The sequence below is a fragment of the Lolium rigidum genome, chromosome 7, assembly GCF_022539505.1.
Source record: "Lolium rigidum isolate FL_2022 chromosome 7, APGP_CSIRO_Lrig_0.1, whole genome shotgun sequence".
Classification (NCBI taxonomy): Eukaryota; Viridiplantae; Streptophyta; class Magnoliopsida; order Poales; family Poaceae; genus Lolium; species Lolium rigidum.
In genome coordinates, this window is record NC_061514.1 from 266,528,575 (window position 1) to 266,600,663 (window position 72,089).

At 42.9% G+C, this 72,089-nt stretch overlaps 1 protein-coding gene, 3 long non-coding RNA genes and 1 pseudogene across 8 annotated transcripts in view; 4 read left to right on the forward strand and 1 right to left on the reverse strand.

Moving 5' to 3' along the window:
- Positions 1–4,167: 4,167 nt before the first annotated feature.
- On the forward strand, positions 4,168–4,821 carry LOC124676709. Its single transcript, XR_006993765.1, has 3 exons — positions 4,168–4,272; positions 4,560–4,640; positions 4,732–4,821. It is a non-coding gene; the product is annotated as an uncharacterized LOC124676709 (long non-coding RNA).
- A 7,865-nt stretch (positions 4,822–12,686) lies between these two features.
- On the reverse strand, positions 12,687–15,748 carry LOC124679033. 2 transcript variants are annotated; one of them, XR_006994767.1, is made up of 3 exons: positions 15,657–15,748; positions 13,756–13,905; positions 12,687–13,053 (listed from the first exon to the last, which is right to left on the reverse strand). It is a non-coding gene; the product is annotated as an uncharacterized LOC124679033 (long non-coding RNA). The 2 variants fall into 2 exon arrangements; XR_006994766.1 differs by lacking the exon at positions 15,657–15,748 and adding an exon at positions 14,561–14,636.
- A 4,837-nt stretch (positions 15,749–20,585) lies between these two features.
- LOC124674993 (probable leucine-rich repeat receptor-like protein kinase At1g68400) lies at positions 20,586–22,480 on the forward strand. The gene is made up of 2 exons (XM_047211049.1): positions 20,586–21,873; positions 21,978–22,480. Exons 1-2 carry the CDS (start codon positions 20,586–20,588, stop codon positions 22,478–22,480), a joined length of 1,791 nt encoding a protein of 596 aa, XP_047067005.1.
- A 24,903-nt stretch (positions 22,481–47,383) lies between these two features.
- LOC124672731 lies at positions 47,384–48,914 on the forward strand (annotated as a pseudogene).
- A 20,762-nt stretch (positions 48,915–69,676) lies between these two features.
- LOC124676747 overlaps positions 69,677–72,089 on the forward strand; it is a 3,973-nt gene continuing 1,560 nt past the window's right edge. The window contains exons 1-3 of one of the 4 annotated variants that reach the window (XR_006993774.1): positions 69,677–70,821; positions 71,344–71,640; positions 71,737–71,859. This is a non-coding gene — a long non-coding RNA (uncharacterized LOC124676747). Of the gene's footprint in view, positions 70,822–71,343; positions 71,860–72,089 lie in introns of all 4 variants that reach the window. The other 3 variants (XR_006993776.1, XR_006993775.1, XR_006993773.1) reach the window with 3 other exon arrangements.

The window sequence follows — 72,089 nt, forward strand, 5'->3', positions numbered from 1 at the left end:
TGCTAACCGCTGACTCTCAATACAATTTTAGAAAGTTTTTGATACATGTACTCAATCTACAAGCGATGACAGTACTGACTTGAGTACAGATTTGATAATAAGATTTGCTCTAGAAGGCCAGCAACTTTCCATGCGCTTATTTATCATCATCTACAATACTAATTTGTTTTATTACAGTTCAGTGGCGCCCTATCTAAATTATGAATCTGCATTCAACATTGTACTGATAGGGTTTTGAAAATGGTTGTATTTTTAAAAGCGCGCGTCGCCGCGCCCGTCAATCATAAGCAATGCATGCTAGAAAATTCTGGATAGTAGACCCCGTTTGTAAAAGTCTGTAATTTGAATTACAGTAACTTTATGTATGTGATAGTGCATACTTATATCAAGACAAATTATTACACTGACATAACCGTTTTATCTTTTACTTATCAAAAACACATTCATGTGAAGCTGAAAAATGGACAGTGCAAAAAGTTTCACCGTTCTATATTATTTCTTGTAAGTGCCGAGCATCTTCTACTCTTCCACTCAATTCAACTCTAATAGGAACGTTACATTCTCCAGAAATTCAACTCTTTCAATATGAGGATTGACTATCTCCTCAATTTTATACAAACTAACTCACTAAATCAACATACCATTAAACCAAATGGTCCAAGTATCCTAACCCATGTCGCTGAGTAGCTTCCGTGTAACAATTAGTCAGGATCATATAAGTAAATATAGGGGGGAAACTAAATATAATTATGAAGATATGACGATGGTATTCGCATAGTTGTACATAATAGGAACAATGTGCAAAGTAGTAGTTGTTGTTGTTGTAGCAGGAGAATCATGATCAAGTTGATCAGATGTAACTCAATATTTGAAGTGCACTAATCTAAATTATTTGCATCGCTAAAACTCAATGTTAAAATGAAGTTGCAACCCCGAAACTATTGATGTCCCGAGCCGAGGGAAAGCCAACATATGAGAGATAAGTAAGAAGTGTAACCGTCATATGAGACATATGAGGACATATAGGTAATTTATTTATAAACAAATTACAATACCGTTGCTTTTTCCAAATTTTATCCAGCCTTGATGTTTGAGGTAGATACGTGGACATGGAACCACTAATTTTCTAATAAGAGGTCAGGACCAAGTACCGAAGATCATAGATGGATTTTCAGTTTTGATTAGCACAAAAAATTACAGAAAAGAGTGACACGAAAGAGGTAGAAGTATGCACAACTTCATATGAACGATAACAACATAATCTACTTCCTCTGACATATAAAGGAAGACCCAGCTGACATATGGAAGCAGTATATATGTGCATAAATAGAAAAACTCTGGAAATAAATCTCACATACCTCTGATAGAGATTCCTCGCCAAATCTGTACATGTGTTTAGCAATCTGTTGAGTTTGGGTCTTACACCTTGTAGAAGGCAGGGTCAATTTTGCAAGTTCAACCATATGCAGTTAAGCTCGAGTTACTTGATTCCAGGAAATTTCTCCTGCAACTTCTCCTAGGTTATTTCCATGTTATAGTACGAAGAGAAATAATTGAAAAACTTATATAGTATACGAAAATGTACTACGGAGATATAGCAAAAATACAATGTATTCTTTAAGATAATAATAATAAATGGCATAAAAAAGACATCTGAGATCAGACCTTCGTTACACGGGAAACAAAAATCGTTACAGTTGTAAAATCAGGGCATTGTAACTTTATTCATGACAATTATATTACAATGCACTCGAAGGCAAAGTTGATTAGAGAACAATTAAGATTGCTGGCCACTCAGAAGTTGTACAAATCCAGGGCATAGAGAACATGTTGTCATTTCCCGTTTGTGCGATTGCAGACAAAATTTGGTTGGGAAAATGCTTCAACATAATTGTGTTAAAAACAATACTATTACAACTTGATACCAGATGCAAACCAAGCAGAAAGACCAAACATAAACAATTAATAAAGAAACAATAGTCCATCAATTCATCTTCCTCGTGGAGGTGGGTGCTAGGTGGAAGGGCGCTGGTGGCAAGAAACTAATGTCGCCCAACATATTTTTTGCTCACCTCAAGGTCTTCTTCAACGCTGCCTACGACTAACACCATGATCGATCATGGCTGGAGAACACGGTGTGATTGAGCCACGTCTGTAACTGTAAGGTATCTGAACTCTGAACCATAGGTGCAAGTGCAGGGAAGTGAAAATGTGACAGATCAGGTAGTCACAGCTCGTTACACAGTTACAGCATACATGGTTATAAAGTTGTTTTTCTGAGTGTAACTATGCGCGCGAGAAAGTGCATGGTGTATTTGTACTTTGTACTAACCATCTTTCCTTGGTCCTTGAATCCTGGATTCATGTCCCCGACCCTTCTTCCCAGGGGCACGACGAGATGAGCTGGAGAGATTCAAGCATGCCAGCCCGTATTATCTCCCATGCACCATTTTTTCGCTTACACCAACGATACGCCACTGCGTCCTCTTGCGCCGGCGATCGGCTGCTGCCACCTCGTCATGATCGTCCTCGAGCCGCTAAGGCTGCCGCCTCCGCCTCCTCCTCGTCGCCCATTGTTGACGTCGCCATGGCTCTCTCGCCCGCCGTCGGCGCCTCCTTAATTTCTGGGACAATCAACAAAGAAACAACAAGAATTGCTGGATTAGAACGTAGGATCTGATAACGTGATAGGGTGTGAGGAGGAAATTAAATTCCTTCAAACAAGAGGGAACTTAGGCATCGAGGATGACCTAGGGGAGAGGAGGTGGGAAGGCCATAAATAGTCGTCCACTACAACCGGAAGGGAGGGAAGCAGAAAAGTGGCGACACACCTTCTGCGCCATTAATTGCTCCAAAAAATTAATTCCCCGAAGGAAACGGCTGCACCATCGTGGCCTTCCCCTGCGTACACCGAGGAAGAGAAAAGAGAAACGAGACAGATGAACCGCATGGCACCTGCCTCCCATACCGAACGGAGGCCCAATTAGAAACATCTCGGCCCGATTCACGGGAGAGCGTCTAGCTCCATCTCAAGAGTAGCTGCCCAGCAATGTTTCGTGGGCTGTGACGTGCAGGAGGAGAGTAAAAACGGCCCCGGGACGAGTGGTGGAATGACCACGAGAGATCTTGAGCATTTAGCTGATTGATCGGATGGTCTAGAATGTCAAAACGCTGTGGAGGCTCCTATGTGGTTTCATCTTACTGTTACTAAAACTGAACTAGCTACGCCTCCTCACAGCATTTTGACCTCGTCGGCCGTCGATCACGAAGTTGGACGCCCCAGATGCCGCTCACGTGGTTAACTTTCTGCACGTCACCGTTTGACACCGTAACCGGGCCGCTACTCCGCAAGTCTACCGGGACGTACTCTCCTCTGTCGGGCCGACAGATTGTCAAAGGTTATTTCCCTGTATCTTAAGACCTCCGACGATTTGGTTCTTCGCACAATTAATTGCATAGGAGGTGAGCAGCCACCACCCATACCTGATTATATTGGGCGGCGTCTGTCCTGCTCACCTACTCTCTATAGCTTTGCTTGGATCATGGCTGCAGGGGCGGCGGATGATGCAACATGTTGTCATGTTGACGCTGACGGCGGGCGGGGAAGAGGAGGAGGCGGCGGCACCGTCAAGGACGCAGAGGAGGGTGTGGAGGGCGGGGAAGAGGAAGAGGAGGAGGCGGCGGCACCGTCAAGGACGCAGAGGAGGGTGTGGAGGAGGGAGCGGCCTCTGGTCCGCATCCTCTCCTGGCACCACCGTCTGTTGCACCATCGTGCCACAATCGTCTTCTCCCCACCGGCGCTCTCTTCCACCCAGGTCCCAGGGCACCCACTTCGGGAGGAAGATGAAATGGTGTGGCTGCTTTGCACTATTTCTTTACTAATTGTTTATTCTGCTTGGTAATCTGGTACCAAATTGTAAAACTTGTTATTTGGCAGGAGGATTGCTGCAGCCTGAGACCACCGAATTACCATGGAGAATTATTGGTATCCAAGTTCAGCTTCCAAACTGATCGTATTCTGCAATTGCACACATGGACAATATCAAAAACCTTGTCTGTATTAGATTTCTTTTTTATAACCTCTACCGCATCCAGCAGGCTAAATAGCTCTGTTACGGAACTTTCTTGTAGGTTCATTAAAATAATTTCAAGGACAAAAGGATGACACCTGGATTTTTATTTTGCAAAGAACAGGTACGAGGTTGCAATGATGGTCAAACTCTTCTTATGAAGGAGATGAGTACAAGCGATGGTACAATTGTCTTCTGCATGGTACTTGTAATGATCTCAGCGTAATAGGATATCAGTTCCTGCTTATCCATTAAATTCGAAATTTTCAATTATTATTAGGTTACGTTAGCTTTACTTTAGCTGAGCCTTTATTTTGTTCTTCAGCAGCATATATCTTAAATTGTCTGATCTTGCCAAATGAACTTGGTTCAGTTCACCTAGCAGCCTAGCATGTCACTATAATCTGGTTTAATTGTTCATTCTTCATCGTAAGCATGCCACTTTATAAATATGCCCTTACTGATTGTGGGCTAATGCTTTTATTTCAGAAATAAAGAACCTACCAAGGATGAAACCAGCACTCCATTTGTGTCAGCCAATCTTACGTTGCAGGTTTGCAATATGCGGAGGTAGCACTTGCTTTCATAAAAAAAGTTTCAAATTGACAAACTTTCTTTGCATTTCTCTTAGACTAACATGTGTAATTGACCCCTATTTCAGTTGCATATGAGATTGTCTATGCTATACAATCTCAAGATAAGAAACCTGTTGATGTGACGAAAGGGATGAATTCGATATCAGAAAGAGGTGACCTTAGATTTTACTGGTTCGGTATTTCAGCCGGATTAGTAAGCTTCTTTTGATCTTACAAAGCTGATTCCGTTTAAAAAGTCAATTGTATTGCATACAAAATCTGTGGATGGTGGATATTAGTTATGTGCATAGTAACAAGACATTGCCTACTGCTACCGTATTTGTAGTTTTTCAATATTGCACTTTATATTGACGTGTACTTCATATTAACAGGCATATCCATTAAAATAACTAGCATTCTTTCACAGCAATGCAGCTGTTGAATTCATGCAAAAGTGGAAGATGCTACCCTCTAGATGATACAATGTTCTGTTTTAATGTTCTTCTTGACCATTTTATGCAATGCAAAAGAAAGTAGTTACGTGAGTGCATTAGTTCTGACTAATTAATATGTCCCACCACCTGTGTAGACCATTGTAATTTAAATTATTCATTTTTCTTACCAAATTTTTTTGTTGTCTAATTTTTCTCAAATATTTCTGAACTTTTTGTTATGAACTTATTTTCTCACGACGGGCGCGGCAACGCGCGCCATCATGGTCTAGTGTCTCTTATGATACAATGTGGACAGGGGTTCATTCAATGACCTCATTTAGCAGAACTTCTTGGATGCAAAGAATGAGCTGTACCTGAATCATAGTGCGATGAAATAAACAAATGCAGTTAATAAAATTTCATTTTCTATTTTGGTTGCCGTTAACCAGACTACCGTATTCTATTTCCATGTGATCTGATCAAAATTTATTGACTAAACCATCTCATTTTTGTTCCTATGTTATGTAAAGTTACAATTCTACCATCCTGAGAATGTAAAACTAAGTGTTCTCTGTTTATGAAACAAATGTGTACTAAATCCCATGTTTCAAAGGTACTAATTTTTAAGGAGTATCATTCTACACCTTCCTGCAAAACCGCATGCCCCTGTTTTCTAAAGTTTCATGTTGCGAGTGATTGGAGTTGCCCAGTCCTAATAGTTTCCTATTGTATGTCAAAGATATCGGAGATGCTGAAAAAGTGTGTTCTAAAAACATGTCAGTGATGACAAGATATGCAGATTCTGTGGAGGTAAAAAATCTAATTGTTTAATTGCATTTTTATGGGTAGGAAAGACAAAGTACTTGATGCTTTAGATGCAACAATGTGTCTGTCATTTGGGCTCGAGGCGGCTAATTTTGCATGTATCATATTCCTTTTGTGATACAATTTGCTCTTATCTTGACTGCAGATTCCTTGATAAATTACTAGAAGATGCATGCGTTTTGTGCTTTGATTTTTCAGGGTCCTAGCTTCTGCCAGTCACGTCCAAGTATTTGGCAGAATGTCTACCTTCAAAAAATGGGTGAACTCTTTTCTTGCACTCAGGTATTTGTTAACGGAAGGTTCTGCAACATTTTAACTAAGACTAGATTAATTAAGGTCGCCAGTTTATATATCAACAGGTGTCCCCCTCTTCTATTCACATATATTAACCTTTCAGTATTAGAGAGACTTTTCTATTTCCATGGGCACTATGAAATTTAAAAATAATCTCATTTATTTCTTTTGTTAAATCTGAGACACTAAACAATTTCAATCTATTGTCCGGTACAGGCTCCATTAGTTAAATTGGTTAAAAGGATTATTGGTGAGTGGATATCTCTCTCTATCTCTCAAATATAAAACATCTCAGCCCTGCTCTGTGTAATCTATTGAGCTGCACAAATACAATTCTTTTGAAATTTGGTACGTTCAGTACTTATGTATGATCACTTTATCTGAGTTAACATTTTTTGATGGAAATTTGTCATATTTTAGCTACGCTTACTTAAAATCCAAATTTTCAATGATAGACCTCTTACTTGAATGGCTACTATTTGCATCTATGTCTTCATAGCTGTTTCAACATGGTTCTTGCAATTTGATAAGCTTATTTTTTTTGAAAGATCCAACAACTGTTGGCTTTTGGTTTTTCATTGGTAGATAGAATTTGTACAAGGTGGCTGTAGGCCAAGGAATAAGCGAAAATTTCAGCGAAAAAACTAAGGGCTAAAACCCTCAACAGAGAGGTTTTCAGAACGGTTTTCAGGGAGGTTCCCAAATAATTCAGTGCATCTTCTTTGCTCCAGCCAGCGCCCACTCATTCGCGGTGTCCTTGATCAGGATCGCATGCCGACGAATGGTGGATGCCGAGATCCTTGAAGATTCGGCTGTTGCGTTCCCTCCACAGCTCCCATACGACTAGAATGATGATGGAACGGACGCCGTCTCGTATCTTGCGACGATGCATCAAGCATGACTTGCCATGCCTCCGGCAACGTGCGCTGCCCGCTCCACGCCCTCGGCCCGAGCAGTGCGGCCATGCCGCGACGGCGGCCAAGAGCAGCCTGGCATACGGGGATTCAAGGAAAAGGTGCTTGGCCGTCTCGAGGTTGCGGATGCGCAGCAGGCAGAAATAGGAGTTGGGCCATTCCCTCTGCATTAACCTGTTCGCTCACCACAGGCGGTTCTGGAGAAGAAGCCAGGCGAAGAGTTTGCACTTGGCAGGGGCCCAAGTGTCCCACACCAGATCCTGAGCAACGCTGAGCTGACGTCTTTCGAAATGGATGCGATATGACTTCTTTTATGCGGAAGCTTATACGCTGGTACACAGTGGATGTCGGTGAAACTCATGTAGGTAACATGTTTTTGGCATTAATTAGGGTGGATACCTGCAAGGAAGTACCAATAAATCGTGGTGAAGATACTGAAGCAAAACAAGGTTGAAACGTTGTTGCCTCTTGACAGGTAAACTTCCTAATCTATACCTAATAATAAAGAAAATAAGATTTCTTGTTGGTCCGTCTATTTTTATCCCTACTTCTGATTGAAATTACAACTTATGCCACCGCCAAGTCAAAAAAACGCTTCATCAAGTCGAGTTATAGGCCTCCACGTGATTGTTCCGACTATCCGTGTGTCGGACCAGGTTGTCCTTCTCACGTCGGCCAGCCAAACCGGCCCAACATCGGGGCACCTCCTCCCAGCTTACCTTTCTAACCCGAAGGGGACTCTGCTCAAAGGAAAAAAAAAGGCACGCGCTAGGCGTCGGCCGCCGGATTCTCGAGCTAAAATCGGTTGCTTCCGCTTCCCTCCGATTAGCATCGCACGGCCAGAAATCATCCAAGTTTAGGCACGTCGCTTTCAGTTACTGCACCATATCAGACGGGAAGTGATGTCGCTTACGCTGCTACCACTTTCACGCTGCCGCCGCCTTGAGTGGGCGTGCTGGCCTTGGCCAATGGGTGGAGCCCACCATGTACTACGCTGCTGTTACCCTTCTCCTCTATCTCATGCATGTTCTATCCCATCCTAGACCGGTAGACCCCACAGTGAGTTACTTTTGGACCGATGGTACATGCTGCTCTCTCTTACTCACGTGAATTAGTGAGCCACACCTAACTTTGCCTGCTTTTTTCTAAAAATATGTCACGCACAGAAAAACAGTATACAATTACAACAATTTCTCTCAATATTTTTAAGAAAAGATTTTACAAAACATATAAAAAAAATTAAACGATTTTAAAAATAATACGAGTACAACAAAAGGTGGTTATCCAAAAAAAATTTGTCTGGACATCCATTTGCGACAAATATTACAAATTATTTCAAAAATAATAATAATCGATTATAATAAAAATACCATTTGTTTACAACATTTTGAAAAGCTAGTAAACATTAAAAATCTTAGAAAATAAATAAACTTATAACCAAAAGCCCAGAATACTATACAACATCTCGTGTGTGGCTTCACAATAAAAAGTATACAAGTGGGTTACAAGTATTATCGAAAGGGAAAATAATATAAATAAAATTATTGTATATTTGTAGCATTTTTTTTACTTTACAACAACAAAATAGGTATGTAGCATTTTAGAAAAAAATCACAACAAAACATTGGAAATGCTCGATTTCGAAATAATTGTATGTTTATAGTATAATTTCAATACTTTTACAACAATCACCACGAGTGTTTACAACATCTTGGGAGCACGTAGGCAACATAAAAATTTGAGGGAAAAAATCAACTTGTAGCAAATGCATAGAAAATGTTGCAACATATGGCATCTGAATTTACAACAAAAATAATACCCTCGCGTTACATTTTCAAATTTCTTATGCAACATAAAAGTTGATAACAACAAAACTTGTAGTAAATGCACAAAAAACATTGCAACATCTCATTTGTGTTTTCCCAACAAAAAATTTACATGTTTGTTACAAACTAAAAACATGTAGACAACATCGGGATAAATCTGCGGAATACAAATTTTTTAGGAAATGTCCAAAAATATTGTAACATACTATATGTGCATTCGTAACAAAACTTTTACAAGTTTGTAACATTTTGAAAGCACATGTGCAACTTCATAAAATACGAGGAAAACGGTAACTTATAACAAACACATGTAAACCTTGCAACAACTCACGTGGAGCCGTCTTCCTCGACCCCTTTGAAATCCAGGTGTTGGTGGTCATGTTCGACGGGCTACGCCTCCACCACTTTTATAGCGCATGATCACAACATTTTCAAGCATCCGAAAGTTTTTTGAGGAGCATGATCACAACATAATTTTAGTAGGCACGAAAAACCAAAGTAGATAGTTATGCGAAAATATATTGGGCAAGAGGAACGTGTCTAAGATGGCTGATCGAAGCTCGCCCTGATTAGTGGACCGAGTCCAAGTGTTTTCTTTTTTTTTTTTTTGGCTACATAGACTAAGCCTCAGGCGTCACCTGCAGGTAACCAATGCACTCATGTAATCAATGCATGTACAGCCACGTTGATGCTTTTGGCCTCGTCCTATCTATTCCCACTAGTACTACATGCAGCAATGGTAGCTCTCAGTAATAGCATGTGCCTTTCCCTCCCACGCGAATGTGTAGTGCAGATGCGACATGATTTGGAGAATTTGGGCCCACCCGCGCGCCAGGAGAAAGCAGACTGCAGACTGTCCCAAGCGCCAACGAGCCTGCAAGGAGGAATCGGCGCGCGTAGTCGGGACGACCGATCGGAGGGCGTGATCGGTCGCCCGATTACAAGCGTTTTCCAAAAAAAAAAGAGAACGAGCTCGGTACGAACTCGATTCCTCGGAACCAATCGCAGTTTCTTTCCTCCCCGCCCACGAAAATCGACCTTATATAGTCCATCTTCTCCACACAGATCCCCATAAAAACGCAGCGAAAAATCTCATCAAATCGATTGCACGAACTCTCTGGATTGCGCTCACCAACGAATCTCGAAAGTGAGCTTCCCGTAGGCAATGGATGCCCCGGATCGATGGATCCCTCTATCTACAAGCCTGCCGCATACATCGGCGCTCACCTGGGTTGCCACCTCGCCGGTGTGGCCACCTGCCAATTGCTCGGTCACTTTTCAGCGCCCCTTGCAACTCACCCGCGCGGGCTGCGCGGCCCTGACCAGACGGTCGCCGCCATCGTCAGATCCAGTCGAAGATAGTCGGCTGCTATTCTACGTCTCGCCGGCCAAAGGAAAGACGCGGCCAGTGACGACTGGGCAAGAGTTTCTTTGCTTCGAAAGCTAGACAATTCAGGATTGATTGGACACTATTTTTTTTTGGTCCGGGATCAAGTGGGCATGTTTTGACGTGGAAGCAAACTGGACATCGACTCTGTTGTTAGTTCTGGCAGGATTAAGCTGGATATAAACTGGTCATCGATGACAATCCGAGGAGCCCCTGACCATGAATCCATGATGCGTCGCGGTGTGCGGTGTGCTGCTTTACCAGTGACGAATATGGTATGCATGTGGCCGGTGGCCCAAACGACAGTCTTTTTTACTGCTATTAGTCGATGATTAGCAACCCGGTGGTGGCTGATCATGCTGACGACCCGTCCGCCGCACAGCATGAGTTGCACCTGGAAGAGGGGCTCGTCCACACGTCCATTGAAGACTTGCAAAGCATTCAAGCGTGTCTAAAAGCTAGCACCTTCAAAAAATTGTTAATATGTGTCAAAATACATGCATTAGACGGAGGCTCTGAAGCTGCTTTTCCGCACTGGGACTAGGCTGTGAATACACATAATTTCTCTTTCTCTGTACATATCCTTCTTTTTCATGCTTAGGTTGATGTTATTTTAGCATAGTAAGAATTTAGTAAATGCATTGAGCGAAGAGAAAATAGCAAATGTGGTCTAGCATCTATTCAGTTTTTAGCAAAAGAAGTTGGTCCTGGTTTTCAAATTAGCATCATTGTTGCGACTCTTCACTTAAAGGAGCATGCTAAACTTGCTTGATTTAAGCAGTAAATTGGTAATATGAAGAAATGTTGTTTTGTCAATGATTATCAATCTATTGTTTTCAAAAAGTCTTGGATGGCTGCTACATACGATACATCACAACTTTATATCGCATATGGTTGTTTCAAATATAAACAAGACAGTGGTGACACGCTCAAGACAAACCGCATACAAATATTTTATGGTCCCGTGACAACCGGGATATAAATATTTTACGGTCCCGTGACAACCGGGATATAAATATTTTATGATTCTGTTGCAACGCACGGGCATATTTCCTTGACTAATAATGAATTTCTCAACAAAGCGATTTTGTAGTATGCAAATGAATACTGTAGTTTGGTAGATCAAGATGGAGTAGTCTTATATGGAATACACACAACTATTTTCATCATTGAGAGTTTATCCGTGAAAATTCAATTCGGCTATTGGGTGCATATGCTCCCTCTACCCAAAAAATATATTTCTAATCATCAAAAAATTCTAACAAAAAATTGCGCATGTACATCTCGACAATCTATGTGCGTTCGTACAGTTTCGCGAAAAACTGATATTTTTTGTGATCAATGTAAAAAAAGACAGAACAAGTCTCATAAAAAGCCTTATTTTTAGCACTAAATTTTGGTTTTTTTACACAGCCCAAACGACAAGTTGATTTTTCATGAAAAGACTTTGTGCGCACGAAGATGTACACGTGAATTTTTCGTTTGGAATTTTTTGATATTCCAAAATATATCGAAGTTGCAGTTCTAACTAAAGGGAGCATACGTACCCAGGAGCCAAAACATCACCCCCGTTTATTCGTCCATATTTTCTTCTCAATGTTTTTATGTTGGTCTTATTTTCACTTTTCTCTATCAATATTTAATTGATAGTGCATGCCATGACTCCGCAACAACGCACGGGTATCATCTAGTATACTTGATAGACATTTCACAAACCAATAGTATATTTTTAAAACCTTAGCCACAAGTTATTACAACTATAAAACTTAAGAACTACTAGGGAAAATGACCTCAAAGTTTCACATTCTACTCGGTAGACGTGCTTTGGATTACTAGATTTTGTTCAGATTTTATAAAGTTTTAATTTTGAACAAGTTTTGGTAGAAATTTACAAAACCTGAGAAATTAACTGAAATGTCTAGGCAAAATGAGTTCAGAACTTCCCAGTTTACTAAAAAAATTGTAGTTTAAATGTTGATTACACAATTTTTCTACTAATGAGACCTATTTTTCTAGCAGGGACATCGCAATGAACAGAGAGCTAGCACAGTTGTAGGGATGCTCTCTTGCATTCCAAGCCAGCCTGGTTTAACCCGTGTGGGTGCCAATATCAACCGTGTTTCTCATCTCTTTTATCAAAACTAGATGACCTGTTGCGCTATCGCGCAAATGGCAAAATCAAATTAGAATTTAAACCATAAATTTTATCTTATTTTGGTATTAAGAATTAGCTTGAAGTTTAACTCCTTTAGTACCTTGCAAACACATATGTAAAATCTATGAAAAAGTAACTTCGCATTTCAATATTCGTCCCTATAGTACATTCAATCGTACATCACATGGTTCACATGGCATCTGTTTCTTTTTTCGAAAAAATGCAAAGAACCTTTGCTCTTCATTTTGTTGCGCCCCGGCACAAAGTTAAGAGTGAGACAATATTGTAACTGCAAGTTTTGGATTGAGATTTGTTGACTTTAAACCGTGAGGCTCATGATTGGTCCCCCATTAGCTAGACATAACATAAATTCTAACATAGATAGAAATAGGTAGTGGTTCATCTAATAATAATATTGCCATAAGTATATTAGGAACGGTTGAAGCTCTCTAATGATTTCGTGGTAATTTTCTAATAGCGTGCTTCCAGATCGACACACGTGCCAAACTGGAGGCCCTCAAAGCTCCATCCAGCCTTGCCTCTTGTCTCAACCCCATCTGGCCACCATTGTACCTAAAACACACAAGGTGCTACCTTTTCAATGGTTTTGCGAGATACAAACATCATTTGCAGCTTAAATAATTCAGAAGAATGGCATTGCATTAAACTGAACATTCACAGTTGCTAACAAAACATCACCGGCCACAAGCTGCACCAGGTTTAATATGGCATTAAATTAAACATAGCAAACAAGTTCATTTCCCAACAGTTGTAGACATGCCAGTGAGCGGTAATTATTCAGCTAGACGCTACAATTCTCACTGTGAACTGAATGGAGATGGCAACACCACAAGTTATCAAGGAAAAACCCTGACATCCAAAAAGTTCATTGTTCCTAGATATCCACTCCGTGAACATTCAGTACAATAATTATAGGCATAACACAAAAATCAAGTATGGAAAAAAGGGAAATCATCTAAACTAAATTCACAAAATAAATAGGATTATGATAAGAAGAGCAAACTCTTAAACAAAAAACTATCCAGTTTTCAGCGGAAGAGCCATTATCTGTCCAGTTCTCACTTTTCAGGCCAAGACATTTAGGAGGTAGACATAAGTGGATTTATGGTAGCCGAAGCCTACACAGTTTACTTTTCAGGCAAAGACATACATGGATTTATGGTAGGGCAAGATATATAATTCAGATAATAAGAAAAAACACAGGAACTTGAGTGGTCAGAATTAAAGGTGGGGCATAGAAATATGGAAGCTTACCAGGAACTTATTTTGTGCCCGCTCCATCTTTCAAATGGATATTGTAACCACTTCCTCCATGATAGGCACATGCCGCCGCCAAACCAGAGGCCCTCAAAGCTCCATCCAGCCTTGCCTCTTGTCTCAAACCCCATCTGGCCACCATCGTACCTAAAACACATAAGGTGCTACCTCTTCAATGGTCTTGCGAGATATGAACATCATATGCAGCTCTCAAATAATTCAGAAGAATGACATTGCATTGAACTAAACATTTACAATTGCTAACAAAATATCATTGGCCACAAGCAACACCAGGTTTAATATGCCATTAAATTAAACATACCAAACAAGTTCATTTCCCAAAAGTTGTAGGCATGTCAGTGAGCAGTGATTATTCACCTAGACGCTACTATTTTTTACTGATAACTGAATGGAGATGGCAACACTACAAGTAATCATGGAAAAAACCCCAACATCCAAAATCAACAAGTTCTCAATAGAGTAAGTTCATTGTTCCTAGGACTCCATGGACATTTAGTACAGTAATTATAGGCATAATTAAATCTCCCTGGATAGATATGTTTTGAAATCATTATTTGATAGAACATCAATTTTATTGTTGCTCCTCTCCTTTCACTGGCCCAGAACAACGCACCCACCTCTTGCATCAGGGATGCCGCCAACAGAAAACCGACCCACTCGCTGCATTAAAATTACAAAGGAAAAAGTTACACAACAAGTTTACTACTCCAGGCTCACATGCACTCGGAGTGGTGATCGGAGAGAGATTGCTATTGAGTGGTAATGATTTTTGCAATCTTACATGTATATGATCAGCAAAGTTACAACAAGGACACTGCTCGTAAGAGGCTATCTATCCCACAAGGTTATCTCGTTGGATCACCGACCCGGCTTTGTCGACTGGGAACACCAAACCCTACATAAAGAGAACAAATGTGTTCAGACTTTCATTAGCATGAGAAGTCAAAGATTATGTTTCAAACTAAGTACAGCTCTCACTCCACCTATCTATGGCGTCTCTATCCAATGGCCATATGGTCATTGCACATAGTCACAAATTTTTGTTGCTAATTAATTATTTACTTTTCAAGGCTTCCCTTGCTAGCCAAATTTAGTAAAATGAAACACGGCAAAGATAATATCGTCTACTAACATCTTTAACAAATTTTATCTCACATCAAATAACTCGCGGGATGTATGCTTTTGCCAAGTCATATTAGAATTGGGAAAATTATGAAATAAATAGAAGGATCCCCCAACGTGCAAAGTAGAAGGACCCCCCAATGTGCAAAAATATAACATGTATCACTGCTATTTGAAAGGTATTCACCGATAAGGAAGTAGAGCACCAAAAGATGGACAACAAACAAAGTAGACATCTGAAAAAGAAAACCATGGTACCTTCAACATTTCCTGGGTACTATTTCAGAAACTTAGAAGCACCTCAAACAAAAAATTGCAAAAGGAAAACCATATCCTAGAAAAGGATCCCGTAAACAAAGCTATAAGCATAAAGTTTCATCACATATGCAAAGCACATAATACTGTAAGAAAATCATAACCAGTTCAAGAAATATCTGAAGAGCTAATAAAGCAAAATCAAAATAAATTGCACTGATGGACATTACAAAGATACATCGCATAACCAGTTTCCAACTAAATAACCTACTCAAAGGTTGCTATCTCTACATTTCTTCCCAAACTTCATTTCTTCGATGAAAAACACACAAAAAAGGGGTTAATTAACGATCAGGACGTGTTGACATATGAAGCAAGAAGCATTTTTTCATCCGTATGTAGCAAATTACATCTGTGTAAACCCAGCAGTATCAAAACATTGAGAAAAAAGGTCCTGGAATCAAAGATGGATTTGTATTAAGGAAAAGAATGATACAAACCTTAACAAAGCAGAGGAGCACAGAACCAGAGCCCAGTTGAGGATGTAACGAGAAACAAACCTACGAAATCGTAGAACCTGCAAAGTGAAAGGGAACAATCAGCCAACAACCACACCGTAAAGCAGGGCAGCAGCGAGAAAAGGTATATCTTCAAATTTTGGTCTATGAGGCAGTGAAGAAAATCCATGTGATGTGTTATGGCAAGAAATAGGGCAGAGCACCCTTCCAGTAGTTGGAGCAGCAAACATGTTCATAAGCGAATTTGATGTGGAATCCTGGTTTTCCTGTACTCATTAGGCTACTTAGAAGATATTTTCTCATGTTTTCACACATAATAAGTTATGAACCAATCAAACCTACTCACCAATCACTATAGGATATAAGTCATATATCTTGGGTGCTTAAATAACTTCTCCAGCATAGCGATAGGAATAATAATAACAAGGTGCGTACTCACAAGGGGGTCCAATCGTCATGGACATCTCACCACTGAGCCAACGTGAACGAGGGAAGGGTAAAATGCACGACTCAGAATCACCGCGGAAGGGAAAACGTGTACGACCAAGTGAATCGGACGGCCAACGAAGAGTTGCCCCCTGGAGTGCCTCAGTTGGCCGGGTAGCCTAGCGGCATTTAGAAGTAGAACAAGAGAAAGAACAAAACCACTTGTAAAAATAGGCAGTACTCACTTGTTCCAAAGATTTATTTAAAAAAAAAGACTTAATTGATGTCAACTAATCTATGCTATTCTTTTAAAGTGGAATTTCCCTCCCAGATTATCTCATTTATCCATTCTATATGGCTGTAACTCACTTGTTCCTAAGATTTTTTTTTCAAATACTTCATTGATGTCAACTAATCTATGCTATTCTTTTAAAGTGGAATTTCTTTCCCAGATTATCTCATTTATCCATTCTATATATAAAATTACAAGAAGATTGACTATCTTTCATGCATTAGTCCAGGAATCAGCTATGCATTCTAACAAATACGGACAACATGCATATCCAAAGTAGAAGTTGAAAGACATGCATGGTAGCTAGTACATTACATGTCCGTCACTATGCCGGGTCAACTTCAACATCGAGTCCCTTAAGCTGCAACAATAGAAAGTTCAGAAGAAGGTAATTAAATTTTGTGTAAATGAAGCTTCAAAAAGTGCAAAATATAGCTATTAGGGCAATTAAGCAAGTAAAAGACTACAGGGTCAAGGGTAACACCGACAAAAACCCGTAAGTACGAGATAGCTGTAAAAGAAATGCACAACAACAAATATTTCCAAGTACATCAAATTTAAAACATGTTGATTCTTTTAGAGTTGAACATTGGCAGGCATGTTTATTAGTCAAAGAATCAAAGCAGCAGGAACTTAAATAACTGGTTATTAACCTTATTTTGCACTCCTATAGTTCTAGGGCTTCAATATATTCTTGCAAAGAGCAAATACGTAAACATCATTTCTCGGAGCAAAGTAAATATTAGCTGGGAATCTCCATTTACAAAAACTATGTTGCATTAGAAGCAATATATGTTAAAACCAAAACTCAGCTAAGAGAAGTTAAGAAAAGCCTATACTGCAACGCAGCATTGCACAACTAGAAGATACCTGACAGCCTTTAATGGATTTACTGAAACTTTATGTTCCTTCACCAACTGCAAAATATGGAAATAATTAGATAGTTGCATTCAATATAACCCAATACTACATTGCTTGTTTCACAAATCAAATAAAGATGCACTTCAACGCAAGACTTTAGGGGTAGGCTTCTCATCACATCACTGGAACGACAAAAAAATCCCGAGAAACTGTCAAACAATGTGTGGTATTAACAAAGTTTTTTTCAAAGAAAATGACCTATCATAAAAAATAACCAGCAATAATTATTTAGAGATTTTCTTTTAGTAAAAAATGCATCATTGAGTCCAAATTGTACCTCTCCCTTTGCGTCTGCATCGAGGACGAAACAACAATCTCTTTTAGAAACCTACAAATGACAACCCAGAAGAAAATTCATTCACAAACCTTCATATCAGTAGGTTATTGTACGGAGCAGTTGAACCCACAATTCAACCATATAGGGAAAAGAAGGTACCATGGATTGTCACAACCAGCATAGAAACAATCAATACCTGAACAAGCATAGAAAATAAAAAGGAGGAACAAAAATTTCTCACCTCACCATGACATCACAAGAACTCACGCCAAGCTCCGCAAGCAACCCTCAACCGTATTTCCCGCCCGTAGCTTAAAGAGAGGAGATATAGAATTCGAGAAACAAGATTGTGTGGAGACAACAGAGTACAAGAGACAAGGAAATAGCGGTGTGGAAGATATGATTTCTTGTACCGGACATGGAAAATATTAACTCACATGCTGCCTATTATCACCATTGGTAAGAATCTTCCGTACACCGAAACCCTAGATGCAAGATAGAGGACCCAAATTCCCGTGACTCTTCTTTTGCTCAAATCCATGCCTAAGCTGAAAAATAGCAGTGAACCATCATCAACATCAATGGTTTTAATGAGAATAATAGAATGACCAAATCTATTAAGAACTCTAAATATCCACATATGGAGAATATGACCAGAAAATTTAGAAATAGTCAATACACATACAAATATAAATGCAGATCTAGAGCACATGAGTGTCTGAAACAGTATTGTGTGGAGACAACAGAGTACAAGAGACAAGGAAATAGCGGTGTGGAAGATATGATTTCTTGTACCAGACATGGAAAATATTAACTCACATGCTGCCTATTATCACCATTGGTAAGAATCTTCTCGTACACTCGAAACCCTAGATGCAAGATAGAGGACCCAAATTCCTGTGACTCTTCTTTTGCTCAAATCCATGCCTAAGCTGAAAAATAGCAGTGAACCATCATCAACATCAATGGTTTTAATGAGAATAATAGAATGACCAAATCTATTAAGAACTCTAAATATCCATATATATAGAATATGACCAGAAAATTTAGAAATAGTCAATACACATACAAATATAAATGCAGATCTAGAGCACATGAATGTCTGCTGGCTCCAATCTCTCTGCAATTCCTGAATTTCCTGAAGGGAGAAGTAGAATGGACGCAGGGGGCGTCATGTACATAAGAAAAACTGTACCTTTCCGATTGTGGCCGTGGTCGTGCCTCCTCTGTATGCCACACCTGCTTTCCCTCCTGCAGTCTCAGGCGTCGCCCGATCTGTGGATAGAGAGAAAGTGAAAGAGGGATCTGAGGGACATTGAGAGGAAGAGAAGGGCTTCACTCATGGAGGAGTCCCTCATCACCCTTGCTCCCCTGTTTGGTAGCTTTACCCCACCAGTGGTTGCATCCGCTGAAAATGAAGAAGCTCAAACATGAGAGAGGTAAAGAAAGCTGAGAGAAAGAGAGGAAGACGACGACGACCTCGCCACCTGTGTTGCCGGCCTCCTCCAGGACGCGCTCCTGCAGCACTTCCCCTCACCCGGCAACGGCTCGCCGCTCTTCCACCGGCTCTATCTGGGCGAAGACGGCGGCTAGGGTTTCGACGGAGGCCGCCGCCGAGCATACGTCGGCCATGGTGTGGAGGAGCCGCGACGGCGGCGTCGACCCGAGGCGGCGCCCTCCCACCTCCTCAACGCACGACGACGCACGCGACGGAGGAGCCGCGGCGGCGACGCGCTGTTCCTCCCGTCGTCGTTTCTTGGGCGGTCCCGGTCGATCTGGTGCAAGGGGCTTGGCAAGGAGGTGGGGATGGCAGAGGGGAAAGATGGGGTGGCGCCGGAGGGGCCGGAGACGGTGCTCTGATTGGGGGAGGAGGAGAGCTAGGGATTGGCGAGGAGAGGGCTCGTGCGGTGATTGGGGAAGAGAGGGAGGCGGCGGATTGGAGGGTGCCCCGGGCGATCTAGGTTTTCACTTCTGCCCCGCGGATGCGTGAATGAAGGCGACACAAAACGAGCAGCCTCGCTATCTCTGTCTGTCGGCCCCGCAAGAGCCTGGTCCCAGCTATCATGGACTCATCCAGAGAAGCCGCAGGTGAAAAAGAAACCACAACGGCTGCTGTCAAAAGTGGGTGTGAGAAGTTACTGCAGCATGCGTATTGGACGGACCAGATTGGTTTGCCCCTTTCAGATGGCCTGGTTGAGAGGGTAGTCTTGGAGCTTTTATAGGAGGAATACGCCGCCAGGGCTAGTCATGGCCTGTCTCATTTACCGGTGGGGCGGTGTCTCACTATCGCCACCGATTCTTTTTTATGATACCAATGCTATTCGTATTCTAGAATTTTTGCATACCTTGATTATTTATTTATTTTTGTAATGCACTGACATGCTCAAAATGTTACTGTATTTGTCGTAAAGACGCACGGGAGTCTGCTCCGTCAGAGCGCCTACACTAGAAAAAAAGTTCTAAATGATGGAGAAGGTTTGTACAGATAAAACAGAACATGACAAGAAGGAATCTTGACTGCTCACCACTGTGGCACCTGAAGCCACCAACAAGAGCCACCACCACTAGTGCGCTGCCCCGTGGTAGAACGGAGAGCCCTTCGCCTCACTTTTCGTTCATCTCAACAAAGTGGAACATGTAGGCGCGCACGGCGACCATCGCGGTTCACGGGACGCACGAAGTCACGCATCTGCCTCTACAAAAACGTCCAAAATTCCTTCTGCCCAAGGTGTGAAAAATGGCGCCCTTGTTTGCTTTCTCTTCGCCTGATCTGCTTGTTCCCCTCCTCCCTGTCCTCCTCAGGCTGCGCAGCGCAGCGCTACTCTCTAGCTTTCCTTTTTGGAGTTCTGCTTGTCGCGAGCTCGCGTGCTCCGCTCTTCTGCTCGTGCAACTTTCAAAAATCTCCATTTCCCCCGCGCAGCATTCGCCTCGTTCTGCTATAAAACTTATCCAATCCTACTCGGTCAAACCCAGGCGATCCAAGAGATCACCCAAAATGCCTCATTTCCACCGTTGTTTATCCATGCTCCCGCTCATGATCCTCCTCTTCCATCTCCCGACATGGTTTGTCCATGGAGAGGTCGCCAATGGTGGCCACCAAGACCTCCCTTTCCTCCTCTCCTTCAAATCCTACAACAATGTTGCCGCCCTCGAGACATGGGTCGGCCCCAACCCATGCTCCGGCTCATGGCTCGGGGTTAGGTGCTCCAGGGGCAGGGTCGCGGGCGTCTTCTTGGACGACGCCGCACTGCTGGGCAGCGTGGCTCCTCTCCTTGGTCTCACCCAGATCAGGGTGCTCGCCGTCAGGAACAACTCCCTGACCGGCACTCTCCCTCCCCTGAACAACTCCACCAGCCCGAGGTTGAGGCACCTGCTGCTCTCCCACAACAATATCAGCGGGAGCCTCAATCTTTCGCTGCCTTCTCTGGTCACTCTCAGGGCAGAGCACAACAGTTTCAGTGGCGGCTTGCAGGAGCTGCGCGTGCCAATGATCGCAAGGTTCAACGTGTCCGTTAACAAGCTCGCCGGGGACATCTCCAGCTCCCTGTCGAGGTTCCCAAGCTCGTCATTCGGCGGGAATCTCGATCTCTGCGGCAAGCCTCTCCCAAGATGTGTCCATGCGTACAACAATGCAGTGCAATATAGTGCCTCAAATGCTACCACTGCCAGTATCGCTCAATCTCCTACTGCAGGAACAAACGCAAGTAACATTGCTATGGATTCTTCCAGCAATGGAAGATTCAGTAAACTTGGCATGACTGCGCTCCTGGCCACTGGCATTGGCAATGCGGTGCTCGTCACGGTCTCGTTGGCCATCTCTGTAGCCATGTTCATCTACATCAGAAGGAAGCTGAGATCCTCCCCAATGGAAGACGCTACAAAATCCAATGCCGCGCTTGGTTTCGAGCATGAGGAGGATGACAAGGTCAGGAACGGCGAGGACAAGTGCCAGAAGAGCGGCGCGCTTATCTGCTTCGAGGGCGGCGAGGAGCTGAGGCTGGAGACCCTCCTCAAGGCCTCGGCCGAGGTGCTCGGCAAGGGCGTGTACGGGAGCACCTACAAGGCGGTCCTCGAGGACGGCATCGTGGCCGCCGTGAAGCGGCTCAGCGCTCTGCAGTTTCCGGGCCGGAGCAAGGCCTTCGACCGCCACATGCGGCTCGTCGGCAGGCTCCGCCACCGGCACGTCGTCAGCCTCAGGGGCTACTGCAGCTCCAACGGCGAGCGGCTGCTCGTATACGACTACCTCCCCAACGGGAGCCTCCAGTCCCTTCTGCAAATCAATGGTACGTACTACGTGCTAGATGAGGAACCCATCCCATCCTGAATTTCATGGCATTGCACGTTCCCGTTGATGTGTTCTTGATTGGCCATTCCATTGCAGGTGGAGGCGGGAGAACGAGAAGCTTGGACTGGGGGACGAGGAAGGGCATCCTGTTCGACGCGGCGCAGGGACTCAACTACATCCACACGTTCCCGGCGCGGCCGACGCTGGTGCACGGGAACGTGAAGCCGTCCAACATCCTCCTCGACGAGCGCGGCGCTGCGTGCGTCTCCGAGTGCGGGCTCATGCGCTACGCCGTCAACCTCCAGCAGTCCGTCCCGCAGGGCCCCGAGGTGTTCCTGGACCGGGCGGCGGGGAGCGGCGGCGGATGGCACGGGTACGCGGCGCCGGAGCTGGCGGCGTCGGGCTCGAGGGCGACGCAGGAGTCGGACGTGTACAGCTTCGGTATGATGCTTCTCGCGGTGGTGACGGCCAAGGGCGGCGAGGAGGAGGGCGGAGGGGAGGAGACGATGGGGATGGTTAGGATCGGCGTCCTCCGCACTGCCGAGGCGCCGGAGGAGAGGCCCAGGATGTCGCAGGTGCTCACCATGATGAGCGAATTCATCTAGTGGTCAGCCAATGCATCATCAGGCAGTGCATCATCACCAAGACCATGATCAGCCAATGCCCCATCAGCCAACGACTGTTCTACGAATGCCATTAGCTGGAGCACCTCCAATTAATCCTTCATAGTAGAGTGAAAGATTTTATTATCGTCTTCCTGTCTGTGACCGTTAGGTTCTTGTTGTACCGAGTCCTCTGTGATTGGATGTAGCATGCTGTGGCATGCTAATCTCACCACATTTAAACCATGGTAACTATACGATAGCCTAATGTGTGTAACCAAACAACATGACCTCGCATCAGCATAGCAAATATGGGTTACGTGCTGGACACCAAACGAACCGGGCTTTGTTGCTGAATCAGAAAATACATCACGAGCAACCAAACAACCCACCAATTCTGGTAGGGAGCTCGTTTGCAATGGGCTAAGACCCATGGAGCCCCAAAATCTGCCCCGACAATCAATCACACCATGGGAGTCCAGGACGATCCCGACATTGCTCGATCCCCTCTTCATCACTCCCACCCACTCTATTCATGTCTCCTCCATTCCCTCTCACTCTCTCCCATGACGAAAAATCCATCACCGCTAGTCTTCCTAGTGCCTCCAGCCAACTCCATCACCATGGAAAAAACTATGCCATCGCCCCCTCTCCGGCCAACCTGGCCACCTAGTTTCTACCACCCTCAAGCAAATCAGTGCAAGAACACGCCAACTGGCACTCGGAAAACTCCTCCTGCAATCCGTCTTCCACCCCGGCTGACGACACAGTCATAGTGCTCCCTAGCATTTGTTGGAGATAGTGCTCTAGAGACAAATTATAATAACTATATTATATGAACATATGTTCATAATTCATTTCTGCCATGCTATAACTGTATTATGAGCAAAACATAATACACGTGTGGTATTGTAAACAACCAATAGTCCCTGGTTAGCACGCAAGTGCATGACTGGTTCATTGAGGTCAATAGTTGGTTGAGGTTTTCCCGATAATGGACACACACGTCATTGACAATGAGATCATATCATTAGATGAAGGATGTGGTGGATATACCCGCAACATAAGTATTGTAACATGATCATACCGTATGGACTTCAATGTTACGACATTTATATCTAGTGCATAGTAACTTAATCCTTAGACCATGAGATCGTATTAATCGCCATCTACTAAGGTTGCCTTAGATGTTTTTAACCGCCAGACCATGATAGGGCAGTCATAAAGGCTTAGGTAGGTATACCGGTGGAATGGTTGAGGCCTAGGCTATCAAGAGCGGGATTTGTTCCGTCTTTGTGACGGGAAGATACTTATAAGAGCCCACTCGGTGAGATTATATCCATGAATGTTGCGCAGCTAATGACTAGGTCATGGGGATATAATCGTATGTGAACGAGTGAATAAGCCTTGTCGGTAACGAGATCAAACTAGGTATCAGGATACCGATGATCATATCTCCTACAAGTGCAAGTATCGAATGAACAAAGGAGTAAGACTATTTGCATAGGTTCAAACGACAATTATATCTTCGTGGATTTCATAGTGATCGCAATGGTTCTCCAGACCCCCATAGTGATCATATGACCGGTGAACTGGTCACCGATCATAGCTATGTTGTACCCGAACTGTAGGATAACACACTTAAGTGTTCACTGAAAGTACAGATGGTTTTGGATTCACCAGAGTTGAGAGGAATATCCGGATTAGGATTTCGGTGAGTTCCGAAAGAGGTTCAGAATAGTTCGGGAGGTGTCCGATGACCCACAAGTATAGGGGGTGTATCGTAGTACTTTCGATAAATAAGAGTGTCGAACCCAACGAGGAGCAGAAGGTGTTGACAAGCGGTTTCGATGAAGGATTCACCGTAAATGCTCACGAGACAAGTTTTCGAGGGGTTTTGATATAGCGAGATAAATAAAATACAAGTAAGTAAAATGCGAGAATAATAATTGCAGCAAGTGGCCCAATCCTTTTCAGCACAAAGGACAAGCCGGTTTGTTTACTTATGATGACCAAACGTTCTTGAGGACACACGGGAATTTAGTCTAGTGCTTTCGCTTCATATAGTTGATTAATCTTCATTGTTTTGATAAGTGTTGTGTGGGTGAACCTATGCTAATGCACCGCCCTTCCTAGGACTAATACATACTTATGATTAAACCCCTTGCAAGCATCCGCCAATACAAGAAAGTAATTAAGATAAATCTAACCACAGCCTTAAACTCTGAGATCCTGCTATCCCTCATGCATCGATATACCAACGGGGGTTCAGGTTGCTGTCACTCCGACAACCCCACAATTAGCAAACGAATACAAGATGCATTCCCCTAGGCCCATAAAGGTGAAGTATCATGTAGTCGACGTTCACATGACACCACTAGAAGAATAACACCACAACTTAAATATCAAACCATTAAATATTACTCAACATAGTTCACTACTAACATTTAGACTTCACCCATGTCCTCAAGAACTAAATGAACTACTCACAAGACATCATATGGTACATGATTAGAGGTGATATGATGATGGATAACAATCTGAACATAAACCTTAATTCAACGGTTTCACTCAGTACCATCAATAACAAGGAGTAATCAATACCGGGAGAGTTTACCCTATGAAATAATCAAGATTCAACCCTAGATGTTACAGCGGAGACGAGGTGCAGCGGTGGAGATGACGGTGTCGGTGGTGGAGATGATGATGATGATGATCCCAGAAGTCCAGCTCGATGACGGTGACGATGGCGACGATTTCCCCCTCCGGGAGGGAATTTCCCCGGCAGATTTCAGCCTGCCGGAGAGCTCTTTTCTCTCTGGTGTTTTCCGCCCCGCAGAGGCGGCTGTGACTCTTCTCGATGTTCTGTCTCACCTTAGGGTTTCGGGTAGATGAAGTACGCGAAAGGGTGATGGCCGAGTGGGGTCGTGGGCCCCCTCCCCACGTGGCGGCGCGCCAGGCCTGGTGGCCGCGCCGGCCTATGGGGAGGGCCCATGGCGGCCCTCCTCGGCCTCCCCTTTTGGCTGGCTCCATCATCTGGGAAAATAGGAGCTTCGGTATATTTTCCGTCAATTATTGATCTTAGAAATATTGTATCCTGACGGTGCTTTTTCCAGCAGAATTCTGACTCCGGTGAATAATTCTCCAATAATCATGAAACATGCAAAATAGGTGAAATAACATAAGTATCATCTCTAAATAGGAAATATATCAATGAATAACAGTAAATTATGATATAAAATAGTGATGCAAAATGGACGTATCAACTCCCCCCAAGCTTAGACCTCGCTTGTCCCCAAGCGAAACTGAACTCAGTAAACAAGACCACATGTTTATGGAGTGAAGAGTCGATAAACAAAATACGGACAAGAAGCATCACATTTATTAATTCACACAAGACATTCTAGTAAACAACTTCCTCATATAACTCAACTTGAGACAAGTAAAGGGAAATCACAAATAAAGGTGCATAGGAAATCATAATTGGTGATGGCAAACTTCGTTCTTGGTCAAAGAACAATTAACAGATTGTACTTATCTTTCGAGTAGAGCCTTTATATTAGAGCTTATATGGCAGAACTTACATGCTCAATCATAACAATCTCCTCATAATCATTGATAACCTTCAAAGTCATATTCATTCAGATAAAATTTGTACTAAACAAGGAAGAATAAAAGACATGATTAAATAGATCACAATATAAATGGTTGGATCACAACAACTCAATTGCTTGCTTAAGATAGAGGGAAATAGGTTTACTGACTCAACATAAAGTAAAAGATAGGCCCTTCGCAGAGGGAAGCAGGGATTAAATCATGTGCTAGAGCTTTTTAAGTTTCGAAATCATATAGAGGGCATAAAAGTATAGTTTTGAGAGGTGTTTGTTGTTGTCAACGAATGGTAGTGGGCACTCTAACCCCCTTGTCAGACAGACTTTCAAAGAGCGGCTCCCATGAAGGACGTTATCTCTACCAGCAAGGTAGATCATCCCTCTTCTCTTTTGTTTGCACATGTACTTTAGTTTATTTATGGATGACACTCCTCCCAACCTTTGCTTACACAAGCCATGGCTAACCGAATCCTCGGGTGCCTTCCAACATTTCACATACCATGGAGGAGTGTCTATTGCAAAATTAAGTTGCTTACTGATGAATCAGGGCAAAACATGTGAAGAGAATTATTAATGAAAGTTAATTAATTTGGACTGGGAACCCCGTTGCCAGCTCTTTTTGCAAAATTATCGGATAAGCGGATGTGCCACTAGTCCATTAGTGAAAGTCTGCCCAACAAGATTTAAAGATAACACACCACATACTTCCTCATGAGCTATAAAACATTGACACAAATGAGAGATAATAACTTTTTGAATTGTTTAAAGGTAGCACATGAAGTATTTACTTGGAATGGCAGAGAAATACCACATAGTAGGTAGTTATGGTGGACACAAATGGCATAGGTTTGGTTTAAGGTTTCGGATGCACGAGAAGCATTCCCTCTCAGTGCAAGGCTTTGGCTAGCAAGGTTGTTTGAAGCAAGCATAAGAGTTGAGGGAAACAAACAAACATACATGTGATAGAAACAATCATGCATCTTTCTTGTAAGCACAAACAATTTTAACTTCAGAATACTAAGCTCATTAGCTAACAAGAAAGAAAGATAATGAAATAATATATCTACATGTATTTCCTCTTTTCTACTTAAGCTTCAAAGTATTGTTGCTATTGACCAATGCTAAGTTTGCCAAAACCAAATAGATTTACATGATTCTCTCAAAGTGATACCAATACTAACAACAAGATCAATCATATAACAGAAATTGCAAACTAAAATAAGTTGTGCAAAATGTAAATGATAAAACTTCTCATTAATATTTCATAACGATAGCTCACTCCAAGGGATACATAGATAACCAACTAAAAGAGAGATACTTCCACACTGCAAACCATCTTATATGATAACTTCCCTACTCATGATATGACACTACTTGACAGTAAAAAAGGTAAAAGATAGTGATGATGTGATACCGCGACACTCCCCCAAGCTTGAAACAAACCAAGGGGGTGCCAATACCAATGATGAATTACTCCTTCGGCGGTGGTGGTGAATTCTTCCCGTCATCAGACTTCCAAGGAAGAGGCTCTCCATCAACAAACGACATCTTGGTCTCAGGAATCCTGAAACTGGCAGCATAGCTTATGTGTTTAAACCTGTTTTCATACTCACAGTTTTGATTCTGAACATCATAAAGTTGCGCTTGGAGTTTGTTGGTAGTGTTGTGAAGCGAGAGGATATCGTCCCACAGCTTTGCAGTCTCCTTCTTGTGTTCATCAATAAGTTCAGACACAATTTTGTGGAAGATATTCACTTCACATTCAGCCATCTTCTTGTAGGTGAAGACCTCTTGTTCTAGCTTCTCCATCCTGTTCTCCAAGCTTCCTTCTCCTTTAGGGCCCCGGACATCTTCAATCTGCAACTCTCCATCTACGAGCAGCAATTCCTTGGGATGCATCTTCAGCTCGTTCATATACGGGTTGACGACGTTCTCAAAGAAGCTGTCCTTCGGAGTTCCCGACGAAGACATGGTGGCTCTAGATCTGAAAACAATATCTGGCAGAAAACAACTCGAAACAAAACACGACGAGAAAACGATATACGGACCTCGGGGGGTCCGGGGGATTATATAGCAAAAAAATTCACGACAGAAGGAAACTACCAGGTCGAACCAGAGTGGAAGAGGGACTCCGAGGAGCCGTCCCCATATGGCGGCGCGGCCAGGGTGGGGCCCTTGCCACCACGTGGGGACGCGCCCTCGTGCATCTCCTCCGCTCCGATTCGATCTCGTAATTTTTCATATTTTCTAAAAATAGCAAAAACATTGTTCGGAAAGTTAAACACGGACTTTTTATTACCAGAACTGTTGCCTATTCGAAGTCTAACTCTGCAGAACTATCAATTTTATCTTTGATGAAAGTTTCCGGAGTCACCACTTGAATAACATCAACATCTTCATTATAAGAATCTCCAGAAATATAATGCTTGAGTCTTTGTCCATTCACCACTTGTGTGGCATCACCTTTCAGACAACCAATTTTTATTGCCCCTGAACGATACACCTCCACAATGACATATGGTCCTTCCCATTTTGAGAGTAATTTCCCTGCAAAAAATCTGAGACGAGACCGATACAATAGGACTTTATCTCCAACATTAAATTCTCTTTTAATAATTCTTCTATCATGCCATTTCTTAACTTTCTCCTTAAAAAGTTTAGCATTTTCATAAGCTTCACTTCTCCACTCATCTAGAGAACTCAATTGTAGCAACCTTTTCTTACCGGCAAGTTTAAAATCTTTATTAAGTTCTCTTACAGCCCAATAAGCTTTGTGCTCTAGTTCTAAAGGTAAATGACAAGCTTTTCCATAAACCATTTTATAAGGAGACATACCCATAGGATTTTTATAAGCAGTTCTATAAGCCCACAACGCTTCCTTCAACTTACTAGCCAATTTTTTCTATATTTATTAACAGTCTTTTGCAAGATAGATTTAATTTCTCTATTTGATAATTCTACTTGCCCACTAGTTTGAGGATGATAAGCGGAAGCAATCCTCTGATTAATACCATATTTAGCAAGAGTTTTTCTAAAACCACCATGAATAAAATGAGAACCTCCATCAGTCATAAGATATCTAGGTACTCCAAACCTAGGAAAAATAACATCTAAAAGCATTCTTAAAGAGGTCTCACCATCGGCACTTTTTGTGGGTATGGCTTCCACCCATTTAGTAACATAATCAACAGACAACAAGTATATGAGTGTTACTTTCGAAGAAGGGAAAGGACCCATGAAGTCAAATCCCCAACAATCAAATGGTTCAATAACAAGAGTATAATTCATCGGCATTTCATTGCGTCTAGAGATATTACCAACTCTTTGACATTCATCACAAGATAAAATAAACTTTCTTGCATCTTTAAAGAGAGTTGGCCAATAAAAACCTGACTGTAGAACCTTTTGTGCGGTTCTATCTCCGGCGTGATGTCCTCCATAAACACTACCATGACACTTACTCAATATCTCTTGTTATTCATATTCGGGGACACATCTTCGCATAACACCATCCACTCCTTCTGTATATAAGTGTGGGTCATCCCAAAAATAATGCCTCAAGTCATAAAAGAATTTCCTCCTTTGCTGAGCTGAAAAGGTTGGAGGCAAGTACTTGGAAACAATAAAGTTAGCATAATCAGCATACCAAAAACTATCTCGCGAGCTCACCTTTATTACAGCTAAATGTTCATTTGGAAACTATCATTAACAGGAACAGGATCATAAGCAATATTTTCCAATCTAGAAAAATTATCAGCAACAGGATTATCAGCACCTTTCCTATCTACAATATGTAAATCAAATTCTTGCAAAAGAAGCACCCATCTAATAAGCCTTGGCTTAGCATCTTTCTTTTCCATAAGGTACCTAATTGCAGCATGATCAGTATGAATTGTGACTTTTGAATCAACAATATAAGGTCTAAACTTGTCACAAGCAAAAACTACAGCTAATAATTCTTTTTCAGTTGCAGCATAATTTCTTTGAGCAGCATCCAGAGTTTTACTAGCATAATGAATAACATTCAATTTTTTATCTACTCGCTGTCCAAGAACAGCACCAACAGCAAAATCACTAGCATCACACATAATTTCAAAAGGTAAATTCCAATCAGGAGGTTCAACTACGGGAGCAGTTGTTAAGGCTCTCTTTAGAGTTTCAAAAGCTTCCTTACAATCACCATCAAAAACAAAAGGTACATCTTTTTGAAGAAGATTAGTAAGAGGCTTTGAAATTTTAGAGAAATCTTTAATAAATCTCCTATAAAAACCAGCATGACCAAGAATACTACGAATACCTTTAACATCCCTAGGATAGGGCATCTTCTCTATTGCTTCAACTTTAGCTCTATCAACTTCAATACCTCTCTCAGAAATTTTATGTCCCAATATTATTCCTTCATTAACCATAAAGTGACATTTCTCCCAATTAAGAACAAGGTTAGTTTCTTCACATCTCTGCATAACTTTATCAAGGTTTCGCAAACAATTATCAAAAGAATTCCCATAGACAGAAAAATCATCCATGCATACCTCTACAATCTTTTCACAAAAGCCATGAAAAATAGCAGACATGCATCTTTAAAAAGTAGCAGGAGCATTACATAAACCAAAAGGCATACGCCTATAAGCATAAGTTCCATAGGGAAAAGTGAAAGTAGTTTTCTCTTGATCTTTAGCTCTAACAGCAATTTGTGAAAACCTAGAATAACCATCAAGAAAGCAGAAATGAGTATTTTTAGACAACCTTTCTAGCATTTGATCAATAAAAGGTAAAGGGTAATGATCTTTCTTAGTAACTTTATTAACTTTTCGAAAATCAATACACATTCTATACCCTACAACTACTCCTTGAGGGATGAGCTCATCATTATCATTAGGTACAACAGTTATTCCTCCTTTCTTAGGAACACAATGCACATGACTAACCCATCTACTATCAGCAATAGGATATATAATACCAGCTTCAAGAAGTTTTAATACCTCATTCCTTACCACATCCTCCATCTTAGGAATTAAACGACGCTGATGTTCAACAACAGGCTTTGCATCATCTTCCATGTTGATGGCATGTTGGGAAATAGAGGGAGAAATCCCCTTCAAGTCATCAAGAGTGTAGCCAATAGCTCCTCGGTGCTTCTTCAATATTTCCAATAATCTTTCTTCCTCAAAATCTGAAAGCTTAGCACTAATAATAACAGGATATGTTTTCTTATCATCAATATAAACATACTTAAGATTATCAGGCAACGGTTTCAAATCAAAAACAGGATCTTCCTTTGGCGGTGGTGTTGTACCTAGATCTTCAACCGGTAAGTCGTGTTTAAGAATAGGTTGACGAAGGAAAATTTCATCAAGCTCATTCCTTTCTTCCCTAAAGACTTCACTCTCATGATCCTCCAAATGTTGCTGCAGAGGATTATTAGGAGCAAGAGCAATAGATGCAAGCTGTTCAATTCTAAAATCATCATTAGGCAATTCAGCTTCATAAGGAACTATGGAAAATTTAGAGAAATTAAACTCATAAGATTCACCAGTAAATTTAGTCACAATTTTCTCTTTCTTGCAATGTATAATAGCTCCGCAAGTATTTAGAAAAGGTATACCAAAAATGATAGGACAAGTCTTACTAGCAGCAGAACCAAGTACAAAAAAATCAGCAGGATATTTAATCTTACCACATAGAACTTCCACATCCCGAACAATACCAATAGGAGAGATAGTTTCTCTATTAGCTAGCCGAATAACCACATCAATATCTTCAAGTTCACAAGAACCAATTTCATGCATGATTTCCCTGTAAAGCTCATAAGGAATGGCACTAATACTTGCACCAATATCGCATAAACCATAATAACAATGATCACCAATTCTAACAGAGAGCATAGGAACACTGGCTTTCCTAGACTTACTAAGATGTGAAACAATATTTGAAGCATCTTCACAGAAAATGATGTGACCATCTTCTACATTTTTGTTGGAGATATGCCCAAGAGGCAATAATAAAAGTGGTTATTATATATCTTTATGTTTATGATAAATGTTTATATACCATGCTATAATTGTATTAACCGAAACATTGATACATGTGTGATATGTAAACAACAAAGAGTCCCTAGTATGCCTCTTAACTAGCTTGTTGATTAATGGATGATTAGTTTCATAATCATGAACATTGGATGTTATTAATAACAAGGTTATATCATTGTATGAATGATGTAATGGACACACCCAATTAAGCGTAGCATAAGATCTCGTCATTAAGTTATTTGCTATAAGCTTTCGATACATAGTTACCTAGTCCTTATGACCATGAGATCATATAAATCACTTATACCGGAAAGGTACTTTGATTACATCAAACACCACTGCGTAAATGGGTGGCTATAAAGGTGGGATTAAGTATCCGGAAAGTATGAGTTGAGGCATATGGATCAACGAGTGGGATTTGTCCATCCCGATGACGGATAGATATACTCTAGGCCCTCTCGGTGGAATGTCGTCTAATGTCTTGCAAGCATATGAATAAGTTCATAAGAGACCACATACCACGGTACGAGTAAAGAGTACTTGTCAGGAGACGAGGTTGAACAAGGTATAGAGTGATACCGAAGATCAAACCTCGGACAAGTAAAATATCGCGAGACAAAGGGAATTGGTATTGTATGTGAATGGTTCATTCGATCACTAAAGTCATCGTTGAATATGTGGGAGCCATTATGGATCTCCAGATCCCGCTATTGGTTATTGGTCGGAGTGAGTACTCAACCATGTCCGTATAGTTCACGAACCGTAGGGTGACACACTTAAAGTTGGATGTTGAAATGGTAGTATTTGAATATGGAATGGAGTTCGAATATTTGTTCGGAGTCCCGGATGAGATCCCGGACATCACGAGGAGTTCCGGAATGGTCCGGAGAATAAGATTCATATATAGGATGTCATTTTATGTGAATAAAATGTCGTGGAAGGTTCTAGAAGGTTCTAGAAAAGTCCGGAAGAAACCACCAAGGAAGGTGGAGTCCACAAGGGACTCCACCTCCATGGCCGGCCAACCCTAGTGGGGGAGGAGTCCCAAGTGGACTCCCCTTAGGGGGCCGGCCACCCCCCATATGGGAGGTGGAACTCCCACCTTGGTGGGAGTCCTAGCTAGGCTAGGTTTCCCCTCTCTATGGAAGGTTTTTGGTTCGGGTCTTATTCGAAGACTTGGAGACCAACTCTTGGGGATCCACCTATATAATGAGGGGCATAGGGGAGGGGGCCGGCCACACCAAAGCCACAATTTGGCCGCACCCCTTGAGGCCGGCCACCCCCTCCCAAACCCTAGCCGCCCCCTTCTCCTCCATAGATCCCGCGTGCTTTAGCGAAGCTCCGCCGGAGTTCTCCACCGCCACCGACACCACGCCGTCGTGCTTGTCGGATTCAAGAGGAGCTACTACTTCCGCTGCCCGCTGGAACGGGAGGTGGACGTCGTCTTCATCAACAACCGAACGTGTGACCGAGTACGGAGGTGCTGCCCGTTCGTGGCGCCGGAACCGATCGTGATCAAGATCTTCTACGCGCTTTTGCAAGCGGCAAGTGAACGTCTACCGCAGCAACAAGAGCCTCATCTTGTAGGCTTTGGAATCTCTTCAAGGGTGAGACTCGATACCCCCTCGTTGCTACCGTCTTCTAGATTGCATCTTGGCTTGGATTGCGTGTTCGCGGTAGGAAAATTTTTGTTTTCTATGCAACGTTATCCTACAGTGGTATCAGAGCCGTGTCTATGCATAGGTGGTTGCACGAGTAGAACACAATGGTTTTGTGGGCGTTGATGCTCTTGTTATCTTTAGTTGAGTACTTTGCATCTTTATGGCATAGTGGGATGAAGCGGCTCGGACTAACTTTACATGACCGCGTTCATGAGACTTGTTCCTCGTTCGACATGCAACTTGTATTGCATAAGAGGCTTTGCGGGTGTCTCGTCTCTCCTACTATAGTAAAGATTCAATTTACTCTTCTATTGACAACATTAGTATCAACTTTGTGGTTCATGTTCGTAGGTAGATTAGATCTATATCGAAAACCCTAAACCACGTAAAATATGCAAACCAAATTAGAGAGCGTCTAACTTGTTTTTGCAGGGTTTGGTGATGTGATATGGCCATAATGTGATGATGAATATGTATGAGATGATCATTATTGTATTGTGGCAACCGGCAGGAGCCTTATGGTTGTCTTTAAATTTCATGTTGAGTAGTATTTCAAGATAGTTGTAATAGTTGCTACATGGAGGACAATCATGAAGACGGCGCCATTGACCTTGACGCTACGCCGACGATGATGGAGATCATGCCCGAAGATGATGGAGATCATGTCCGTGCTTTGGAGATGAAGATCAAAGGCGCAAAGACAAAAGGGCCATATCATATCACATATGAACTGCATGTGATGTTAATCCTTTTATGCATCTTATTTTGCTTAGATCGCGACGGTAGCATTATAAGATGATCCCTCACTAAAATCTCAAGATAATAAAGTGTTCATCCTTAGTAGCACCGTTGCCAAGACTTGTCGTTTCGAAGCATCTCGTGATGATCGGGTGTGATAGAATCAACAAGTGCATACAACGGGTGCAAGCCGATTTTGCACATGCGGATACTAAGGTGGCCTTGACGAGCCTAGCATGTACAGACATGGTCTCGGAACACGTGATACCGAAAGGTAGAGCATGAATCATATAATTGATATGATGAGCACTTTGAGTGTTCGCCATTGAAATTACACCTTGTCTCGTGATGATCGGACTATGGTGTGGTGGATTTGGTTCGTGTGATCACTAAGACAATGCGAGGGATATTGTTTTGAGTGGGAGTTCACCTAGATTTTTAATTATGTTGAATTAAAATTTGAACTCAATTTGTCATAAACTTAGTCTAAACTATTGCAAATATATGTTGTAGAGATGGCGTCCCCAATCAATTTTAACCAGTTCCTAGAGAAAGAAAAGCTTAAGAGCAACGGTAGCAACTTCACCGACTGGTTCCATCATGTGAGGATCTTCCTCTCTGGCGGAAATCTGCAATATGTGCTTGATGCACCGCTAGGTGACCCTCCCGCAGAAACTGAAACCGATGAAGTAAAAGCTGTTTACGAGACTCGGAAAACTCGGTACTCGTCAAGTTCAGTGTGCCATCCTGTGCAGTCTGGAATCCGATCTTCAAAAACGTTTTGAGCACCACGATCCTCATGAGTTGATGAATGAGCTGAAAGCTATATTTGAGACTCATGCGGCTGTGGAATGCTATGAAGCATCGAAACATTTCTTCAGTTGTATGATGAAAGAAGGCAGCTCCATTAGTGAGCACATGCTCGCCATGACCGGGCATGCGAAGAAACTCAGTGACTTGGGAATAGTGATTCCTAACAGATCGGGGATTAATCGTGTCCTTCAATCACCGCCACCAAGTTACAAGAACTTTGTGATGAACTACAATATGCGAGAACATGAACAAGGAGTTACCTGAACTCTTTGGCATGCTAAAAGCTGCTCGAGATTGAGATCAAGAAAGAGCACCAAGTGTTGATGGTCAACAAGACCACCGGTTTCAAGAAACAGGGGCAAGTCTAAGGGAAAATTCAAGAAGGGTGGCAAGAAAGCTGCCACGCCTCCTATGAAACCTAAGAACGGCCCTAAGCCCGATGCTGAGTGCTATTACCGCAAGGAGAAGGGACACCTGGAAGCGTAATTGCTCCAAGTATTTGGCGGATCCGAAGAGCGGCCTTGTCAAGAAGAAGAAAGAAGGTATATCTGATATACATCTTATAGATGTTTATCTCACTGGTTCTCGTTCTAGTACCTGGGTATTTGATACTGGTTTGGTTGCTCATATTTGTAACTCGAAACAGGAACTAAAGAATAAACGAAGACTACTGAAAGATGAAGTGACGATGCGCGTTGGAAATGGATCCAAAGTCGATGTGATCGCTGTCGGCACACTTCCTCTACATCTACCTTCGGGATTAGTTTTAAGCCTAAATAATTGTTATTTTGTACCCGCGTTGAGCATGAACATTATATCCGGATCTTGTTTAATGCAAGACGGTTATTCATTCAAGTCTGAGAATAATGGTTGTTCTATTTTTATGAATAATATCTTTTATGGTCGAGCACCCGAAAAGAATGGCTTATTTCGTTAGATCTCGATAGTAGTGATACGCATATACATAACATTGATGCTAAGCGAATTAAATTGAATGATAATTCTACTTATATGTGGCACTCGTCGTCTTGGTCATATTGGAGTGAAGCGCATGAAGAAACTCCATACCGATGGATTACTTGAATCACTTGACTTTGAGTCACTTGATAGATGCGAAGCATGTCTAATGGGAAAAATGACTAAGACTCCATTTTCTCGGTATGATGGAGCGAGCTACCGACTTATTGGAAATCATACATACCGATGTGTGCGGACCAATGAGTGTAGCATCGCGCGGTGGTTATCGTTATGTTCTAACCTTCACGGATGATGCTGAGTAGATATGGGTATATCTATTTCATGAAACATAAATCCGAAACTTTTGAGAAGTTTAAGGAATTCCAAAGTGAAGTAGAAAATCAACGTAACAAGAAGATTAAATTTCTACGATCTGATCGCGGAGGTGAATATCCGAGTTATGAGTTTGGCATGCATTTAAAGAAATGCGGAATACTTTCACAATTGACACCGCCGGGAACACCACAACGAAACGGTGTGTCCGAACGTCGTAATCGAACTCTCTTAGATATGGTTCGTTCTATGATGTCTCTTACTGATTTGCCGTTATCATTTTGGAGTTATGCATTAGAGACAGCCGCATTCACTTTAAATAGAGCACCATCAAAATCCGTAGAAACGACACCGTATGAATTATGGTTTAATAAGAAACCTAAGTCTGTCGTTCCTGAAAGTTTGGGGTTGCGAAGCCTATGTAAAAAGTTACAACCGGACAAGCTAGAACCCAAAGCGGAGAAATGCGTCTTCATAGGATACCCTAAAGAAACTATAGGGTACACTTTCTATCACAGATCCGAAGGCAAAATCTTTGTTGCTAAGAACGGAACCTTTCTTGAGAAAGAATTTCTCACTAAAGAAGTGACTTGGAAGAAAAGTAGAACTCGATGAGATTAATGAATCTAGACTCGTTGATCGGAGTAGCGCAGATACCGGAAAATGTACCTGTACCGTCTACACCGGCAACGAGAGGAAGCTAATGATAATGATCATGAAACTTCGAACGAGGAAACTATCGAACCTCGCGGATCGACAAGGGAACGTGCCACTCCCGATTGGTATGATCCTTGTCTAAATGTCATGATTGTGGATAACAATGATGAGGACCCTGCGACGTATGAAGAAGCGATGATGAGCCCGGATTCCAACAAATGGCAAGAAGCCATGAAATCCGAAATGGGATCCATGTATGATAACAAAGTATGGACTTTGGTAGACTTACCCGATAGCCGTAAAGCCGTCGAGAATAAATGGATCTTCAAGAGAAAAACAGATGTTGATGGTAATATTACTGTCTATAAAGCTCGACTTGTCGCAAAGGGTTTCCGACAAATTCAAGGAGTTGACTACGATGAGACTTTCTCACCCGTAGCGAAGCTAAAATCTGTGAGGATTTTGTTAGCAATAGCTGCATTTTTCGATTATGAGATTTGGCGGATGGATGTCAAAACGGCGTTCCTTAATGGTGACATTGAGGAAGAGTTGTATATGGTACAACCCAAAGGTTTTGTCGATCCTAAAAATGCTGACAAAGTATGCAAACTTCAGCGTTCAATCTATGGACCGAAGCAAGCATCAAGAAGTTGGAACCGACGCTTTGATAAGGTGATCAAAGACTTCGGGTTTATACGAGTGTCATGGAGAGGCTCGTATTTACAAGAAAGTGAGTGGGAGCTCCGTAGCATTCCCGATATTATATGTAGATGACATATTATTGATTGGGAATGATATAGAACTATTAAGCGAGTGTAAAAGGTTATTTGAATAACAGTTTTTCAATGAAAGACCTTGGTGAAGCATCGTATATATTAGGCATCAAGATTTATAGAGATAGATCAAGACGCCTAATAGGGCTATCATAGAGTACATACCCGGACAAGATTCTAAAGAAGTTTAGAATGGACGAAAGTAAGAAAGGGTTTTTACCTATGTTACCAGTGCAAGGTCTTGAGTAAGACTCAAGGACCGGCTACGGCAGAAGAAAGAGAAAGGATGAATCAGATCCCCTATGCTTCGGCAGTAGGCTCTATTATGTATGCCATGCTATGTACAAGACCGGATATAGCACATGCTGTTAGTTTGACTAGCAGATATCAAAGTGATCCAGGAATGGAGCACTGGACAGCGGTCAAGAATATCCTGAAGTACTTGAAAAGAACTAAGGATATGTTTCTTTGTTATGGAGGTGACCAAGAGCTCGTTGTAACAAGTTACACCGATGCAAGTTGGAACACCGATCCCGATGACTCTAAGTCACGGTCCGGGTACGTGTTTATATTGAATGGTGTCTGCAGTAAGCTGGGCAAGCTCGAGACGGTGCACGGTGGCGAAGTCTTCAACGGAATCGGAGTACATAGCGGCTTCGGAGGCTTCATCGGAAGCGGTATGGATGAAGAGGTTCATTGTAGAGCTCGGTGTGGTTCCTAGTGCATTGGACCCACTAGTCATATACTCGTGACAACATGGGTGCCATCGCCAATGCACAAGAACCAAGGTCACACAAGAGGCTGAAGCATATCAAGCTGCGTTACCACCCGATTCGCGAGTACATCGAAGATGGAGAAGTAAAGATTTGCAAAGCACACACCGATCTGAATGTAGCGGATCCGTTGACTAAAGCTCTCCCTAGGACAAAGCATGACCAACACCGTAATGCCATGGGTGTTAGGTTCCTTACAATGTAATCTAGATTATTGACTCTAGTGCAAGTGGGAGATCGTTGGAGATATGCCCAAGAGGCAATAATAAAAGTGGTTATTATATATCTTTATGTTTATGATAAATGTTTATATACCATGCTATAATTGTATTAACCGAAACATTGATACATGTGTGATATGTAAACAACAAAGAGTCCCTAGTATGCCTCTTAACTAGCTTGTTGATTAATGGATGATTAGTTTCATAATCATGAACATTGGATGTTATTAATAACAAGGTTATATCATTGTATGAATGATGTAATGGACACACCCAATTAAGCGTAGCATAAGATCTCGTCATTAAGTTATTTGCTATAAGCTTTCGATACATAGTTACCTAGTCCTTATGACCATGAGATCATATAAATCACTTATACCGGAAAGGTACTTTGATTACATCAAACACCACTCGCGTAAATGGGTGGCTATAAAGGTGGGATTAAGTATCCGGAAAGTATGAGTTGAGGCATATGGATCAACGATGGGATTTGTCCATCCCGATGACGGATAGATATACTCTGGGCCCTCTCGGTGGAATGTCGTCTAATGTCTTGCAAGCATATGAATAAGTTCATAAGAGACCACATACCACGGTACGAGTAAAGAGTACTTGTCGAGAGACGAGGTTGAACAAGGTATAGAGTGATACCGAAGATCAAACCTCGGACAAGTAAAATATCGCGAGACAAAGGGAATTGGTATTGTATGTGAATGGTTCATTCGATCACTAAAGTCATCGTTGAATATGTGGGAGCCATTATGGATCTCCAGATCCCGCTATTGGTTATTGGTCGGAGTGAGTACTCAACCATGTCCGTATAGTTCACGAACCGTAGGGTGACACACTTAAAGTTGGATGTTGAAATGGTAGTATTTGAATATGGAATGGAGTTCGAATATTTGTTCGGAGTCCCGGATGAGATCCCGGACATCACGAGGAGTTCCGGAATGGTCCGGAGAATAAGATTCATATATAGGATGTCATTTTATGTGAATAAAATGTCGTGGAAGGTTCTAGAAGGTTCTAGAAAAGTCCGGAAGAAACCACCAAGGAAGGTGGAGTCCACAAGGGACTCCACCTCCATGGCCGGCCAACCCTAGTGGGGGAGGAGTCCCAAGTGGACTCCCCCTTAGGGGGCCGGCCACCCCCCACATGGGAGGTGGAACTCCCACCTTGGTGGGAGTCCTAGCTAGGCTAGGTTTCCCCCTCTCTATGGAAGGTTTTTGGTTCGGGTCTTATTCGAAGACTTGGAGACCAACTCTTGGGGATCCACCTATATAATGAGGGGCATAGGGGAGGGGCCGGCCACACCAAAGCCACAAGTTGGCCGCACCCCCTTGAGGCCGGCCACCCCCTCCCAAACCCTAGCCGCCCCCCTTCTCCTCCATAGATCCCGCGTGCTTTAGCGAAGCTCCGCCGGAGTTCTCCACCGCCACCGACACCACGCCGTCGTGCTGTCGGATTCAAGAGGAGCTACTACTTCCGCTGCCCGCTGGAACGGGAGGTGGACGTCGTCTTCATCAACAACCGAACGTGTGACCGAGTACGGAGGTGCTGCCCGTTCGTGGCGCCGGAACCGATCGTGATCAAGATCTTCTACGCGCTTTTGCAAGCGGCAAGTGAACGTCTACCGCAGCAACAAGAGCCTCATCTTGTAGGCTTTGGAATCTCTTCAAGGGTGAGACTCGATACCCCCTCGTTGCTACCGTCTTCTAGATTGCATCTTGGCTTGGATTGCGTGTTCGCGGTAGGATAATTTTTGTTTTCTATGCAACGTTATCCTACAATTTTCAGTCACAAGGTCTTTAACTATTGCAACAGCAGGTTCAACATTTATTTGTTCCTCGGGTTCTATAGGTTTCTTTGCACTTTTCTTAACCACACTAGTTATAACAGAATACTCCTTCATTTTAGCAGGAAAAGGGGTTTTTTCAATATAAGCTTCAGGAAGAATGTGATCAATAGTTTTAACTTCAATACATTTACCTATAGATGAATCAGTTTTATCTTTGTAGGGTTCATGATACTTATTAAAATTCTTCCTAGGCAATTCAAAATGAGAGGCAAAAGCTTTATAAAAATTTGCAACAACTTGAGAGTCAAGACCATAAGTAGCGCTCATATTTCGAAATTTATCAGTATCCATAAAAGTTTCAATGCATTCATAATCATAATTTATACCTAACTCTCTACCTTTGTCGTTCTCCCATCCTTCAGTATTCTCCTGAATCCGATCAAGAAGGTCCTATGTAAACTCTTCTTTGTTGCGTGTGAATGATCCAGAACAAGTAGTATCCAGCAAGGTTTTATCTTGAAAAGAAAGTCTTGCATAAAAATTATCAATGATGATATTACCAGGAAGCTCATGAATGGGGCATTTGAGCATTAAAGACTTCAATCTCCCCATGCTTGGGCAATACTCTCTCCATCATGAGGCCAGAAATTATATATGCGGTTTCGGTCTTTGTGAATTTCACTTGGAGGATAGAATTTAGAATAAAATAGAGGCACAATATCCTTCCAATCAAGAGTATTCCCATTCTTCAGCAATTTATACCAATGCGCCGCTTTACCAGACAGCGACATAGAGAATAGTTTCTTCCTAACTTCATCCATATAAATACCTGCACACTTGAATAACCCGCATAATTCATGTAAAAACAGTAAATGATCTCCAGGATGGACAGTTCCATTCCCTTCATAGCGGTTATCCACAACATGTTCAATAATTTTCATAGGTATTTTATATGGAACCTCTTTCTCACCTGGCGCCTCATTCACTACCTTTACAGTAGTAGTAGATTTTCCAAATAGGAATTCAAGAGAAGATCTCTCCATAATGAATTATAGCAAGAAAGTGTAAATAAAAACAACACGTACGGTAAAAGTTTTCCTTACCAATAGCGCTTCACTCCCCGGCAACGGCGCCGTGAAAATAGTCTTGATGACCCACAAGTATAGGGGTGTATCGTAGTACTTTCGATAAATAAGAGTGTCGAACTCAACGAGGAGCGTAAGGTGTTGACAAGCAGTTTCGATGAAGGATTCACCGTAAATGCTCACGTACAAGTTTTCGGGAGGTTTTGATATAGCAGTATAAATAAAATACAAGTAAGTAAAATGCGAGAATAATAATTGCAGCAAGTGGCCCAATCCTTTTTAGCACAAAGGACAAGCTGGTTTGTTTACTTATGATGACCAAACGTTCTTGAGGACACACGGGAATTTAGTCTAGTGCTTTCGCTTCATATAGTTGATTAATCTTCATTGTTTTGATAAGTGTTGTGTGGGTGAACCTATGCTAATGCACCGCCCTTCCTAGGACTAGTACATACTTGTGATTAAACCCCTTGCAAACATCCGCAAATACAAGAAAGTAATTAAGATAAATCTAACCACAGATTTAAACTCTGAGATCCTGCTATCCCTCGTGCATCGATATACCAACGGGGGTTCAGGTTGCTGTCACTCTGGCAACCCCACAATTAGCAAACGAGCAAGATGCATTCCCCTAGGCCCATAAAGGTGAAGAATAACACCACAACTTAAATATCAAACCATTAAATATTACTCAACATAGTTCACTACTGACATTTAGACTTCACCCATGTCCTCAAGAACTAAATGAACTACTCACAAGACATCATATGGTACATGATCTGAGGTGATATGATGATGGATAACAATCTGAACATAAACCTTAATTCAACCCTTTCACTCAATAGCATCAATAACAAGGAGTAATCAATACCGGGAGAGTTTCCCCTATGAAATAATCAAGATTCAACCCTAGATGTTACAACGGAGACGAGGTGCAGCGGTGGAGATGACGGTGTCGGTGGTGGAGATGATGATGATGATGATCCCAATGAAGTCCAGCTCGATGACGGTGACGATGGCGATGATTTCCCCCTCCGGGAGGGAATTTCCCCGGCAGATTTCAGCTTGCCGGAGAGCTCTTTTCTCTCTGGTGTTTTCCGTCCCGCAGAAGCGGCTGTGACTCTTCTCGATGTTCCGTCTCACCTTAGGGTTTCGGGTAGATGAAGTACGCGAAAGGGCGATGGCCGAGGGGGGTCGTGGGCCCCCTCCCCACGTGGCGGCGTGCTAGGCCTGGTGGCCGCGCCGGCCTATGGGGAGGGCCCATGGCGGCCCTCCTCGGCCTCCCCTTTTGGCTGGCTCCGTCATCTGGGAAAATAGGAGCTTCGGTATATTTTCCGTCAATTATTGATCTTCAGAAATATTGTATCCCGACGGTGCTTTTTCCAGCAGAATTCTGACTCCGGTGAATAATTCTCCAATAATCATGAAACATGCAAAATAGGTGAAATAACATAAGTATCATCTCTAAATATGAAATATATCAATGAATAACAGTAAATTATGATATAAAATAGTGATGCAAAATGGACGTATCAGTGTCTCGAACTAATAGGCAATTAAGGATATGTTTAATATTTGATTGGATGACTCAATATATTGAAAAAATATTTAATTATAAAAAATATGATTTTTATATAAAGAAAAAGGGAAAATAAAAAGAGAAAAGGTGGGGGGTGGCCGGCACAGCCAAGTGGGCCGGCCCACCCAGGCGGCCGACCGAGCCAGGGACGGGGAAGGCTCTAGCGCACGCGCGGGCGTGGCAGCTTGCGGGCCCTCCTCCCTCATGTTTGTCTCCTTTTTAATCCCACCTTGACCCCTTATGAAACCTAGAACCCCCTTGCCCCATATATATAGTGGCCAATTGGGATCAATTAAACACACAATTAATTGGAGAAAATCTCTCTAGTTTCCGACTCCGCACGGTTCCTCGAAGAACTGCGCAAGGCGGAGACAACTCCACCCGGTGCGCGGGAGCGCTGCCGGGATCCGGATCTAGAAGATCTACTTCTGCAACTTCGTTAGATCGGAGTCGGGTGCGTTGTTGAGCACCGTACGTGTGCGAAACTACGAGGTGCTGCACCTGCGACACTTGACGTTGTGGGGAGGACTTCTTCACGACCCTGAGGTCGGCTCGCCTGTTCAACTACATCGTCCACGTTCTAGCGGACGTTAACCGCTACCGGTCTACGAGGGTACGTTTTTTATTTCACATCCGTTACTGCATTACTACATGGATAGATCTTGGGCGCATTAGGGTTTGCGTATAGTTAGAAATTGTTTGTTTTCTGCATCGCGACCCAACAGCCGCCCCGACATGAAGTCAAAACTACCTCCTCCGAAGAGCTTCGGCCCAGCCGACAACCTCGCCGCACTAGCAGCACAAGAATGCCACCCAAGCCACACAAGAAACATCCACTCCTCATAGCAAACTGACACTGGTTGAAAAGGTGTTTGATTGTCTCCTCGTCATGACAAAAAGCGCAATTCATACATCCATGTCAGTTGTGTTTTGTAAAGTTATCTTTAGTAAGAATAACACCACGATGGAGATACCATGCAAAAAACCTTAGTTTTCAACGGTATATTCATCTTCCAAATGGACTTAGTATTAAGAACCGGTTGGGTTCGGTTAACGCTTTATACATGGAACCTACCAAAAAAATACTGTTCTTGGTAAGTCCCCAGTGGAATTTATCGGACCCCTGTATCAGCTGGACTGAAGCTAACTGGATGCCAACCAGGTCCAATCAGATCACGCCCGAACGTCATAGCCGGTTGAGATGTTTCCATCATCTTTGCTAAGGTATCACCTTTATGACGTACAACATTATACAAAGCTAAATATTGTTCTTGAAGAGTGGCTCCTTACAACCATTTATTCTCCCATAATCTTATCTTCGACCCATCCCCGATGGTGAAACAACCATATGAAAGAAAGTACTTCTTGGTTCCATATGAAAGAAAGTACTTCTTGGTTATTACAATATCATCCTAAAAATAAGAATTTCCAGATTTCTATATAACCTGTTTGAGCCAACATACTTTCTCTATAATAATTTTTGCCAAGACTTACGAGGATGAAGGACCGTGAGTCGTGACCATGGCTTCACTCGTGACTTGCCTACGCTACCAGGGTCTCGCGCCGTACCCGTTCTCGTCCTTTTCCCACTGGGCATATCGCTGGTTTAGGCTGGTGCCAATGGGGGCGGTAGTGGAGGCGGTACCGCCCGGCGCGGGGCGGGAGAGAGGCGGGAGAGGGGCGAGAGGGCAGCGCCGGGCGGTGGCGCTGGCGCCGGGCGCTATCGCCCGCTACCGCCCGCGTTGGAGGCGAGAGCGGGGCGAGAGGGAGGCGATAGCGGTGCTAGTGGGGGCGGTAGGGAGGCGATAGGGAGGAGAGAGGAAGTGAGAGCTGGCACTATAGCCCGTGCACTGGCACCGTGGGGTGAGAGTGGGATGAGAGTAGGGGTGAGAGCTGACGTGGCGAGGCTATAGTAGGGTGATGCATTGGCACCAGCCTTATACGCGTCCCGAACGATAGCTTAATCAGTACGTTTAGTAGAGATCGAGCGGACTTGAGACTTGGAGTCAAGCGTTCAGCTCCCCTGCACAGTGCCCAGCTCATTGTGTGCCGACAGGGCCCATTCCAGTAACTGCACCGCTCCCTGTTCCTGTGGACGCCAACCCGTAGACTACAAGTAGGCCAGTCTACTCAACTCATATCTGATGCAATGCCTTACTTGGGCATATCAAACGGCAACGTAACGGTGAAAGAGAGTGAGGCTTCTTCCTAGCTAAATGTTCCTAATCAACTTTTTGACTGCAACTGTCTTATCATGCCATATATACCTTGGGATTAGATACAAAATACCTAAATGGTGTAACGGCGCTATGCAGAGGCTAGATGTAATGCTTAAAACTTTTTGAGTAATAAAACAGCCGTTATCGGAAAGAAATGTTAGCGGTGCGTCACAAAATTGCAATCACTGAACATCTGCATATATAGGCTAGACACCATGGACAACCACTCCAATGAACAGATCGTCGATGTCATATGAATTGACAAAAGAAAGTATCAAAACACCTCAACTTTTATCATGTTAATCGAAAAATCTGCCATGAAACCCTAATCTTATAAACGAACTCAAAGATCACGCTATTGCTACCCACATAGCTTGGGATTTAAAAAACAAATTGTGCATTTGTGGTGCACTTAACCATTCATTATTGGTGGTGTCTAATTGTGAAGAGCAAGCAACCTATGAATCGATCAATCTGCAACAATGTATTTCTCTCTCGGAGTTGATGATGAAAGATTGAGTACCAAATGTGTATGTTTTATTGGACAATAAGAGATTTTATAAATAACACATTACGACGCAGACACTCACCCACACGTATGTACACTCACTACTATAAATGCATGCATATAAACCATAGCCTTGTGAGCACCTTGGAGAGCCTAAGCCGGCAACTCTTGAGATTAACGAAGTCATAATAAACATCTCGTTTTTTACGGGCACTTCACCTACCACTAAAAAAAATAACGCCACTAAGCTAGGCAAGATCTGAAAAAACAAAACAACCAGACCATATTGCCTCTGTGTCGCTGTTCATACGTACTAGATATTCAATGAAATCAGGATATTGCCCAAAGTGGAGCATAAAGGAGTGTTCAGGGACCGAAAATAGATATTTGGAGAGTACATGGACGAAATAGACATTAATTCAAGTTTTTCTTTCCAAGTTTAAGTACAGGATGTAATCCACTTACGGAGTAGGTCATATTTTTTTAGAACACGGTACAACGCAGACGCTCACAAACACGCACGTACAAACATCCCTATGAACGCACGCACGCACACCCTACCCCTATGAGCACCTCCGAGGGACTGAGCCGGCATATCTTGAGGTTGACGAAGTCACCACTGGCGCCTCGTTGTTGACGGGCACGTCACCTACCACTGAAAACGTAGCACCGGTTAAATCCTGAAATAAATCCAGGTAAATACAAACACCCATATCAAGTCAAGGACTTGAACCTGGGTGGGCTGGTTCCACCACAAGGGACCTAACCACATGAGCCAAGCTCTGTTTGCACGGAATAGGTCATATGAATTCTACATATTTTCACTATTTTGTTCCTATATCTCATACACGCTAGTGGAGTTCAGATCTGCAGCGTGGTCCATCTTCATGTCCATGTGGCCTACCGTCCTTTATTTCAATGGATATCAATCACTTGTCTCTAATAACACATGTGCTCCAAATCCTCCTTGTGACGTTGAGAGGTGTATTGGGTGCCTTCAAGCGTTGGCGTTTGCCGCTTAATCACCTCTGACTATAAAAGGGAAGAGAGACTGAGATTCTTGGCACGCGAGCATTTGAACGACCATTAGTGTAGGCTCATACCACACGCAGAACACAAGACAGGCCGTGTCAGTACTACTGAGTAGCGCCATGGATCATCTGCCACTAGCGATTATCCCGTCTTCGCCGGAGGGAAAGAGGGTCGTGAACGCGTACAAGGCGGTGACCACGGTGGCCACGGCGACCGCGTACGTGATGCTGGCGCGCGGCATGGCGCGGGAGCTCCTGCCCGACGAGCTGCGCGCCGCGGTGCGCTGGGGCGCGGAGCTGGTGCGCGCCCGCCTCGGCCGCACCCGCGACAAGGAGCACCGCGAGACCAACACCGTCGTCATCCGCCGCAACGTCGAGTTCAACACCGAGAACCACATCTTCTCCGCGGCGCTCACGTACCTGGCCAGCATCATCGACCCACGCACCATGCGCCGGCTCTGCGTCGCGCGCTCTAAGGACAAGGAGACCGACGGGAGCAGCAGCTGGAGCACAAGCCTGCGCAAGTGCGCATGGAGCCAGGGGGCTCAACCACCGACACTTTGACGGCGTCGTGTTCACGTGGACGTCGGCCGGCAACGACGACCAGAAGGATGGCGGAGGCCACTGGGGTCCCCGCGAGACCACCCTGGAGCTCAGCTTCTTCGCGGAGCACACGGACACCGCGCTTGAGAGGTACGTGCCGTTCGTCATGTCCACCGCGGAGCAGCTGCAGCGGCAAGACCGCTCGCTCAAGATCTTCCTCAACGAGGGGGGGTGGAACGGCATCAACCACCACCACCCGGCCACGTTCGACACCCTCGCCATGGACCTGTCCCTGAAGCAGGCCATCATCGACGACATCGACCGGTTCCTCAAGCGGAAGGAATACTATCTGCGGATCGGTAAGGCGTGGAAGCGCGGCTACCTTCTCTACGGCCCGCCCGGCACCGGCAAGTCAAGCCTGGTCGCTGCCATGGCTAACTACCTCAGGTTCAACCTCTACGACCTCGATCTCTCCAAGGTGTACGACAACTCAAATCTTCACAGGCTGCTCATGGACATGCCCAATAAGTCCATCCTCGTCATCGAGGACATTGACTGCTGCTTCGACGCCAAGTCAAGGGAAAAGCGCAAGACACCCAAGCCGCCGGCCGATGGCGACAACAACTCCATCGCCACAGACGACGACAACGATGACGACGAAATGCACGACATGGGAGCTTACCGCCAGCACAACATAACTCTTTCCGGGCTGCTCAACTTCATCGACGGGCTCTGGTCCACCAGCGGCGAGGAGCGCATCATCATCTTCACCACCAACTACAAGGACCGCCTCGACCCGGCGTTGTTGCGGCCGGGGCGCATGGACATGCACATCCACATGGGCTACTGCGGCTGGGAAGCATTCCAGACGCTAGCCCACAACTACTTCGATGTGGACGACCATGCTCTGTTCCCGGAGATACAAGCTCTGCTAACCAAGGTGGAGGCGACCCCCGCTGAGGTGTCCGAGATGCTGCTACGGAGCGAGGACGTGGAGACTGCGATGCCAGGGCTTGTGAAATTCCTCCAAGACAAGAGGCGTGGTGGGATAAGGAAAGTGACAGAAATCAAGAACGACCAAGCAGCAGCAGATAAGGAAATGAAGTAAATGTTGTCGGTTTCGGCATCCTCTCTTTCAGGAAACCAAGTTATACGAGTCGTGACACGTTCAGGAAATCAGGAGTATGAAATATCTATCCGGCGTCTTCAGAGTATATGTTTTTGGCTTGTTGCTTATGTAATGCATGGTAAACATTCCCTATGTAATTCACTAGTTGTATACTTGTGTTGGCTATATGTTTCTTCGAGCTTTCGGGTCTGTCTATCCTCAGGCGTCTTGAAATTACAAAATTCCCAGTGACTTCTAGTTTCAGCCATTGATAATGGATCCTGCATTGTGATGCTCTCGAATGAGACTGAAGTGGCACTTTGGGTTAATTAGCAACAGTGACAACACAGAAATCTGGAATCCTAGTGATGTGAGTCGGAACATTTTCAGGGAATCGGGAGTATGAAATATCTATCTGGCATCTTCGAGTATACTACTCTGCCCATCTCTTCATGTCAAAAATTTATCTAAATTCAAATGTATCTAGACACTCTTTAGTGGATAGATACACCCAAATTTAGACGACCATGGGACATCTATCAATGGACGAGGGAGTATGTTTTTGGCTTGTTGTTTATGTAACGATCCCTTTATGTAAATGTAAGCGTTCCCTATGTAATTGACTAGTTGTATACTTGTGTTGACTACTGTCTAATGTGTTACTCTATTTCTCATCACTGCCCGAAAAACAGTCTTTGCCGTGAGGAAAGAACACACGGTAAATCCCTGGTCATGGTAAACCAGATCAAAACACACGGCAACGGTATTGCACACAACACAATTGAAAATACACTCTGCAAAGAGTTACACAAGCCAAAAATAAAACTGAAAACACACGGTAGAGGAAATATAAGCGGCAAAGTCGCGGACCGGTGGCCTAGATGATCGTGTTTGAACGAGCAGTTATGACGGCTGAGCTTTGTCATGTCTTGCGGCAAAGAATGAGGGCCACATCGATGCCCCCTTACCACACGCGTTTTTTTTTACAACCATACCGTAGGGAAAGCCCCTACGGTGTAAATTTTATATTAAGATAAACTCACATTGTGCAGAAGAATAGGGGTTACCTCAAGGTGAGAAGTAGTGAAAAAGAAGATACATGAAAACTTATACAAAGATATGAAGAAACCAGTCAATGAGTGACTGAACTAAAGCTGATTTAAATTTGAATTGGTGAAGCATCAGATCACTTGAGAAACCAACTCTCCATCGACCAAAAGAAGAAGCCTGCTCTTGAAATATGAAATCATTTCGAACTCTTCAAATATTCCAAGCTGCACAAGCTACTACCTCCATGAAGCAAGGGCCAGTAAACACTTGCTTAGCAAGCAAAATTCGATTAAAACGAGGTTTGTCAGATCCCAGTGAATATCAATGGCCTCCCAGCAATGACTTGTAAAAGAGCACTCAAAAAACAAATGATCTCTGGTTTCTAGGTGATGTGACATGCAAAGAACACACTCATCGTCAGATTCTAATTGCCACTGCTTGCGGTTCATCAAATCTCGGGTGTTTAGCCGGTCATGAACAAGTAACCAAGTGAAAACTTTCATCTTAGGGAGCAGTTTAGATTTCCACAAGGCTTTAAGGGCTGTATTAGTCGGTAGTTGAGCGAACAGAAAATGATAAAACTTAGCAGGAGCATAATTGGATCCACCCCAAGCGAATTTCCTTTGATCAGTGGTGTTGTTACTTAATGGCGCCTTAATAAGCAGCTGAGAAACATGCTGAAATTCTTGATAAGCTTCATTTGACAAGGGCAAGGAAAAGTGAGAAGAAAAGTCAGTCGAAGCATGTATGATAGCCACCGAAATATCCTCATCAATGACGTAAGAAAATAGCCAGGAAAACTTGTCACATAGTAATTCCCCACTAGACCAAAAATCTTTCCAAAAGATTACCGTAGTACCTTCTCCAATTGAGCATTGTGTGACACTTCGGTAATCATCAACCAGAATAAAAATGTCTCACTACCAAAATGATCATTTTTTTTGCTTGAGCATGAGGCACACGGTCACCATATAAATTCCAAACTAATTGTACCCACGGAGAATCTGCTTTTAAATAAAATTTATGTAACTGTTTAAGCAACAACGCCTTGTTCTGCAGTTCAAGGTTTAAAACACCGAGCCCACCCTGATTTTTTGGTCTACACACCATCGACCAAGCTGCAAGGGAGTGAGGTGTGGAATTGCTATCTTCTTTGGCCCAAAGACAATGTCGACTAGCACGATCGCAAATGTTTAAAATCATCTTCTGTATTTTCAGAGAACACACGCGTTTTTCCTTCCCACCCAAACTTTCCCGCCTAGAGAGATATCCCGCTTTTTCTTCGCCGTATGTACCAGGTAAATGCACATGGCAAAGCCACGTCAAATACACACGGCAAAGCTTTCCCCGCCTATTTTTCCCTCCCATTTTTCTCCCTGCCAAATCCTTTCCACCGTTTTTGCTCGCCATCATTTAGCCCTCGCACCACTTTTATAATGTGCAAACTTTAGCACATTATAATTCTTTTCAGGGGAATAACGACTAGGCAATTTTACGGACCTTCCGTGCGACCTTTCTATTATATAGTACCAAAAAAGAAAAATAATATAAATGGAGGCCAAGCTACATGTAGTTTTTTATTTTCAAAAAATAAAAAATTATATTTTAAAGTTCCAAAAAATCTGAAAAAAAAGATACAGCCAATGATATATGCAACAGACGTGCGAAATCTTAATGTAAAATTCTCTGTATTATATGTATGTCAAACCTTGATTTAGAGGTGGAAAATGTGGACCTAGATCTAGACATCAGCTGCCCAAACTAATTAAAAAAAAATTAAAGACTAATTTATGATAAAAGACATCGCCGACCGGGTGGTCGAAATATGCGTCTGTACCTAGGCCTAGTTGCCCGACGCAGAGTGACCGGCCTGTCCACCGAAACGCAAAGGCGGCCCAAATTTGCGACTCGGGTGCATCTGGGCGGTCGCGCAGCGTGATCGCTCGCTTCTCCCACGGGCCCGTCTGGCAGTGACCTAGCTCGATGCGTCTTCTTAGTGGCGTTCTAGTATTGGCGAGGCGGCATCGCTTCGACAGTCTACACCACGTTAATGGCGATGCCTCACCTACCGAGCGGCCGCCGTTACCTCTGCCAATAAATTAATGCCATTGCCAAGATTTCCACCCCTTCGGCTGCCTCCAGCGTATAAAGAGGGGGCATGCGTTGGGCTGCCTCATCCCCTCCTCACAACCCTAGCCGCCGCACAACCTCCAATGTAGCTCCGCCGCCCACCTCCTCTCTCACAACCCCTGCGAGGGAATCCATGACCGGTCCAAGTGGTCGGTGATGTCTACGGGTGCTTCTATTCTTGTAGATAGTGTTGGGCCTCCAAGAGCAGAGGTTTGTAGAACAGCAGCAAGTTTCCCTTAAGTGGATCACCCAAGGTTTATCGATCTCAGGGAGGAAGAGGTCAAAGATATCCCTCTCAAGCAACCCTGCAACCACAAAGCAAGAAGTCTCTTGTGTCCCCAACACACCTAATAGGTGCACTAGTTCGGCGAAGAGATAGTGAAATACGGGTGGTATGAATAAATGTGAGCAGTAGCAACGGCACCGAAAAATGCTTTGCTGTCCGGGACTGGTATGTGGTTGATGGTGGTAATATTGCGGGAAGTATAGATGCGGTAAAACGAGTAAACAAACAGCGATAGCGATATTTAGGAACAAGGCCTAGGGATCATACTTTCACTAGTGGACACTCTCAACATTGATCACATAACAGAATAAATAGATAGATGCTAGACTCTACACCCTCTTGTTGGATGATGAACACCACTAACTCGTGTAGGATTACACGAACCCTCAATGCCGGAGTTAACAAGCTCCACAATATTCAATGTTCATATTTAAATAACCTTAGAGTGCATGACAGATCAACATAACCAAACCAAGTACTAACATAGCATGCACACTCGTCACCTTCACGCTACGAAAGGAGGCATAGATCACATCAATACCATCATAGCAATAGTTAACTTCATAATCTACAAGAGATCACAATCATAGCCTACGCCAAGTACTACACGGTGCACACACTGTCACCATTACACCGTGCAGGAGGAATAAACTACTTTAATAACATCACTAGAGTAGCACACCGATATATTGTGATACAAAACACATTGCAATCATAAAGAGATATAAATAAGCACTTCACTATGCCATTCATAACGAGTGAATAAGTATTCCGTGAAATATAGCCTAAGAGACCCACACGGTGCACACACTCGTCACCTTTACACACGTGGGACAAGGAGTCTCCTGGAGATCACATAAGTAAAATCCACTTGACTAGCATAATGACATCTAGATTACAAGCATCATCATATGAATCTCAATCATGTAAGGCAGCTCATGAGATTATTGTATTGAAACACATAGGAGAGAGATTAACCACATAGCTACCGGTACAGCCCCGAGCCTCGATGGAGAACTACTCCCTCCTCATGGGAGATAGCAGCGTTGATGGAGATGGCGGTGGTGTCGATGGAGGAGCCTTCCGGGGGCACTTCCCCGTCTCGGCGGCGTGCCGGAACAGAGACTCCTGTCCCCCAGATCTTGGCTTCGCGATGGCGGCGGCTCTGGAAGGTTTTCTCTGGTTTCGTCGAACGTCCTAGGGTTTTCGCGACGGAGACTATATGTAGGCGGAAGGGCAATGCGGGGGGCCACACGAGGGCCCCACACACCAGGGCCGCGCGGCCAGGGCCTGGGCCGTGCCGCCCTGTTGTGGCGGCGCCTCGTGGCCCCACTTCCTTTCCCCCTCGGTCTTCTGGAAGCTTCGTGCAAAAATAGGACCCTGGGCGTTGATTTCGTCCAATTCCGAGAATATTTCCTTACTAGGATTTCTGGAACCAAAAACAGCAGAAAACAGGAACTGGCACTTCGGCATCTCGTCAATAGGTTAGTTCCGGAAAATGCATCAAAACGATGTAAAGTGTGTATAAAACATGTAAGTATCATCATAAAACTAGCATGGAACATAAGAAATTATCGATACGTCGAAGACGTATCAGCATCCCCAAGCTTAGTTCTGCTCGTCCCGAGCAGGTAAACGATAACAAAGATAATTTCTGGAGTGACATGCCATCATAACCTTGATCATACTATTGTAAGCATATGTAATGAATGCAGCGATCAAAACAATGGTAATGACATGAGTAAACAAGCCGAATCATAAAGCAAAGACTTTTCATGAATAGTACTTCAAGACAAGCATCAATAAGTCTTGCATAAGAGTTAACTCATAAAGCAATAAATCAAAGTAAAGGTATTGAAGCAACACAAAGGAAGATTAAGTTTCAGCGGTTGCTTTAAACTTATAACATGTATATCTCATGGATATTGTCAATGTAAAGTAATATAACAAGTGCAATATGCAAGTATGTAGGAATCAATGCACAGTTCACACAAGTGTTTGCTTCTTGAGGTGGAGAGAAATAGGTGAACTGACTCAACATAAAAGTAAAAGAAAGGCCCTTCGCAGAGGGAAGCATTGATTGCTATATTTGTGCTAGAGCTTTCGTTTTGAAAACAAGAAACAATTTTGTCAACGGTAGTAATAAAGCATATGTATCATGTAAATTATATCTTACAAGTTGCAAGCCTCATGCATAGTATACTAATAGTGCCCGCACCTTGTCCTAATTAGCTCGGATTGCCGGGATTATCGCAATACACATGTTTTAACCAAGTGTCACAAAGGGGTACCTCTATGCCGCCTGTACAAAGGTCTAAGGAGAAAGCTCGCATTTGGATTTCTCGCTTTTGATTATTCTCAACTTAGACATCCATACCGGGACAACATAGACAACGAGATAATGGACTCCTCTTTAATGCATAAGCATGTAGCAACAATTAATGTTCTCATATGAGATTGAGGATATATGTCCAAAACTGAAACTTCCACCATGATTCATGGCTTTAGTTAGCGGCCCAATGTTCTTCTCTAACATTTATGCATGCTCTAACCATTAAATGAGTGGTAAATCTCCCTTACTTCGGACAAGACGGACATGCATAGCAACTCACATGATATTCAACAAAGAGTAGTTGATGGCGTCCCCAGGAACATGGTTATCGCACAACAAGCAACTTAATAAGAGATAAAGTGCATAAGTACATATTCAATACCACAATAGTTTTTAGGCTATTTGTCCTATGAGCTATATATTGCAAAGGTAAAGAATGGAAATTTTAAAGGTAGCACTCAAGCAATTTACTTTGGAATGGTGGAGAAATACCATGTAGTAGGTAGGTATGGTGGACACAAATGGCATAGTGGTTGGCTCAAGGATTTTGGATGCATGAGAAGTATTCCCTCTCGATACAAGGTTTAGGCTAGCAAGGTTATTTGAAACAAACACAAGGATGAACCGGTGCAGCAAAACTCACATAAAAGACACATTGTAAACATTATAAGACTCTACACCGTCTTCCTTGTTGTTCAAACTCAATACTAGAAATTATCTAGACTTTAGAGAGACCAAATATGCAAACCAAATTTTAGCAAGCTCTATGTATTTCTTCATTAATAGGTGAAAAGTATATGATGCAAGAGCTTAAACATGAGCACAACAATTGCCAAGTATCAAATTATTCAAGACATTTTAGAATTACTACATGTAGCATTTCCCGATTCCAACCATATAACAATTTAACGAAGAAGATTCAACCTTCGCCATGAATACTATGAGTAAAGCCTAAGGACATATTTGTCCATATGCAACAGACGGAGCGTGTCTCTCTCCCACACAATGAATGCTAGGATCTATTTTATTCAAACAAAAACAAAAACAAAAACAAACCGACGCTCCAAGCAAAGTACATAAGATGTGATGGAATAAAAATATAGTTTCAGGGGAGGAACCTGATAATGTTGTCGATGAAGAAGGGGATGCCTTGGGCATCCCCAAGCTTAGACACTTGAGTCTTCTTAAAATATGCGGGGTGTGATGGCGTGTATTTCACACGTTCGTTGGGCAACCCCAAGAGGAAGGTATGATGCGCACAGCAGCAAGTTTTCCCTCAGAAAGAAACCAAGGTTTATCGAACCAGGAGGAGCCAAGAAGCACGTTGAAGGTTGATGGCGGCGGGATGTAGTGCGGCGCAACACCGGAGATTCCGGCGCCAACGTGGAACCTGCACAACACAACCAAAGTACTTTGCCCCAACGAAACGAGTGAGGTTGTCAATCTCACCGGCTTGCTGTAACAAAGGATTAACCGTATTGTGTGGAAGATGATTGTTTGCAGAGAAAACAGTAAAAACAAGTATTGCAGCAGATTTGTATTTCGAGTATTAAAAGAATGGACCGGGGTCCACGGTTCACTAGAGGTGTCTCTCCCATAAGATAAAAGCATGTTGGGTGAACAAATTACAGTCGGGCAATTGACAAATAGAGAGGGCATAACAATGCACATACATGACATGATAAGTATAGTGAGATTTAATTGGGCATTACGACAAAGTACATAGACCGCCATCCATCTGCATCTATGCCTAAAAAGTCCACCTTCGAGGTTATCGTCCGAACCCCTTCCAGGTATTAAGTTGCAAAGCAACAGACAATTGCATTATGTATGGTGCGTAATGTAATCAACAACTACATCCTCGGACATAGCGCCAATGTTTTATCCCTAGTGGCAACGAGCACAACACAACCTTAGAACTTTTCATCCATCGTCCCGGTGTCAATGCGAGCATGAACCCACTATCGAGCATAAGTACTCCCTCTTGGAGTTAAAAGTAAAAACTTGGCCGAGCCTCTACTAGAAACGGAGAGCATGCAAGATCATAAACAACACATGTATAATAACATGATAATTAACATGACATGGTATTCTCTATCCATCGGATCCCGACAAACACAACATATAGAATTACGAGATAGATGATCTTGATCATGTTAGGCAGCTCACAAGATCCAACAATGAAGCACAATGAGGAGAAGACAACCATCTAGCTACTGCTATGGACCCATAGTCCAGGGGTGAACTACTCACTCATCACTCCGGAGGCGACCATGGCGGTGTAGAGTCCTCCGGGAGATGAATCCCCTCTCCGGCAGGGTGCCGGAGGAGATCTCCAGAATCCCCCGAGATGGGATCGGCGGCGGCGGCGTCTCAGTAAGATTTTCCGTATCGTGGTTTTTCGCATCAGGGGTTTCGCGACGGAGGCTTTAAGTAGGCGGAAGGGCAGAGTCGGGGACCAGACGAGGGCCCCACACCACAGGTCGGCGCGGCCAAGGGCTGGGCCGCGCCGCCCTATGGTGGCAGCCCCTCGTGGCCCCACTTCGTGTGTTCTTCGGTCTTCTGGAAGCTCCGTGGAAAAATAGTCCCCTGGGTTTTCGTTTCGTCCAATTCCGAGAATATTTCGTTACTAGGATTTCTGAAACCAAAAACAGCGTAAAACAGAACTGGCACTTCGGCATCTTGTTAATAGGTTAGTTCCGGAAAATGCACGAATATGACATAAAGTGTGCATAAAACATGTAGGTATCATCAATAATATGGCATAGAACATAAGAAATTATCGATACGTCGGAGACGTATCAAGCATCCCCAAGCTTAGTTCTGCTCGTCCCGGGCAGGTAAAACGATAACAAAGATAATTTCTGAAGTGATATGCCATCATAACCTTGATCATACTATTTGTAAACATATGTAGTGGATGCAGCGATCAAAACAATGGTGATGACATGAGTAAACAGGTGAATCATATAGCAAAGACTTTTCATGAATAGTACTTCAAGACAAGTATTAATAAGTCTTGCATAAGAGTTAACTCATAAAGCAATAAATCAAAGTAAAGGTATTGAAGCAACACAAAGGAAGATTAAGTTTCAGCGGTTGCTTTCAACTTGTAACATGTATATCTCATGGATAATAGTCAACATAGAGTAATATAACAAGTACAATATGCAAGTATGTAAGAATCAATGCACAGTTCACACAAGTGTTTGCTTCTTGAGGTGGAGAGAGATAGGTGAACTGACTCAACATAAAAGTAAAGAGAATGGTCCTTCAAAGAGGAAAGCATCGATTGCTATATTTGTGCTAGAGCTTTTATTTTGAAAACATGAAACAATTTTGTCAACGGTAGTAATAAAGCATATGAGTTATGAAAGTTATATCTTACAAGTTGCAAGTCTCATGCATAGTATACTAATAGTGCCCGCACCTTGTCCTAATTAACTTGGACTACCGGATCTTTGCAATGCACATGTTTTGACCAAGTGTCACAATGGGGTACCTCCATGCCGCCTGTACAAAGGTCTAAGGAGAAAGCTCGCATTTTGGATTTCTCGCTTTTGATTATTCTCAACTTAGACATCCATACCGGGACAACATGGACAACAGATAATGGACTCCTCTTTAATGCATAAGAATGTGGCAACAATTATTATTCTCATATGAGATTGAGGATATGTGTCCAAACTGAAACTTCCACCATGAATCATGGCTTTAGTTAGCGGCCCAAAGTTCTTCTCTAACAATATGCATGCTCCAACCATGAAGGTGGTAGATCTCTCTTGCTTCGGACAAGACGGACATGCATAGCAACTCACATGATATCCAACAAAGAATAGTTGATGGCGTCCCCAGAAACATGGTTATCGCTCAACAAGCAACTTAATAAGAGATAAAATGCATAAGTACATATTCAATACCACAATAGTTTTTAAGCTATTTGTCCCATGAGCTATATAATGCAAAGGTGAATGATGGAGTTTTAAAGGTAGCACTCAAGCAATTTACTTTGGAATGGCGGATAAATACCATGTAGTAGGTAGGTATGGTGGACACAAATGGCATAGTGGTTGGCTCAAGTATTTTGAATGCATGAGAAGTATTCCCTCTCGATACAAGGTTTAGGCTAGCAAGGTTATTTGAAACAAACACAAGGATGAACGGTACAGCAAAACTCACATAAAAGACATATGGTAAACATTATAAGACTCCATACCGTCTTCCTTGTTGTTCAAAACTCAATACTAGATGTTATCTAGACTCTAGAGAAACCAAATATGCAAACCCAATTAGCCAGCTCTAAGTATTTCTTCATTAATGGGTGCAAAGTATATGATGCAAGAGCTTAAACATGAGCACAACAATTGCCAAGTATCAAATTATCCAAGACATTTTAGAGTTACTACATGTAGCGTTTTCCAATTCCAACCATATAACAATTTAACGAAGCAGAAACTTCGCCATGAATACTATGAGTAGAGCCTAAGGACATATTTGTCCATATGCAACAGCGGAGCGTGTCTCTCTCCCATAAAGTGAATGCTAGGATCCATTTTATTCAAACAAAACAAAAAAAACAAAAACAAACCGACGCTCCAAGCAAAGTACATAAGATGTGGCCGAATAAAAATATAGTTTCAGGGGAGGAACCTGATAATGTTGTTGATGAAGAAGGGGATGCCTTGGGCATCCCCAAGCTTAGACGCTTGAGTCTTCTTAATATATGCAGGGGTGAACCACCGGGGCATCCCTAAGCTTAGAGCTTTCACTCTCCTTGATCATATTGCATCATACTCCTCTCTTGATCCTTGAAAACTTCCTCCACACCAAACTCGAAACAACTCATTAGAGGGTTAGTGCATAATAAAAATTCACATGTTCAGAGGTGACACAATCATTCTTAACACTTCTGGACATTGCATAAAGCTACTGGACATTAATGGATCAAAGAAATTCATCCAACATAGCAAAAGAGGCAATGCGAAATAAAAGACAGAATCTGTCAAAACAGAACAGTCCGTAAAGATGGATTTTATTAGGCCACCAGACTTGCTCAAACGAAAATGCTTAAATTGAATGAAAGTTGCGTACATATCTGAGGATCATGCTCGTAAATTGGCGTAATTTTCTGAGCTACCTACAGGGAGATAGACCCAGATTCGTGACAGCAAAGAAATCTGGAACTGCGCAGTAATCCAAATCTAGTACTTACTTTTCTATGAAAGACTTTACTTGGCACAACAAAACTTAAAACTAAGATAAGGAGAGGTTGCTACAGTAGTAAACAACTTCCAAGACTCAAATATAAAACAAAAATACTGGAGTAAAACATGGGTTGTCTCCCATAAGCGCTTTCTTTAACGCCTTTCAGCTAGGCGCGGAAAGTGTATCTCAAGTAACATCGAAGGGTGGTGCACCTACAGCGGGGTTTGGAGTTTTCTCAACCATGCATAGTATATTGGATACATAAGTTTCAGCGTCTCCCTTTTCATTAGTCTTGGGCTTGCTACTCTCATCGAACAAATTTTCGAGAACAAGCCAAGCATAGTTATTTTCTAGTGCATCATTCATAGCTAGGAGTTTACATGGTATTGGTGCTTTGATCTCCCCACCATCATTAGCATTATTAGTGTACCTTATTCTATCCTTATCCATTTTTTCAAGGAGACCAACAAAATTAGTATGAGAACCAAGCATATTAAATTTAGCAAAGACCTTTCTAGCTTCTCTTGCTAGACCACCAAATTCTCTAAGAAGAGTTTCTAAAACAAAATCTTTCTTTTCCCCCTCTTCCAAATCACCAAGTGTAAGAAACATGTGTTGGATTATAGGATTGAGATTAACAAATTTAGTTTCCAACAAGCAAACTAAAGCAAGCAGCTAGCAATTTCATAAGTAGGAGCAAGTTCTACCAAGTGTCTATCTTCAAAATCTTCAACGGTACTAACATGGGTGAAAAATTCTTCTATATTGTTCCTCCCAATTATAGACCCTTGTCCTACCGGTATGTTCTTTGTGGTAAAATTAAAAGGAAACATGATGAATTAAGTAAAGTAAATGCAAGTAACTAATTTTTTTGTGTTTTTGATATAGCAAACAAGACAGCAAACAAAGTAAAGCTAGCAACTAATTTTTTTGTGTTTTGATATAAGTGCAGCAAACAAAGTAGTAAATAAAATAAAGCAAGACAAAAATAAAGTAAAGAGATTGGGAAGTGGAGACTCCCCTTGCAGCGTGTCTTGATCTCCCCGGCAACGGCGCCAGAAAAAGAGCTTGATGGCGTGTATTTCACACGTTCGTTGGGCAACCCCAAGAGGAAGGTATGATGCGCACAGCAGCAAGTTTTCCCTCGGAAAGAAACCAAGGTTTATCGAACCAGGAGGAGCCAAGAAGCACGTTGAAGGTTGATGGCGGCGGGATGTAGTGCGGCGCAACACCGGAGATTCCGGCGCCAACGTGGAACCTCGCACAACACAACCAAAGTACTTTGCCCCAACGAAACAGTTGAGGTTGTCAATCTCACCGGCTTGCTGTAACAAAGGATTAACCGTATTGTGTGGAAGATGATTGTTTGCGAGAGAAAACAAGTAAAAACAAGTATTGCGAGCAGATTTGTATTTCGACATTAAAAGAATGGACCGGGGTCCACAGCTCACTAGAGGTGTCTCTCCCATAAGATAAAAGCATGTTGGGTGAACAAATTACGAGTCGGGCAATTGACAAATAGAGAGGGCATAACAATGCACATACATGACATGATAAGTATAGTGAGATTTAATTGGGCATTACGACAAAGTACATAGACCGCCATCCAACCGCATCTATGCCTAAAAAGTTCACCTTCGAGGTTATCGTCCGAACCCCTTCCAAGCATTAAGTTGCAAAGCAACAGACAATTGCATTAAGTATGGTGCGTAATGTAATCAACAACTACATCCTCGGACATAGAGCCAATGTTTTATCCCTAGTGGCAACAGAGACAACACAACCTTAGAACTTTCTCATCACCGTCCCGTGTGTCAATGCGAGCATGAACCCACTATCGAGCATAAGTACTCCCTCTTGGAGTTAAAAGTAAAAACTTGGCCGCAGCCTCTACTAGAAACGGAGAGCATGCAAGATCATAAACAACACATGTATAATAACTTGATAATTAACATGACATGGTATTCTCTATCCATCGGATCCCGACAAACACAACATATAGAATTACGGATAGATGATCTTGATCATGTTAGGCAGCTCACAAGATCCAACAATGAAGCACAATGAGGAGAAGACAACCATCTAGCTACTGCTATGGACCCATAGTCCAGGGGTGAACTACTCACTCATCACTCCGGAGGCGACCATGGCGGTGTAGAGTCCTCCGGGAGATGAATCCCCTCTCCGGCAGGGTGCCGGAGGAGATCTCCGTAATCCCCCGAGATGGGATCGGCGGCGGCGGCGTCTCAGTAAGGTTTTCCGTATCGTGGTTTTTCGCATCAGGGGTTTCGCGACGGAGGCTTTAAGTAGGCGGAAGGGCAGAGTCGGGGGCCAGACGAGGGCCCCACACCACAGGTCGGCGCGGCCAAGGGCTGGGCCGCGCCGCCCTATGGTGGCAGCCCCTCGTGGCCCCACTTCGTGTGTTCTTCGGTCTTCTGGAAGCTCCGTGGAAAAATAGGCCCCGAGTTTTCGTTTCGTCCAATTCCGAGAATATTTCGTTACTAGGATTTCGAAACCAAAAACAGCAGTAAAACAGAACCGGCACTTCGGCATCTTGTTAATAGGTTAGTTCCAGAAAATGCACGAATATGACATAAAGTGTGCATAAAACATGTAGGTATCATCAATAATGTGGCATGGAACATAAGAAATTATCGATACGTCGGAGACGTATCAGTGAACCACCGGGGCATCCCCAAGCTTAGAGCTTTCACTCTCCTTGATCATATTGTATCATCCTCCTCTCTTGATCCTTGAAAACTTTCTCCACACCAAACTCGAAACAACTCATTAGAGGGTTAGTGCATAATAAAAATTCACATGTTCAGAGGTGACACAATCATTCTTAACACTTCTGGACATTGCACAAAGATACTGGACATTAATGGAACAAATAAATTCATCCATCATAGCAAAAGAGGCAATGCGAAATAAAAGGCAGAATCTGTCAAAACAGAACAGTCCATAAAGATGGATTTTATTGAGGCACCAGACTTGCTCAAATGAAAATTCTCAAATTGAATGAAAGTTGCGTACATATCTGAGGATCACGCACGTAAATTGGCATATTTTTCTGAGCTACCTACAGAGAGGCAGGTCGAAATTCGTGACAGCAAAGAAATCTGTTTCGCGCAGTAATCCAAATCTAGTATGAACCTTACTATCAACGACTTTACTTGGCACAACAATGCACAAAACTAAGATAAGGAGAGGTTTCTACAGTAGTAAACAACTTCCAAGACTCAAATATAAAATAAAAATACTGTAGTAAAAACATGGGTTGTCTCCCATAAGCGCTTTTCTTTAACGCCTTTCAGCTAGGCGCAGAAAGTGTATATCAAGTGTTATCAAGAGATGATGCATCGACATTATTTTCACAAGTTATCCCATTGGGTATCTTAGATGCTCCCTTATCTATAGTGGTTTTAAGAGCTTTATCAATTTTAGGGCTATAATAGCTTTTTGGTTTAGGCCCCTTAGAGATATACATGAACCTTTGCTCCTTTCCCACATAAGCTTTCTCTCTAAACTTTATAGATGAAAAGGTTGACCCCAATGTTCCCATAGCCTCTTCAAGTTCACTAATCCTTTGGGTTTGATTATCATGAATAGCACAAGATTCTAAGATGGCGATTCTCTCATTAATTCCACCTAGAGATTTATCAAGTTTATCAGTGCTATCAAGTAATGCTTTCAAAGTAGTATCAATAATTGGAAGGTTTTGCTCTATGGTTTCCAACTTTTTCATGAAATCTTCAAGAGAGGCTTCAATTTTAACTTCATTAACAGGTGGTATTCCAAATAAACTCTCAATAATGCAACTAGCTTCTAAAGCAGGAGCGCCTAGGAAGTTACCTCCCGCGAGACAATCAAGAACATACCTATTCCACCTAGAGATACCAACATAAAAATTCCTGAGTAGGATAGTGGTGGAGTGTTTCTTAGTGCACCTATTATGGGCATCACTAATTCTATACCAAGCATCTTTTAAACATTCTCCCCCTTGTTGCTTAAACGAACGAACTTCAACTTCAGGATTACTCATTTTAGCAGTAGTAAATAAAGCAAACTAGATAAAGTAAATGCAAGTAACTAATTTTTTTGTGTTTTTGATATAGAGTGCAAGACAGTAAATAAAGTAAAGCTAGCAACTAATTTTTTTGTTTTTCGATATAATGCAACAAACAAGAAAGTAAATAAAATAAAGCAAGACAAAAACAAAGTAAAGAGATTGGATTGTGGAGACTCCCCTTACAGCGTGTCTTGATCTCCCCGGCAACGGCGCCAGAAAAAATGCTTGATGGCGTGTAAAGCACACGTCCGTTGGGAACCCCAAGAGGAAGGTGTGATGCGTACAGCAGCAAGTTTTCCTCGAAAGAAACCAAGATTTATCGAACCAGGAGGAGCCAAGAAGCACGTTGAAGGTTGATGGCGGCGGGATATAGTGTGGCGCAACACCGGGGATTCCGGCGCCAACGTGGAACCTCGCACAACACAACCAAAGTACTTTGCCCCAACGAAATAGTGAGGTTGTCAATCTCACCGGCTTGCTCGTAACAAAGGATTAGATGTATAGTGTGGATGATGATTGTTTGCGTGAAAACAAGTAAAACAAGTATTGCAAGAGATTGTATTTAATGTAAAAGAATGGACCGGGGTCCACAGCTCACTAGAGGTGTCTCTCCCATAAGATAAATAGCATGTTGGGTGAACAAATTACAGTCGGGCAATTGACAAATAGAGAGGGCATGACCATGCACATACATGATATGATGAGTATTGTGAGATTTAATTGGGCATTACGACAAAGTACATAGACCGCTATCCAGCATGCATCTATGCCTAAACAGTTCACCTTCAGGTTATCATCCGAACCCCTTCCAGTATTAAGTTGCAAACAACGACAATTGCATTAAGTATGGTGCGTAATGTAATCAATAACTACATCCTCGGACATAGCATCAATGTTTTATCCCTAGTGGCAACAGCACATCCACAACCTTAGAACTTTCTCGTCATCGTCCCGCATTTAATGGAGGCATGAACCCACTATCGAGCATAAACACTCCCTCTTGGAGTTAAGAGTAAAAACTTGGCCAGAGCCTCTACTAATAACGGGGAGCATGCAATATCATAAACAACACATAGGTACTAGATTGATAATCAACATAACATAGTATTCTCTATCCATCGGATCCCGACAAACACAACATATAGAATTACAGATAGATGATCTTGATCATGTTAGGCAGCTCACAAGATCCGACAATGAAGCACATGAGGAGAAGACAACCATCTAGCTACTACTATGGACCCATAGTCCAGGGGTGAACTACTCACTCATCACTCCGGAGGCGACCATGGCGGTGAAGAGTCCTCCGGGAGATGATTCCCCTCTCCGGCAGGGTGCCGGAGGCGATCTCCTGAATCCCCCGAGATGGGATTGGCGCCGGCGGCGTCTCTGGAAGGTTTTCCGTATCGTGGCTCTTCGTACTGGGGGTTTCGCGACGAAGACTATATGTAGGCGGAAGGGCAAGTCAGGGGGGCACACGAGGGCCCCACACAACAGGCCGGCACGGCCAAGGCCCATGTCGCGCCGCCCTAGTGTGGCGCCACCTCGTGGCCCCACTTCGTCTCTCCCTCGGACTTCTGGAAGCTTCGTGCAAAAATAGGACCCTGGGCGTTGATTTCGTCCAATTCCGAGAATATTTCCTTACTAGGATTTCTGAAACCAAAAACAGCGTAAAACAGAGAATCGGCTCTTCGGCATCTCGTTAGTAGGTTAGTGCCGGAAAATGCATAAATATGACATAAAGTATGCATAAAACATGTAGATATCATCAATAATGTGGCATGGAACATAAGAAATTATCGATATGTCGAAGACGTATCACACAACAATGCACAAAACTAAGATAAGGAGAGGTTGCTACAGTAGTAACAACTTCCAAGACTCAAATACAAAATAAAAGTACTGTAGCAAAATAAACACATGGGTTATCTCCCAAGAAGTGCTTTCTTTATAGCCATTAAGATGGGCTCAGACAGCTTTAATGATGCACTCGCAAGAGATAGTATTTGAAGCAAAAGAGAGCATCAAGAGGCAAATTCAAAACACATTTAAGTCTAACATGCTTCCTATGCATAGGAATCTTGTAAATAAACAAATTCATGAAGCATAATGCAACAAGCATAGAAAGATAAAACAAGTGCAGCTTCAAGATTTTCAGCAAAAAGAGAGGTGTTTTAGTACCATGAAAATTTCTACAACCATATTTTCCTCTCTCATAATAACTTTCAGTAGCATCATGAGCAAACTCAACAATATAACTATCACATAAAGCATTCTTATCATGAGTCTCATGCATAAAATTATTACTCTCCACATAGGCATAGTCAATTTTATTAGTAATAGTGGGAGCAAATTCGACAAAGTAGTTATCATTATTATTCTCATCATCAAATATAGGAGGCATATTGTAATCATAATCAAATTTATCCTCCATAACAGGCGGTACTAAAAGACTACTATCATTATAATCATCATAAATAGGAGGCAAAGTATCATCAAAGTAAATTTTCTCCTCAATGCTTGGGGGACTAAAAAGATCATGAAAACCAGCTTCCCCAAGCTTAGAATTTTCTATATCATTAGCAACAATGGTATTCAAAGTGTTCATACTAATATGTTCCATGGGTTTTTTAATTTTCGCATCAAACCATCCATGTCTTAAATCAGGAAATAGAATAAGAAGCTCATTGTTGTCCATTATGCCTAACTAGTGTAAACAAGAAACAAAAATATGCAATTGCAGTATCTAAAGGAAATAGCTTCGAGCACTCACACAATGGGCGCCAGAAAAGTACTTTTACCTGGGACCGGAGTATGAGTGCCTTTTACCTTTCCTCCCCGGCAACGGCGCAAGAAAAGAGCTTGATGTCTACGGGTGCTTCTAATCTTGTAGACAGTGTTGGGCCTCCAAGAGCAGAGGTTTGTAGAACAGCAGCAAGTTTCCCTTAAGTGGATCACCCAAGGTTTATCGATCTCAGGGAGGAAGAGGTCAAAGATATCCCTCTCAAGCAACCCTGCAACCACAAAGCAAGAAGTCTCTTGTGTCCCCAACACACCTAATAGGTGCACTAGTTCGGCGAAGAGATAGTGAAATACAGGTGGTATGAATAAATGTGAGCAGTAGCAACGGCACCAGAAAAGTGCTTTGCTGTCCAGGACTGGTATGTGGTTGATGGTGGTAATATTGCAGGAAGTATAGATGCAGTAAAACAATAAACAAACAGCGATAGCAGTATTTAGGAACAAGGCCTAGGGATCATACTTTCACTAGTGGACACTCTCAACATTGATCACATAACAGAATAAATAGATAGATGCTAGACTCTACACCCTCTTGTTGGATGATGAACACCACTAACTGTGTAGGATTACACGAACCCTCAATGCCGGAGTTAACAAGCCCCACAATATTCAATGTTCATATTTAAATAACCTTAGAATGCATGACAGATCAACATAACCAAACCAAGTACTAACATAGCATGCACACTGTCACCTTCATGCTACGAAAGGAGGCATAGATCACATCAATACCATCATAGCAATAGTTAACTTCATAATCTACAAGAGATCACAATCATAGCCTACGCCAAGTACTATACGATGCACACACTGTCACCATTACACCGTGCAGGAGGAATAAACTACTTTAATAACATCACTAGAGTAGCACACAGATATATTGTGATACAAAACACATTGCAATCATAAAGAGATATAAATAAGCACTTCACTATGTCATTCATAACAAGTGAATAAGTATTCTGTGAAATATAGCCTAAGAGACCCACACGGTGCACACACCGTCACCTTTACACACGTGGGACAAGGAGTCTCCGGAGATCACATAAGTAAAATCCACTTGACTAGCATAATGACATCTAGATTACAAGCATCATCATATGAATCTCAATCATGTAAGGCAGCTCATGAGATTATTGTATTGAAGCACATAGGAGAGAGATTAACCACATAGCTACCGGTACAGCCCCGAGCCTCGATGGAGAACTACTCCCTCCTCATGAGAGACAAGCAACGTTGATGGAGATGGCGGTGGTGTCGATGGAGGAGCCTTCCGGGGGCACTTCCCCGTCCCGGCGGCGTGCCGGAACGAGACTCCCGTCCCCGCATCTTGGCTTCGCGATGGCGGCGGCTCTGGAAGGTTTTCTCTGGTTTCGTCGAACGTCCTAGGGTTTTCGCGACAGAGACTATATGTAGGCGGAAGGGCAACGCGGGGGGGCACACGAGGGCCCCACACACCAGGGCCGCGCGGCCAGGGCCTGGGCCGCGCCGCCCTGTTGTGGCGGCGCCTCGTGGACCCACTTCCTTTCCCCCTCGGTCTTCTGGAAGCTTCGTGCAAAAATAGGACCCTGGGCGTTGATTTCATCCAATTCCGAGAATATTTCCTTACTAGGATTTCTGGAACCAAAAACAGCAGAAAACAGGAACTGGCACTTCGGCATCTCGTCAATAGGTTAGTTCCGGAAAACGCATCAAAACGATGTAAAGTGTGTATAAAACATGTAAGTATCATCATAAAACTAGCATGGAACATAAGAAATTATCGATACGTCGGAGACGTATCAGTCGGCGAGGCGGTTGAGGCCGCGCCAGGGCAGCCGTGCTGGAGCAGCAACACCCCACGCTCGTCATCGCCTGCGTCGTCGTCATCTTTGTAGGAGTCAAGGTGCTTCGATTTCCTCCTCCGCGTCGGCGAGGACCCCCTCAACATCAAGTGGATCCCAGACAAATTCGCCGAGTTCGCGGACGGTCGAGTTTCAGTTGTGGGAGGCTAGCTGCGGTTTTTGCCAATGACCTGTCGAGGCCTTGTTCGACGGACAGGGCAAGATGTACCTGCACATCGGGTGGGAGAAGTTCGCTCGCGCCCACAACCGTGAGGTCTTGTCTGAAAGATCTGTCGATGCCATTGCTACACAAGTGTTTTTAGGTTGATTTGACAGAAAACATCCCATTTTTGTCCATTTCAAAAAGGGTCTGTCGCCCACATCAGTTAAGTAGCCCAAACAAACCATTCATTTGTTCCATAAGAACAGGTGACATCCATCTCTTGGAGGTGAATTTCCAAACTCAAGCAGCAGCTCCAACAACAGTTATAGTTTGTTCATTGCTAATGTTATCTTAGAAGAGCTCTAAGCTCCCAGGGTTCCGACGCCCTGTGGTTGATCGCGGGCCTACCTGCAGGGCCATTCGTGAGAGGTTTTGCCTTCTCTGCGTCGGTTTGGTAGGATGGCGTCAGTGGAGAATCGCAAGGAGAGTTGGTTTCCTTTTCATTTCATCTCCTTCCCCTGCTGCATCTCTGAGATTTTCTCTTCATCCCCAAATCCGACTAAAATCCCACAGCCGCCTCAGGTGATGACAATCCCATTGAGGACAATCTCGATTGGGAGGCCAGAGACCAAGGAGCAACCTCACGGCAGCGCCGCCCTCCCGCCCCTCTCTTTTTCCTCTACCTCGGGCCTCGACCTTCTGCTCCACGGTAGACCTCCACTGAGATTAGGAATGGGAGGCCACCACCCTTGCCTCCGGTGTCCCATGCAGGTAGGGCGCCGCCCTTCCTCTCCCCTGTCCTACCGCCCAGCTCCCCTCTATCATGTCCTCCCTCTCTATGATCTCTGTGTACTCCCTCTCGGTCTCACCTCCCTCGATCTTGGTGTTTAGTAAGGTGTGTAGAATAGACAGGTTCAGTTGTCGAGTTGGAGTTTCGTCCAGCGCTTCACCGGAATTTCGAGCTTCCTCCTCAACTCCGACCACCACCACCACCACCCAGCCGTGAGGTGAGTCGCATAACTTCATAAACAGTCAACCTGCATATTATTCAGATGCCTTTTACATTTTAGAAATACACTGAGCACCTTGCCTTAAGAGGGTTAAATTTTCACTTATTTTGGCTTTATAATTTGCTTAACTAACAATTTGGGAATTTCAGATCGCCTTTGTAGATCTTTTGACCCTTAATGGTGCAAGATGGTAAACTTATGGGAGCAAGAAGCATGGCATTCTTCTCATTTTCCTGATGAATACTGATGTATTTGAGTGATGCATGGATTACCTTCTCAGCTGATGCGAGCTACACGTTTTGCTGCTTGTACACATATTCAATACATGCTGCTAGCACCTTAATGAAGGTTGTCTTTTCTTCACAAGCATTCCTAGTGCTTAGGTGTACTTTGGGGTCACAAAGCTGGTGTGAAGTTAACCATAGTGAGTTTTTGTCCCTGATCATCAACATGGCATGATTGTTTTATGTCAGCCATTCTTCTGTTTTACTTATGGTTAGCTTACGCCCATGTAATCATACATCTTGTTCAGCATTAGGTTATCATTTGTCTCTAGTAATATTATTGCCTATTCATGATTTTGTTGAGCAAGAACTGTTTTTCATAAAAGGAGAGAGACATACATAACACTCTTTTCGGTATTTTTACATTAGTGTTCCAGATGGAAAACTATTTCTTATTAAGAGACCGTTCCTCTTGTATTTATACCAATACACTAGACAAGCAAAAAAGCACTATATATTCCCTGTGCGACTACATTTTGGGTTAACATTGTTCTTGCACTCAAGCAGAAAATTAAACAATTCATGGGAACTGAGTCATAGAAACATATAATTCTACATAATTTGATGGCTAGGAGTTTATGTCTAATTAGCTTGTTGATTGTTTCGCTTGGCTATATCCCCTGCACAGCTCTCTCGTGAAAGAATGGTAGTTCAGTGGAAAATGACATTCAAGCGTGCAAACCTCCTCATCTGTTCACCTCGTGCAAGTCAGAGGCCGAAGCTTTTGGCTATCCATGTGAAGAACACAAGGTATGAAAGCTCCCTCTAATGTACACTATGACATCATTTTTATGTTCAAGTTTATGCTTCTGTAAGAAAATGCTACCCTGTTGTGAAGTATATGGTCTAAATCTATGGAAGGTCACAATAGAAAATATATATATTCTTAGCTTAAAGAGGATTCCTCATGGTCCTTCTAATCATGATAACTCAACCCACAACGAGAATACGAGGCCACCACTGATGCTATTACATGGGCTTATGGTGGTAAGGACATTGTTCTAGAAACTTTGTGCCCTTGACTTACACTTACATGCATACCTGAATCAAATGTGTGGATTGGACAAGTAAGCATTTCCTGGCTAGGGTACACCAAAACAATCACTTGGCTTTATTCTGGTAGACGATTGGTTTGATGTTTGGATAGCGAATACTCGTGGAACTAATTCCAGCTGCAAATGTACATCTCTCACCCCCAAACAATCCGGTCATATCTCAAGTCTGATCACAAATTCACATCCCCTTGAATTTTCCCTAATACTATATTTTCAGGCCTACTGGGATTGGTCATGGGACGAAATAGCTGCTTATGATCTTCCTGCCGTGCTTCAGTTTGTTTATGATCACATAGGAGGTCAAAAACTCCATTATATCAGTCACTCCCTCGTGAGATCATATGTATCCATATTGAAGATTTCGATGGATTTACACTTGGGAGATTACACTTGATTATTCTTGCTTCCTTCTTTGAGTGCAAGTTACTACACCTATCATGTGACACCCACGACCACTCGAACACCGGTCACCATCGGCGTCCTGATGAACTTATTTCTCTTTCTCCATGCACAAGTAAGTTTTTTCTGTTCGTTCAATTATCTGTAGTCTCTGCTCAGTCTGTAGCCTAGCATAGTTGATAGCTAGAAAAAAATTGTATTAACCTAGCAGGGTGCTAGGGAGATCCCATGATTACGTTGATTGAGGGTCTCTCCTGTTTCTCCTCACCTGGCATTGGATGAAGCCAACGATGTCAATTCCATCCGTGGAGATGAAAACTGGTCTTCAAAATAAGTAATTTTGTTATCTATTCTTTGACTTAATATCACTCATTGGTTCTATCTATTTCAATGCATGAAAACCTAGCCTGATTGCTTGTTGATTTATGTTGTACCTAGCTACAAGTCCATAAATCATTTATACTACCTCCGTCCCAAGGAATAAGGCGCACGCGTATTCCAAGGCGAACTTTGACCATAAAAATTAAGCAACAAAATCTTGGTTATATTATATGTAATTAGTAT

Bases quoted from the DNA above. Each gene is read 5' to 3' on its own strand.
- LOC124674993 (XM_047211049.1), top strand. From the start codon at position 20,586: ATGCCTCATTTCCACCGTTGTTTATCCATGCTCCCGCTCATGATCCTC. The intron at 21,874-21,977 runs GTACGTACTACG...TTGCAGGTGGAG, and splicing joins GTCCCTTCTGCAAATCAATG to GCGGGAGAACGAGAAGCTTG.